The following is a 71,703-nucleotide window of genomic DNA, read 5'->3' as shown; positions in this document are numbered from 1 at the left end:
TTATCTGTTAAATATTTCTCAACTCCAGATTTCAGTGGTGTTTTCAAATCTTCTCCATCTGTAAAGGTTAGTAATGGTAGCTCATCAAAATTTTCTTCACTGTCTTCCTCTTCTTCCTTCCCAACTACATAATACTCCATATCCAAGTCCTCATCGAAATCATCTTCTAATGAAGTAACAAGTCTGGTTGTCTCATCATCAGATACAATTGCATCTGCAGTTGAGCCAAGTTTGGTTTTCAAGTCCAGAGTCATTTCTTTTTTCAAAAACTTATAAGCGTCAATCTTCTCCTGTTCATTTGAGACTTGAGAACTATTGCTGGTTTTGTTGTTTTCACTTTCCGGCACTTTCAGTTTATCTTTCAGCATTTCTTCAAAAGGCTTGAATGAAGATTGCTCTCCGTGAGGGTGATCTGTTTGACTGTCTTCGTGGGGGTGGTTCTTCTGAACCTCGTGTCTTTTTTTGAGTTCCTTAGTGTTTTCTGAGAGTACACTTTCCCTTTCTTCTGATTTGGGTTCTACTGGATCAGATTCAGGGTCCCTTTCCTCAGATACTTCAGGAGGTGTTTCCACATGCAGAGAAGTTTTTTCTATAGCTTCTTCAGAATCTCCAGTTGCAGAGTTGTACAATTTCAAAAATCCTAAAAGTTCTTCTACATTATAATTATCAAAATCATCTCTTCCACCATCAAAACAAACAAAATCTGTCTCCTGTAAGGGAAAGAAAAAATTAGTGTGTCACTAGCCATGTGTCACAAGAGCAAACGCTTACCCATGCTAATTGCAGAGATAACCTCAAATGCATGTTTGGCTCCAGAGGGGCTTTCGCGCCAACCTTGGGCAACAATTGTTCTTGGGTAGTCGGGAGATAGGAAGCTGGACCCCACTTTTCCCTGGCTTCCTGTGTCCCTGAGGAAGGGCTCCTACCTGAGTAATGTTCCTGGCCTCCCTTCATTCTCTCTTCCCCAGGGTGGAATGATTCATGTGGCTGGTGAGTCTGTCCTGCATGATCTGTTTTCTGTTTGGGGCCAGCTAGAGGAAACACACATCGTCTTTCCTCCATGCTGTCAGTTTTCCATGGACAACCCAGAGGAGAAGCCCCCATTACCTAGCTCTGCCTGTAGCTGGGTTAGTCTGTCTTATTCTAGACTGCAGTGTTCGAAAGCCCATTATTTATGCATACTTGAACCATGTTTGCCAAAAATCTTTATCAATAAATAATGGTGACATTTTGGTCTCCATCTACCTGACTCCTGGATCTCTAAATGGTTCTGAGCACAAGTGGGGATGAGTGGGGTGTCACTGGTAGGGTCCCCCAACTTCCAGCATCTATGCCTGATGTTCTGGAAATTCACTACATAATAATTTGGGAGAACCTAGAAGACCATCCAGCTTCTCTGTCTGCCTGCCCTCGGCTGTACTTCTCTGCTTACCCAGCTAGAAACAGACAGAATGATCCTACTGTTAGGCTCTAAATCTACCCAGATTTGGGGCTCATGTTTTCCTTGGATTGGCAAAGATAAATCAGCTTAACAAGTATCTTATTGAAATACAGGTGCATGGGGAGTAAACCTTTAAAGGAACAAAGAATGGTGTCAAGGGAACTCACTACTTAATTATTGCAAGTGTAACTTGAAAACAAGATTAAGTAAGGGATATACTCTACTCTACCTCAGGGTTCTGGGTGTCATTCAGATCTGCTTTCAGGACTGTCTGTAAATCTATGTTTTCCCTTTCTTCTATTAAAAACCAAATTGACATAAAAGGGGCCATAAACAGAAGGAAAAGTTTAAAAACCAGCAAAGATCATGTTCTTCTCCTGACTAAACTTTCACATTACTCCAGGGAGACCTGACCAGTGTAGTAGGCATGAATGATTGCCTCTTTTCATCACATGCATTTCTAGGCCATTTTCTAATATTGAGGGAAGCATGCAATGGTGATGCAATGAGAGGGCAGAATCCCAAACAAGTGAGGTCCCTGTGACTAATGAACTGCTGCTGTCTCACTCTTGTATCCCGGAAGTCCCTTCAGGAGGAGTGAGGCCAACCAGGCAATAGGGCTAATTGTGTGGCCCTCGGGATGATCAAGAGATGTTAAGAATAGCAATGGCTCTAAGACTTCATCCATTCTACCAGTCTCACCTAAGAATTGCCCTGGACCAGCAGCTAGTGTGCTCTGCAGCAGCTCCAAAGAGCTGCTCAATGATTTCTGAATGAAGGTGGGCATCATTATAAACTTTAAAGCGCCACAAAACAATCAGCTGAACAAGGATCCCAGAACACAAAACCTTTGTCTTCACAAAGTTACTTAGTCAGTGCACCCCAGATAGTGCTTTAGAGCATTTGCAGTCGGTACCTTGTAGATTTGTGACAGGATTTTATCTGACACTCTTACATTCCCTTTTCCAAATCTATAATATAACTTTAATCCCTTAAATCACTAAATAGTCAATAATAAGAAAACCTGTGTAAATTTGCATTTCTGGTCTAGTACATAATTTAGGGTTTGATCAATTTAACTTGATTGCTATATACTTAAACTGTCTAATAGCTAGTCATTAAGTAGTTTCAAATCGAGACACCTCCTTTTGCTTGTAAAAAGAATTATTTACCTCTTAAATTTAAAAACTAAATGCAAGGATATGAATTCTTAATTTTTTTCTCATATAAACAGCAAAGAAAAACCCTGTACAAGAGTACACAGCCTTGTATAAGAAGATCTGATTACATGTATAACTATGAGATTATGACATAGTCTCCTGTAAATTCTCTTCAAACTTTTCTTTTTGCTATTTTAAACGTTCCTGATACTAAATTAAAATCTGATACACAAATGTTAACTTTTTTTTTTTTTTTTTACCAAAACACGTTAAAAAATACATCAGGTCCTCGAATAACGTCTCATTCAATGTCATTTTCTTATAACACTGATGAGCTGTCATAGAGACTTAACTCTTGCTTGTATCAATTAACCTATGCTAAAACTGGCTTCATCATATGTCATTTCACTTAAAGTCAAAGAACCTATCGACGACATTGAGGGCTCACTGTAGTCAATAGTGATGCTGAATTTATAAGTCAATTATAACAACCAAAAAACATCCACAACTTACATCTGTTGGAATTTGTAGTAGCTCTTCTTTAATATATTCATGGACTACCTCGATTAAATCCTTTGGAAAATATCCAAAAATACGCCCAACCTGTACAAAAGAAGGGGCAAAAGAAACAAATATCAATCAAAATTTTGTACAGGAAATATAAATGAGAGAAAATACACAGATAGACAGGTAGATATAACCACAAGAGATACAGTCAGTATGATAATTAGAGTTATTATTCCAATAAAAATTAAGTATATGATATTATAAAGCCAACTTTTCTAAAACCACTGAAGTTTTCTTTCAACGTTCAGTTTAATTCTAAAAGCAGGGCACATAAAGTTAGATTTTTGAAGTAGAAGCATAGAAGATTGTTGTATATTATAGGATTAAAACTATGCAAATCAAAGCTGGTTAGAAACACAATTCTAATGTTAGCAAAAGTTTACCTAAACATTTCACAGCATTGCTCATAAACCAGTACTTATAAGTCTTTCTTAAACCAATAAACACCAGCCATTAAAATTAATAGGTGAAAAATACAGAATTTCTGAAATGTATGACCAACACAACAAAAGGCAAATATTTATTGACATTATGGGCTATATCAGCGTTTTCAAAAACTAGACGTTCAAGTATTTGGGGAGAAAATAAAAGTCATACTAATCTACATATCAAGCTTTAGTTTTATGCAGAGTAAACCTCTGTAGAATATTATCCCATTTATCTACAGCACTAATAGCCAAGGTATATTAAATGTGTCCTCTTGAGATACATACACTGTCTTTTACTAGCTACAGTCTGAAAGAGAGCAGATCTCTTCCCAATCATTAAAGAAGGAGACGGATATGCAGATCAACTGCACAAAAAAGAAAAAAGGCTATCTTATCACTAACTCCTAAAATATCCTCATTATGAGTGCTCTTGTTATATCTGGCAACTACCTAAAAGCCAGTCTTAGTGGTAGAATACTGCCTTGGAGATTAGATAAGACAGGGCCAATTTAAAACTGCCACATTGGCAGTTAAAGTCTGAAACTTGAAGAAACCGAAAAAGACTGCAGGATGAAAACTAAGAACTAGAAACAAGAATGATTTTGAAGGTTAAGGAGAGAGAATTTTTTATTTCCTAAAATATAAGGTTCATGAAATGAGAGGGGAGACTGAGGGAAAATATGCTTTTTCCCTTCTCAGAAAACTTTATTAAGAGAGACTCTGGAAAGGGGAAAGAAATCAGAGATCTGCAGAGAAAGGAAATATATTTATCTTGGTGTAATCTTTGTCAATTGAGACCACAGGTCATAAAACTCCGGATTTTTACACTGGGTGGTGTCTCATTTCTTATGATCTGACAAAAAACAATGTTGCAGAATCATGGGCCTTCATGACTGGAAGTGATCTTTATATCTAATTTTGCTTCCACACATCATTCCTGCCAGGGAACTGCTGATTTGATTTGAAGGGAAAAAAAAGTAGAATATTGTTTCAAGACAACAAATTCTGCACAAGCTATTTACTATCAGGACACATATAATTAAGTGTCACGGCCCTGAAAGGAAATATTCAAAAGGAAGGTGGGTTACACATGGGCCCTTCCAGTAACAGGACTTTTAACTTTACAGGAGCTACGTCACTATACACACTAACTGCAATACAGAGCAGTAAAAAAAAAATTCCACACAAGCAGTGCAAACACAGTGCCACCTAAATGATTATCACACAGCAGAGATCCTTCTGGCTGGGCAGAGCCTCCCAAAGAAGGCAGGATGAGAGCTGGGCCTCAGCATGGCAGGCTTTCCAGAGGTGAATACAGTTGTGAATAAAAGTGTGGAGATAGAAAAATGCAAGTCAAGTTCACTTATTCAAATGCTCAAACTTAACCACTAGATGAAAAAGAGGCAGCTAGAAACATGGGGAAAATTCTCCAAATGTAAAGATTAAGAAATCTCATGTGGTAGACTTGAAAGAAACAGAATAGATTCTTTGTATAGAGGGATTCAGCTGGGATTCTGCCTAAATACAAGGATTGTATCTGACCAGTTGGCCTTTTGAGATTTCTCCCTAGGAATCTGGACCGCCAACATAATGAGTCTATTTTTTCCTTATGGTGGTTTCTCAAGTCTTATTTTCTATTGTTTGTTTGGTGTTTTATTGAGAGTGAAAGTTTTCACAGTAGGGACTGTATATTTCTCTAAATTTGGACAATCCTAAGGACATCAAGGACTCTTACTACTTTAGATAAACAAACAGTCCACACATCACACTTTTTAAAAAGGAAAGGACAGTATCTCATAAGCCTCTCAATCAGGTCACGCCTAGTGAATCTTCTCATTCAAAACATCAAAGCATGATGGATTAATTGATTTCCATGTCTCATCTCAGGGCACCCGTAGAACTGGGTGCAGTAGAGCTGCTGGGGAAACTGCTAGCAGCAAATATCTAAAAAGCAGGAAAAAGATTACCTAGAAGTTGCAAACAAAACAAACAAGAAAGTGCAGAGTGAAAATGACATTTTGCTTTTTTAACAGACTAAGAATGGCACACGATTATGTAACTGTTCCCAAAGCTGCCAGTTTTTCACAAATATTAATAACTTAGAAAAAAAGAAACGCACACAAAATCAGCTTTAATCGTGAATGCCCAAAACACTATCTTGCACATCATTTATAGAAGTAAGCCTAATGCTCATAAATCCCTCCTTTTTGAAGCAATGGAGTTAAGAATTTCCAGGGTGCACCATTTTAACCTTTCCTACATCTGGTACATCCATGGCTGACCAGGTCTAGAACTTGAAGCAGTTCAGTTCTGTTTAAGAAACCTCTGCGGAGCCCCTACTCTGTGCCAAGCCTGACGCCTGCTGGGGACCCAAATCTTTTTCACACTCTAGCACAGAGGATAGGGTAACACCATCAAAGACCCAGCAAAACAGTTATTTAAATCTACAGTGCTAAACAAGCCAGTAAGGAGTCAAAAAGGAAAGTATGTCAAATTTTTACTTACACTTCCAGCCCAAAGTTCAGGCGATCTCCCTGCCAGTGTGTAGTAGACGTAGACATGGTCACCTTTTTTAAAATTCACAAAACGACAGTCTGGGCCTGTAAAATCTTCTAAAGCTTCACCCCGGTACATTAACACTGTATATAAAGAGAGGAAAAAAATGACCGGATGTCAGGATTCAACTTTCACAGTCCATATTGATTTATCAGGAAATGTAAGAACCCACTGTAAACAATTCACTTTCTCCAGTACTCTCCGGAACCAGTCGCTTTCAATTCACATGCTCAAAGCATCTAACATCTTTAGAGCTTTATTGTTATAAATCATGACACCCCCTGCAAGTAGACGGGGATGAGGGAAACTTTTGCTGGCTTTCTCTATGCATAATGAAACAAAAAACAATGTGTCCACCACAACACTTGGCTGGTCTCAAGTGAAACTCTCGATCCCTCTCTCACCTTTTAGTCCACGATCGTTGCTGTTTCATAATCAGAAAAAAAGCTTTATTTTGCAATCGGGTAAATTCAAGTACAGATACTGACTAGCTTAAGCATGACCACATGTAGAGGTAATAGGAAACTGGGGAGAGCACCTAGGAACCCCCAAGGGGTCAATTAACTTGAACTAACCCCTAAAAGGCACTATCTTTAAGTGGCTCTAACTGCTACCACGTAACCATAAACACTGTCAGTGTCATCTGCGGCCAAATTGTTCTGTCCTTACAACATCTGAATAAATTAACAGGAAAAGGTGTCACATCCTATTATGGATCCAATCACATTACAAGGTAGTATTTTCTGAAAGTATATAATGTTGACTGTACCCAACATTAAGAAGTTTTCAAAACAAAGTTGAAACATTCTTATTTACTTATTTCTATAAACAAACTCAAAAGTGGACATCATCACATGTGGCAGGGACAAGCCAAACTGTGAGACTTGTTCAGTAGTTACCTTCAGTCCTAAAATGTAGGACTGATAGAACTAGAAACTGGTATTTTTCTTTTTGTTGGCCAGATACTGTTTCTGGTGTAAGATGAAATGGACAATAAATGCAATTAAATAGCAGAGAAAAAGAAGGATGAAATGGAAATAACATTTTTTCTAAAAGCCAATTAGCAATAAATACATTAAAACATATCTTTAAATACATATTTGAGGGACAAACAGCTTTGAAGGAGGTTTGGATTTTGAAGCTAAAATCTGGTTATTTTAATACATGTCAGCATCCTAATTCAGAGGTAATTGGATAAGAGGCCAGGTTGAAGGTGATGGACAGTATAAGATTGGAGACTCTATCAGAACTGGAGACAGAAATGTTTCTCTTGGTCCCCGTTAGAAGAGATCATTGAGGATTCATAGTAATAAATGAGATGACAACATAATGCATACTGGTGAACAGCTGTCTGAAAAGCACACGCCACACAACACAGATCCGGACCCTGCTCCAGCTGCTGCCTGCTATATTTTGTTACATCTGCCTGGACACATGCCATTTCTCAAGTTCTGTGACAACCAAGGGCCTTTCCAACACCATGTTTCTGTACTGAGGAAGCATCATGGATGTGATCTCCAGGCACCTGGTTTGGAGAAACTCAGCACAGTGCTTGAAAGCAAAGAATAACAAGCATTTTGCCAGAGCCAATCCTGTTTGCTAACAACCTGAGTTTGCTGTGGGGGGTAGTAACCAAAGGAAGCAATCATGGAAGTTGTTCTGCTTTTGTCGCGTTTATTTACATCCACCCTAGGGGTTACCTCCAGGAATGGCTCAACACAGATCAAAGATTGCCTCCTTTCTTTTCTTTAATGGTGTGGCAGTGATACAAATTCTTCAAATTATGTAATTTGTTTTGGAATAACAGCAACTTGAACATAAATGGCTAAACTATAGGCTTATGGCCTTTTCAGAATGAATATTTTTCAGAATGTATCAATTACAATTTATGAACAACCGATTCCAGAGCGGTCATCAGTAAGTTACAAGGTTGTGTGAGACCAGTCGGGAGGCTGTTAAGAATGATCCTCGTTCGGCAGACCCCTAGGAAGAGATTCCAACAACACAAGTGACCAAAGCTAAAGCTGGTTGGGTTTATAAAATCCTTGTAGTACTTATTATTGTTTCTTTAATAATCCTCTTCATCTGAGTCTGAGACCTCAGCTCTCCACACCCTCCCACCCCCAATCCAAGATGGGAACAATTCCGCTTCCTGCGCAAGAAAGAGGCGGCTGATGGTCCCAGGTGGCCGATTCATATCCTCAGCCTCTTTCCAGAACGAAAGATTCTTGGCCTTGCTGTTTGTTGCCCGCCCTAGCTGGCTGCTCCTAAGGACTTCTAAGCACAGAAATGACAGGATTGAGGCAGAGCCGGGGCGGAGACATGGGAATACTCTGCTTGCCTGGACTCCGCGCTCCTCCCAAACCTAAACTCCCATATATGTGTCTGAGCCCCAAATCCGAGTGAAGCAGAAGGGCGAAGGGGCAGCGCCAGGGCGCCCTGCCCGAGCCCCACCATCAATCAACCTGCCGCAGAGAATCCACCCACCGAGCCCTGAGCGCATCTGTCCCCGGGCTGCACCCACCGAGGTCGCCGCGGCGGGGACAGGAACGCGCTCGGAGGCAGCGTGGGGAGCAGGACGCGCGGCGCTCACCCCTTGTCCGCTACGCGCCGGGCGGGCGGGTGGAGCGGACGCGGGGACCTGCCCGAAACGGGGGGCCACCTCCAACACCCAACCCCCGCCCCCGGTCAGCAATGAAAAACTAAAACGCCGGCAACAAGTGGGAGGTGCAGCCCCCGCGGCCAGGCCAGGGGCGCCCGCAGAGCCGCGGGGCACAAAGGCGGGGAGCCGGGGACCCCCCCAGCCCGGCCTGCAAGCCCCCGGTCGGCGTGCGAGCTGCCGAGCTCCCGCCCCGCGCCGCCGGCGCCGCGGCCCCTCCCGACTCACTGCTGCATTCGCTGTCGGCGCAGAGTTTGTAGTCCGAGAAGCGCCGCTTCGTGTCCGGCCCCGGCTGGCCCGGCACCCGCCAGGGGGCCCCGAGCAGCAGCAGCCAGAGGAGCAGCCCCGGCGCCGCAGCCATGTTGTGGCCACCTCGCGGAGCCGGTGACGCGGAGCGGGAGGCCCGGGCGGGCGCCGGCGGGCGGTGCCGGGGGCGGAGCGCGGGTGGGAAGCGCGGCGCCGAGGGGCGGCGCCCGGGCCGCCTGGAGCCGTTCCCGGCCGACACGTCAGCGCGGGCGCGGGGCGGGACGGGGGCTCCCGGAGGGCCGCGGCCGCGCTGCCCCCGAGGCCGCCTCCGCTGCTCGCTGCCTTGGCAACCGGGACTCTCTCTCCTCCCTCGCCCAATCGCCGGCCTGGGCGCCTGTCCCTTCGCGGGCGACCCTCCGCGCCATTCCAGTCCTCGCTCACCCCCCTCTGCGACCGTGGGTCCCCTAACCTCGCTGCGTGTCACCAACAGGTCCTTCTGGCACCTCGCAGATTCTCATTTCTGGTTTGTCCCAAACCAGCCCGCTTCACCCCCAAGCCCACTCTCGGTTGGGTACTTCCTTTTCTGGACGATCAAATCCCACCCACGGTTTGCCACTAATGTTAGTCCCGGTTCAAGGCTCCTTCTCCTCCCGACCCCCGGGGGTTCTTGGAGCCCCATCCCATCGTCCCCTTTAATTAGGAAGGGGGAGTGTGATGAGTGGTGCGTTGGTGATGAAAATTACAGCCGGCGGCCGGCTGCGTCACTTTTGGAGCCCTGGGGGATGGAGGTGGGCAATAGGTCCCTGTGCTGAGATCTTGAGGTTCTTGGGTCTTTATCCATAAGGGAAGAAGTAATTTAATTCAACACAAATGTGTTGAGCTTCCATTTTATGCTACCATTTCATGTCATGTCAGACGTTGGACAAGTACTAGGGTGGTGTGCGGAAATACGTAGGTCAAAGACAAGATAACTGGCCCTTGTCTAAGGAAGCCCACAATTTAGTGGAAACCAACTAGCATAAGAACGACTAATGAATAAATGTCAGAGGAGGAGAAAGCTAATTAATGGCAGCTAACATTTACGGAGTGCTTTCTTTAGGATGAGGTGTTGTTCTAAGGTCTTTATGTGTATCAATTTATTTAATCTTCACAATAGTAGATCCATTACTACCTATCTTCATTTTTGAGATGAGTAAATTGAGGCATTCACACTCTAAGATTCAAACCAGGTAATATGCTCCTTTTTAATCATAACTTTATAATGCTTCCATCGAGCTGCATTGCAATTTCTGTTCTTTCTGTCTGACTAGAAGAAGCAAAATCTTGTTTAAATTACAATATGACAGAATTATCTATATATGCCAAAAATAAATAAATAAATAAATAAAGCCACAGGTCAGCCCAGGGAGGACTGGCGGCAATATTCTGACTCTGTTTGGAGCACTTTGCATTTGTCTGTGACCAGAGGCTCCTCACTGCAGTCCCTGCTAAGGTTATTCATCCACCTGGAACACCAGTCAAACCCATCAGTTGGCTTCCCAAACTAACTGGATTCTTAGAAAGCAAGAGGAAAGAATGTGGCCCATCCATGCAATCCATAATGCTGAATAAAGGAAAAGATGGGATGTTTCCAGAGGTATTCACAGTCATCTACAGGGGCTGTGAGATGTTCCCGTTGGTCCAGTGTAGTTCCCATGCTGTTTGGAGAGAATGTACAATGGAAAAGGTCACCGAGCATCCAAGTAGTAGTGCCCTCCAGAGATTTTCATTTCTTTTCTGCTATGTGTTTGTTTGCTTTAGATTCTTAGGCGTGCCAAACAGGCACCTCTAACTTATTATGTTAAAAACCAAACTCTTTATTTTGTCTCTCAAATCCTGATCCTTTTATCTTCCCCGTCTCAATAATGACACTTTAGTTCCTATTTTCCGGGTGCTCAAGTCAAAAACTTACAAACCATTCTTGACATCTCTTTCTCTTATACCCTATGTCCAATCTACCAGACAATCCTGTGCATTCTTTATTTTAATAGCTTTATTGGGGTATAATTGATATACAATAAACTGTACACATTTAAAGTGTACAGTCTGGTAAGTTTTGACATATGTATACCTGTGAGACCATCACCACAATCAAGATAATTATATCATCACCCCTAAGAGTCCTCATGCTCCTTTGTAATCCCTCCCTTCCCTCTCCTGCCTGTCTGCAAACAATCTTCTGTTGCTATAGATTGATTTGTAATTTCTAGAATTTGATATAAATGGAATCATACAGTATGTGTTATCTTTTTTTTGTCAGACTTCTTTCACTCAGCATAAGCTGAGTGACACATCCAGAATCTGAGCACTTCTCACCATCTCCGATGCTAACACTGCAGGCCAAGGCGCTATCATCTCTCGCCCGAAAGATTGCAATAGCTTTCTCACTGTTCTCCCTGCTTCTGCTTTTACCTCCCTAAAGTCTGTTGTCTCAATAGCAGCCAGCATGGTCATTTCATGACATAAATGTGGTCATGTTCAGAACCTCTGCTCCTCTGCTGAAAACCTTCCTGTGACTTCTCACCTCCAAGCAAAATGCAATGAATGACTTTATTGTGGACTGCACTGTCTTACTTGATCTGACTTGGCATCTTTTTTACTTCCATTTCCTAACACTCTCCCCTTGTACAATTAGTTCCATTCAAACTCATCAAACCCATTCCTGTGTTCAAGCATTGCACTTGGAATTTTCTCTCAACCTGGAACCGTTCCCCCAAATAGTTCACCTGGCTAACTAGTGCCCTCACTTCATCAAAGGTCTGTGACAACACCTTATCTTATTAGAGAGGCCTTCCCTGGTCATTTGCACGAGGTAGAGCTCTGTCCGTGATTATCTAGCCCATCATCCTGCTTTGCTTTTCTTTAGAGCCTTTACCACCTGTCTTACATTTGTTTATCTCTTTGTCCCCCTACCCCAAATAGTACAAGCTCCATGGGACCAAGGAATTTGTTTTGTCCAATGCTATAAATATGTGCCTAGGAAAATGTCGGGAATGTATGAGGTACTCAAGTAATGATGCATGATTTTTCATCCATCACAGTTGGATGAAACTGTGATTCCTCACATATTATAAATATGGTACACTATTACTGTACACAGAACCTTTATATATAAGCAGTATCAAGAGGGAATATGCTATGAGAGCAAGTCGTTTTCTGTCTTCCCCTCAGCAGCATCCTCAACACCAGGAACAGAACCTGGAATATATTTTGTTGATTGAAGGCATATTTGTTATGGAGGGAGTGAATGAAATTGCACTGTACTTTTTCCTATATACTACCGGAATATTAAAACAAATAATGATAATTTTAATGTTACTTATTTCTATTTAGAGTAGAAATAATGACAATTCATTGGTGGAAAAGCAAAATTCCAAAATGACTGATCAAATCAATATTACGTTACTAATATTTACTTTGACTAATATTCAGAGATGCTTGTATATAAAGAACGAGAGTTGGTAGATTTCCAGAGTTTTGGTTTATCTGTATTCTTTTAAATCATTATTATCGCCTTAAAGAGATATTAACAAGTTTGATGGATAATCAAAAGAATTTCTCAGTTTCTCACAATGAGAGTGGTGGTGGTAATTCTTCCGGCCAGTGTGTATATGTGTATATTATATATATATAATCCCAAGTATATTGTTTGTTAACACCTCAAATGGAATTTTCACTGGGCAAATGTTGAGTAAGAGTTAAAAAAATAAATTCGTAGTTTGTGGGGGGAAGGGATCAAAATATCAAAATATAAGATAAAGAGAGTTCCTGATCATGAATAATTTGTGGTTGGATTGAAAAGGACAAGACAACTACATCTGAAACAAATAAAAGACAGCATAATAACATATCTCATTGTAAACTTCCCATGATGGCTGCCAGGGACATTTAGACTCTTAACAATGAAGTTACCAGGAAGAATGCAGTCTATCACCAATGATAAAACCACTTCAAGTCCAGAGAATGGTGTAAAACATTTACTGAAGACTGTGGCTTCCATCCAAGATGTAGTAATAGGGATCACATTTACCTTCCCCTCCTCATTTTAAATATCTAAAACAAAACAAAACACAAAAACATAGACAAAATATATGAATCAATTATTTTCAGACATTGGACAACAAGCAGTATGGGATAATAATCCCTCTGATAAGTGGAACAAATAAGGTGAGTGCTATGACTGCCTCAGCTTACTCCCTGGATAAAGTATCCAGGCCACAACCAGAGAAAGGAAGCTCAAACAAGTGATCTTGAGTTGAAGAGACAGATTTGTAAGTTTGGAGAGATCAAAGCAACTGGGATTTGTAAGGAACGGTACAGGGGAGAAGAAAGCTGCTTGGAAAAGAGAGAACTTCACAGACAAAGAGCTCTAGAGACTTGCAGAAGATTTATCTCAACCTTAAACCACTGGGGAGGACAGGGAAAATAATTGTTAGAGTACAGAATAGTTTATGCTCCCATCAGCCAGATTGGAAAACCTGTAGTAAACAGAGCATCAGGTAGAGTGCTCAGTAAAGGGGAAAATATCAGCCTAAGATTGAAAACTACTCTATCAAAACTTAAAAACAAGTCTTGAAAAGATCAAAATGTTTCCAAATAAATTAACTGCATTCCAGAACAAAGCTTAAGAATATTTAAAAGAATACAAACATCCAGCACCCAACAAGGTAAATTTACAATGTCTGGAGTCCAATAAACAATTATGAGGCATGCAAAGAAGCAGGAAAATACAACCCACAACAAAAAGAAAAATCAATCAATAGAAAATTTCATAAATGACACAGATAATAGAATTATTGTAGAAGGACATTAACAAAATTATATTCCATATATTAAAGATGCTATAGGAAAGCATAAGTATGTAAAGGAGAAACGTTCAGGATATAAAAATGATCCAGTTCAAACTTAGGTGAAGAAAACAATGGCTGAGATGAAAAATATACTAGATGGGATTAATAACAGATTAGACATTTCAAAAGAAAATATTAGTGAACTTGAAGACATAGCAATATAAATTCTCCAAAATGAAACACAGAGAGAAAAGAGACCAAAAGAAATTGAATAGAGTATCAGTGTGCGCAACTTCAACTAGTCCAACATATGTGTGACTGGGGTTCCTGAAGGAGGTAGGAGACAGAAAATATATTTGAAGAAACAATGAATTAAAGCACTCCAAATTTGATGAAAACTCACAGATCCATGAATCCCAAGAAACCCCAAGCACAAGAAACATGAAGAAAACACCAGTGCACATCAAATTGCCTAAAACCATTGGTGATGAAAAAAATGTGAAAGTCATCTAGAGAAAACAGACACTCTGTGTACAGGGGAGGGAAGATAAATGACAGGAGACTTCTTGTTGGAAAAATGGAAGCCAGAAGACAGTTGATCAACACATTTAAAGTGTTGAAAGAAAAAAAATATGACACTCTGGAGTTGTATACCAAGTGAAAATATTTTTCAAAGATGAGGTGAAGTCTTTTTAACACATGGTGGTGGGACAACTGGATATCCACATGCAAAAAGGGAAAAATTGAACACTAACTTACATCACATACAAAAGTCAACTCAAAATGGTTTATAGACCTAAATGTAAGAGCTAAAACTATAAAAAAAAATATTAGAAAAAAACAGAAATCTTGGAGTAGGCAATGATTTTTCTTAGATATGACACTAAAAGCACAAGCAACCAAAGAAAAAACAGATAAATTGTACTTTATGAAATTTAAAACTTAGGTGCTTCAAAGGACATCATCAAAAAAGTGAAAAGATAACCACATAGAAGAGAGGAAAATATTTGCCATTTATATATCTGATAAGAGTTTTGCATCTAGAATATGTAAAGAAATCTTAAAATTCACTAATAAAAAGGCAAATAACCCAAAGAGTTATAAACCAGGTAAATCCTAGTAAGGGTCTTAGTTAAACATAAAAACACTATAATTGGTTACAATATAGTGAGTCAGAAAAACAACACTCAGTCTTTTACTCTGTCAGGTGAACCTGCACAGTACATTTCCTTCTGGGCATCTGAAGATCTTCCTTTCTTTTCTCTCCAGATTTCTGGCTTTTGGGTCCAGTGTCACCCTTTGAGGCGGTGTCTAGGAGATGGGTCCACTTTTTAAACCTATGTCAAAGGAGACACAATCTTGGCTCCGCCCTTGAGGGTGGATCCTCATTATATTCTTCGAGTGGAAACTCCTAAAAGATAAACAAATCTCTCTTGTTAATACCAGTCATCTCTCTTAGTAAGCATGGGGTGGGTGGGAGGGGGAAAAGACCTCTGTCACACAGTAAGTGCTAACGTGTTTTGGTGCAAAGTCGAAGCACTAAAGAATTAAAAGGAGGAAAGTAAATGATGGTGGTGGGATTTGAGTTAGGTCTTGGTGAGTAGGTAGGATTTTGATTCTAAAAAGAAAGAAAAGGGCAAGTGAAGAAAGCAACATAAGACAAAAGAGAGCAGAAAGTAATTTTTAAAGGGTAGTAAGGACACCTAATCTTACTAGAGTGAAATGATCACAATAAAGAGTAGTGGGAGATAAATTTCGATGGCTAGGGCAGGTCAGAGTATGATAGCTCTTGAAAATCAAGCACAAGAATTAAGACTTAGTATAGCGAAAACCAGAAAGCTACCAGACTTTTAAGTAAAAGGATCGGATAACTAAAGTGGACTTTAAGCAAGTATCCTGTTCTGAAAGCCAAGGAGAGTGGAGTTTGGTGTTGAGTATGGCCAGTAGGGTTAAATCCTCCCCCACAATTAAAAAGACATGTCAAAGTCATGTCAAAGGGTATATTCTACTGCGAGTGAGTCACATACCAGGCAAGGTCTTCTATCAGCATGTACTATTTGTCTAGTCTTGGCAAATATTATCCCAATTTCTATTGCACAAAGAAACTCAAACATCTGAAATTGCCTCTAATATATAAGCTTGTATATAAGTTCCTGTTTCCGGTTCTGCCTAATTTACCTTGGCACTATTTTCACAGAAGTCAAATATTTGGTGCTTTGAAACAAAAGCAGAACAAATTCCAGGGTGGGGCCTGCACAACTCAATTTCCAGTGTAGACTGTTTGGCTTCATCCATTACAGTTTTCAGACATGAATGACTTCCTTACAGGACAACAATGGAAGCAGGGAATGTAGTCAAAAGTATTAAAATAAGTATCAGCAGTCTAATTGTGTGACCCTAAGCAAGTCATCAATTTTTCTTAGTCTTAGATTCCTTATCTTTAAAATTGGGGCTAATGTTAACACTTCATAGTGTTTAAGAAACAAATGAAATCATATATTAAAGATTGTCCATTTACGTTTAAATAATTAAACAGCAACATATCTGGCTGTTAGCCAGCAGTGATGGTCGATGGTGCAACAAGAGTCTCAGCAAATCACTGACTTTGTGACAAAGGAGATATTTTTAGATAGCACCTACCCTGGAAACTTCCCTTCTTACTAAAAGTCAGCCTGGCAGGCAATATCCTCCCAAGCTGTGCTTGACAGGTCAAAAGCGCTCCCTGGAGGAGACAGTAAGAAGTGAGAGGTAAAAAATAACACGTAGGTTCTTGAGGATAACATACAATCACAGCCAACCTGTTAACAGATCACACATGGAGTTTTACAAAGCAAGCCTCCTGAATCTTCAGCATTTTAATTCATACATTCAGTGTAAAATTAGGAACAGAAACATAAATACCATTATGAAGACTGCTCAAACGTGGATACCAAGCAATTGCATCCAGAAAGAGTAAGATTCCCTGAAAGTATGGGAACTTCCATTCCTATTTTAATCTACATGGGATATGAAATGAGAGGGAATATATAAGAGGACGAATGAATGAAATCAAACTGGACTGTTTAATAGAAGATCTGAACATAACCTGATACTGCCCTTTATCTCACTGATTCTCTAGAACAATGATGTCCAACAGCAACATGCCTGTTACAAATGTAATTTAAAATTTCTACAAGTCACATTAGAAAAGTAAAACAAATCAGATGAAATTAATTTTAATAATACACTTTATTTAACCCAATATAGCCAAAACATTACTATTTCAACTTGTAATCAATATAAAATTATCAATGAGACATTTTACATTCTTTATTTTATATGAAATCTTTGAAATCTGGTGTGTATTATAAAACATGCATGTACAGGAATGAGAAGAATTTCTGGATGATATTTTTGAAGATAATATACTAGAAGGAATGAAAACATGGGAAATAGTAAAGCATACATTAATATAAAAAGCAACATGTATTTCCCTACTCTTAATTTCTTTAAAATACATGTGACTCTTTAAAGCAAAAATAATAATGAATGTAAATGTAACATATAAGACAATAAAGCAGAAAGGACTTGGGGATGGTGGCAAATGGAACTATACTGTGGCAAAGTTTCCTTTATCTTTTTAAATTTTTATTTTAATTTTTGTTTTTGCAGGGGTCTTTTACTTTTTTACACTTATGCCATGAATTCATAGGGAATGAGTTCCAGCAGCTCAGGCTCCTTTCCATTGGTTCTCACAAAGTGTGCTTCTCTGGGTGGGGCAGGCTGGCATTTCAGTTGAACTCAGGTACCTTTCTCTTTGATCATTTTCCTTCACCCGTTTCAGGAAGCTATCTTAGAGTGCTTAATATGCTCAATACGAACATTAATTCTCTTTGCAAGAATTTTGCCCTTGACTTGTTTGTTTACAACAATGCCAACCACATGCTGAGTAACATTGTAGACCCTTCCCATTTTGCCATGGTAACATTTGTGGGGCATTCCTTTTTGAACAGTGCCCATTCCCTTGATGTCTAAAATATCAGCTTTCTTGTAGATTCGCATGTATGTGGCCAAAGGAACTACTCCATGTTTTCTAAAAGGCCTAGAGAACATATAGCGGGTGCCTCTCCTCTTTCCCTTTGTATTGGTCATTTTGATGAATTACTGGAAGATGGCGGTCCCGGCCAAAAAGGCTCCTTTATTTTATTTGAAGTAGCACAATTTTAACTTTAAGTAGGCTGATAATTTAAGAATGCATATCATAATTCCTAGAAACACTGCTGAACAACCAATGCAAAAAGATATAGCTAAAAGCCAACATAAGGATTAAAATGGAATACTAAAACATTTGATTACCCCAAAAATGGCAGAAGTGAAGGACAGAGGAACACAAAATTAATGGAACAAATTAGAAAGTATCAAAATTATAGGCTTAAATTCAACAATATCAATCATTACAATTAACAAAAATGGATAAAAAACATCAATTAAAAGGTAGAACTTGTCAGATTGGCTGAAAAAATACAAAGAGCCAATTAATTATAATTAATTATTGTCTACAAGGAAAGCACATTAAATAAAAACAGAGATAGGTTGAAAGTAAAAAGATGGAAAAAGATATACCATGCTAACTTAGAAAGCTGTAGTGACTATATTTAATATCAGATGAGTTTCACTTCAAGATGAGGAGTATTATCAGAGACAGAAGGATACACAGAATGTTTACGTGCTCAGTAAGAAAGCTTCAAAATATGTGAAGGAAAAGCTGACAAAACTAAAGGAAGAAAGAGACAAATCCACAAACATAATTTGCAATTTTAACTCCCTTATCTCAGTAATTAATAGTAGTACAATATGAAAAATCAGTAATGATACAGAAGATATGAACAAAACCATGAACCACTTTAACCTCATTGACTTTAATAGAACACAATGCTCAGCACCCACAGAACACACATTCTTTTGTAGTACCCATGGAACACTTACCAAAATAGACCATATTTTGGGCAGTAAGTCTAAAAATGTTTTAAAATATTGACATTTCACACAGTGTATTTTCTGATCAGAGCATAAATAAACTGGTAATCACTAATAAGGCTGATGAAGAAAAAAGATCGAAGATGCAAATTACCAATATCATGTTTTAGTTATCTATTGCTGTGTAACAAACTCCAAAATTTGTGGCTTAAAACAGCAACCATTTTATTGCTCACAATTTCGTGAGTCAGGAGGTTGTATAGGGGTCAGTGAGAATAGCTTACCTCTCTCCATGTGTTATCAGCTGGACATAACACTCATGCAGTTGTATTCAACAAGTGACTGATTTGGGCTGCCAGGTCTGAGGTCTTCCTTATATGTATGGAATTAAGATGCTGACTGTTGGCTCCATGTGATGTTTCATCCTCTAGGGACCCTGTTTTCATGTGGCCTCCCTCTGCAGTAGGATAGCCTGGACTTCTTTACATAGCGGCTCAAGGCACCACCATATGGGCAAAAATATGCAAGTGAGCTTTTGAGGACATAGTTTTTTTCTCAAGTTAGCCTGGAATAAGATCCTAGTCCATGTATTTTGGGAGTTTTTAGTTGGATAATATTTTTCTCTGTGTTATTATATGAACTGTTTTTGTTTGTATGGTTTCATTTTTTGCCACATTCCTTTTTTAATCTTGTGCATATTTTTAGCTGTGATATAATATAAACTATTTATGATGTCTTCCCAATTGTTTGGTTGTCTGCAGTTTGCGCTCTACTAGATTGCAAGGAATTAATAAAGCATTCATGGGAATGATTGAAATTCATGGAAACAATATTCTCTAAATAAGTTTGCGGCTTTTAAGTTTCTTGCCCCTTACAGCAAGGGAAGAAACGTAGCCAGACCAAATCTCTAAACTGGAAGCTTACAGCTACTTTATTTTGTTTGTGTGCCTTCCTGGACGACATCATCATTTAGGTCAGTCTTACCAGTGGAGTGAGATAGAGCACAGGCTTGAGTGAGGTCAAGGACTTATGACACAGAAGGAATTTTTCTTGCAAGCTCATAATTACTGCAGTGTTTATGAGCACAACATAGAATCAAGTATTTGTAGCATTTTAAGGAATTCCTGTACAAACTCTTACTAGACACTTCGGTCAACTATACAATACTCTTTGATTCTGCTCAAATGGTTTACTCTCAGCGTAGGGAAAACTCAAAGATTCCTGTGGGAATGCCATTAGTTGTACCCTCTTAGTTATGAACAAAAGTCTTGTAATGACTTCAAAGCTGGCTCACTTTAACTTTCGCTCTTTAGTCCTAGTTCTGTTCTGATGCTATGAGAAAAGTCTGACCCTTCTTATACAGATAGACTTTCAAACATTGTCTTTTTTATTTCTTTTAGACCTTCCAGATTTTGGAGATAGTGTTCCCATGGCTCTCTGCTTTTCCAGATTCATCTTCTCTAGAACTCAACTCTCCCTCATTTCACATTGAGCCATTTTTCTTTCGACCCCTATTTCGTTAAAAGTTTGTCAAGGTTCCTCATGAAAAGTCTGCAGAACCACCCCCGCTGAGAGCCAAAATGATATTCTTGCCCAAATTTTGTGGAGGTAGTCAAGAGCCACCTCAATTCAAAACTAAAATTTTAGGAAAAGAGAAAAAAGATTTCAAGGAAGTAATTCAAAGGCTACGCCGGTTTATTTTGTCAGGCCTCAGGCCACACCTCTCAGACTCATGAGCAAGCAAAAACCTAAAGTGTATCGTACAGTTTGGTAAAGTGACACATTCTGATTTTCTGACTGTTCACCTCATCCAGCTGCACTCTCTTCGCTTCAATTTACACTTGCAATTAAAGTCTCCCATTTTCCCGACTGGGACAGACTAAAATGTAAATCTGGACCTAACGCAAGGGAAGGATGGCAGTCCGCTGCCACTTCCGGGTCATTTCCGGGGTCAAGCTGCGGACCGCCAGGGCTCGGTCGCCCTGGGAGGCGTTAGGGGCGGGACGGCGTCTGCGCGTCGCCTGAGCGACCGAGCCGGAGTGTGCGCATGCTCACACGGAGCAGTCTCTAACTCGGCTTCCGCTGTCTTTGCTCACGTGGTTCCGGGGGGCGGGTGCGGCTGGGTTTGGTGGGAGAGAAGAGCGCGGCTTGAGGCAGGTAGGTGCCGGTGGTTGTCGTTGGTCAGTCACTGCCGACATTCAAGTGCAAGCCGAAGGGCGGTGCTAGGATTCGCCCATGTTCTCTTTCCGGTAGTTCCTCCTGTCGCTCTGGGACCGCAGGTTCCGAGAGGGAGGCAAAAGGATGGAGAAGCTTCGGTTACCGTGGCAACTGCGCGAGCGCGACGTCGTCTTTGAGAAGTTGGGCAGGGAGAGCTGCTTCTGGAAGGACGCCTTAAAATACATGTGCGTCAGATTAAGTTCATGTGTTATTTAAAACCCATGCTCCTGACCATGGAGTCTGATTTTAAAAGATTCCCTCTGGCTGGGATGTGGAGTAACACGATTGAAGGCAGGGTCACTGGTTGGCAAGCTGCTCCAGTAATGTAGGCACAGTGTGAAGGTGTCCGAAATCCGGGGGGTGGTGCAGGGTGGCGGAGAAGAGGGAAGCCGGGGGGGGGGGTACTCGCAGGTCCTGCAGCGGGACCTCGTCCTCTGGGGATGCGGAGAGGGGGGGAGCAGGCCCTGAGCGCTCACTGCAAACTCCGCAGGGAAGGCGGCTGCCTCTCTCCGCGCGACGCGCGCCGTCCCTTCTGCTCTCCGACGCCCTCCTCCGCCCCAAACGCTGCTCCTGCGAAGCAGTTTGACGTTCTAGGTCATCGAATATTGTCCTCCCCTTTCTTATGACCGCGGGGCCAGGTTACATTACTTCACCGAGCGCTCGGTTCTTTCAACATGAAAATGGAAGAAAATATGCCAGGATGTCTGTAAGGATTGAATTACAGGATGTATATGCCCAGTATATAGAAAGGGCCCCAAAAATGTTAACTACTTCTACTACTACTATTATTATTGTATTGTTTTGTTATTATGCGTTATTTGTTGTTTCTTCCTCTAGACTTGATTAAGGGGCAGTATCTTTGTATTTTCTTGAAACTTAGTAGTAGTTGTCTTTTTTCCCCAATGGATCATTAATTTCGGCTGTTGCTGACATAATTAAACTATTTCTTTAAAGGAACGACCAGGTACAATTAATTTTGCTAATCAGATAATATCTATCAGATAAAAAGAAGGCTGGTTTTCTGTAAAACTCTGTGAATTAAGATGTACAGAAAATAACTGATATTCTATTTGGAATAGGTATGAGTGATTTCAGCGAAGAATTGCTAAGGCCCATGATGGGGGATGTCCTGGGGGAAACCGGTGTGCTCTCTGGTACAGGAATGTGTTTTCCTTGGCTCCAAAAGCATATACAAAGTGTGGGTAAGTAACATAATATACAACCATTTACCTTCAATGCAAGAAGGTAAGATTCAATATGGATACAAAAAGAATAACCAAGCTGGTTCTATTTTCAAGATAGGAATATTTGAGGGTTTTTTACACTGCAACGAAAAAGAAATCATTAAAAAAAAATAGGTTCTTTTTTCTTTTAGAATTCTTTTCCTTTGACTTAATAACTGATAGCCTGTATTATGGTAGATACACATTTTACCCCCGGCGACACTTACTGAGCACTTACTGTCTCCCTGGCAGTAGCTAGATATTGGGGTTACATAGATGAAGAAGATACTATTTCTGCTATTGAGGTGTACCTACCTCGGAGGTATTTTCAAGATGTTTCTGTTGAATTGCTTGAAATAATTCCTAATAGAATCGACGTACACTAGGTTTTGAAAAAAGAATATTTCCTCCATTTTCATCTAATGTAAATATAAGCAAGTTTTTCTATGGGATAAATTCCCTATAAGAATATATGAAAGAAGCTGTTATCCGTATATTGGCATATGGAAGGTGAAGTTTGGGGAATGGATTTAGACCAGCACTCTTCTTACTGCTCTCCAACTCGGCTTTCTTAGCCTTGCCTTCTTTGCCCCTGACTGAGATTCCTTGGCTCCTAGAATTTAGCTCCTATATCTTTATCTTTCAATCTAAATCTCATCTCATGTAATTATCTCAGCAAATGACTCCTCAGTAAATCTATATGCTTGGCATTTTAAAGGTGAGGAAACTGGATCTCAAAGCATGTAAACGCTTAAGTGCTGGTCTCGGGAGTCAAAGCGAGGTCTATCTGATCTCAAAACCTATACTTTCAATGACTGAAATATATAAGCAAAAGTTAAAATAAGATATATAAAGTGCCTAGCATAGATCTTCATGCATAGTGTGTGTTGGAAAAATAATAGTTTCTTTCTTCTCATGTTATTTTTGCTGCTTAATGCACGTGGCTTAGACTAGGTTGGATGCTACTTCAGCGGTTGTCGCACTTCACCTCTTGTAGGGGCCTGGTAATCTAAAGTTCCTGCCAGTTAAGGCATATCTGCACTTGTTTCTGTCACCAGTGTTCTATAGAGAGCTTGAGCCAGTCCTCAAGCAAATAGGTTTAAGACCAGAATTTACAAGCTTAGAAATGTTTCATATGTAATGGAGAGCCTGTTAAACCCAAATACTTTTATCTGCAATGAGAAAACGGTTTCAACTAATCTAGACATTGTAGTGACAATTAACCATAATAAGAAAATGAAATTGCCTAACAGTTCCTTATTTTTTATTCTGATGTCTTTTGGCATCCTGAAGAGTGTGCTTCTGGAATAAAAACTTTGAAGGCAGGGGCCAATCTGGAATAAAACTGTATGTTGAGTACCTAAAAAATAGTGCTTGGCACATAGTAGTGCCCCAAAAATACTTGTTGACAGACTGACAAGGTTCCAGATTCTTTCAAGGGCATTAGAAGTTTGGATGATGGAACTGGTTCTTCATTGTATCTCTTTCCATGTCAAATTTATTTTCCTTGACAATTATTCAAGTTTGTCAGCAACAAATAAGATTATCTTTTGCTCACAAAAGAATGACATGAGGTATTCCTGAGGTATGTAGGCTAAGTTGAAAGACAGGAGAGGACGTTGCCAAGGATTTCCAGTCTGAGCTGTGAACACTTGAGGGGTAGAAGGGAGCTTGGCCTGAGATCAGTCCTCCTGGTAACTAAATCAGGTTTCAGGGAAGAGACGTTTTGTCAGTTTCTCACATTAGCTGCTCGGTGTTGCTGCAGCTCTGGGGCAGCTTGTGTGTAGCTGTTAAATGCAGCTTCAAATTCAGAGAGCAGGGTAGGGCAGAGTATTCTGCATTTCTTGTAAGCTCCCCAGTGATACGAACGCTACTGGCTCCCACTGAGTAGGACTGGGCCACACTGAGAAGCCAGCACCATCCCCTGGTGATTTGTACAGACATTTAAAAATTTGAGAAGCGCAAGTCTAGAAAGTTGTCTTCAAACTTGTTTGTTTACATATCATCTACATTTTTTTTTGAAAAATTATGTACTGCCCTGCACAGTTTTAAGATGCCATCTAAAAATGGTATCATAAGTTTAATAGCATATTTTGGCATTTTAGCAATTTTCAATATACTCGTATGTTGGCATTTAAATGAAATTATTATATTACTTTTAAAAATATATGAACACACAATGCAATTTATAGATGATATGTTATGGAAATGTACACTTGAAACCTATATAATTTTACTAACTAATGTCACCCCAATAAATTTAGTAAATAAATAAAAACCTTAAGAAATATATCTCATGGAATCTAAATTGAAATAGCATAGGAATGTGATCCCTTTCTTCATCCATTTAAAACAATTTATGAAAAGGTTTCTAATAGATAGAAATGTTATTTTGTTCCTTTTCCTTTTATGTTTTTATCCTTGCACTAAAAGTAGTATCTATATTTATTTTTTTGTAAGGTTTTAAGTATTAACATTTCTTCTGGATTGAGACATAATTAATAATTGACAGCTGATCAGAAAAACCATAAATAGTAAAAGTTTAAAAAATTTTAAGTATTAAAAGTAAATTTTTATTGCTTTTCTATTTCAATAAAATAGATATGGTTATCACTTTTTTCCAATTCAGATATCTGTGGATGAATATTATATATTTCTAAAATGAGAAAAGGTTTAGCTTCACTTCTATTATATTTTGTTTTTAGTTAATGTAAATTCTGAGAAACCTTAGTCACATAAGTAAGTAGATGGCAGTGAGTGGAGTTTAATTATAGCAATGGATTAGGTCTTTGAACGCCTGAATTATTTATGAAAACATTACTTTGTGATCTGTTATAAAGAATTATTAGGTCCTTCTATAATTTTGATAAGCAAAGACTTGGAAACCACTTGACTTGGAAATGGATGTTAGCTGTTCACAACATTCACACCTATACTTTCCCTTTCCGAGATAATGTATGTTGATTATAATAACAAAGACTTGACTATAGGCAGTTCTCTTGGAGATTAATTTTAGGAAAGAGTACGTGAGGAAGTTGAAGTTCTGAAAGCTGATTGCTATAAAACTATCTTTGCCTGGTACCTCTCAGTCTCTGTGTCCTCCCAGCAGAAAGGATACCTGAGCTGTATGGAAGACTGCTGGCATGTGGGGGTTCTGTAGTGGTGTGGAAAGGGAAGAGGAGGTGACAACATGCAACCCTATAACGGGGTTGTAACTAAGTCCAAATATTCTTCACATGAGGGTTGTCAGTACTCTAGAGATATAAATGCGAATGGCTACAACTGTAGTAATCTCATTTGCATTTAATATAATTGAGTTACTAGGAACTCAGTCCTTAAAAAATAAAAGCCCACCTCTAGTTTTCCGAACACTAGTAAGTAATAAAGACCACGCTTACCTAGGATGACCCTATTTTTACCCATTCTGAATACTTGCGACTGTGCTTTGCAGCCCTCTTGGAGAGAGTCTACCCAGATTGTTCAGAGCAAGGATGAAAGGATGATTGAATCAGATCTGAAGTATCCGGGGCTCTGGGAAGCCCAAGAACATCAAATTAGATATCTCCACATTAGACTTTTTTTTCATGTGCTAAAACTAAAATAGTGTGAAAGAGTTGGTTTCAAGTGAAGCTAGCTTTGATATTGGGGAACGGCTGGGTTAAGTAATACCTACTATTTTACTTGCAATTATATTAAATGCAAATGAGATTACTACAGTTGCTAAAACTTCCTGTTATCAGAAGTAAGTTTTTTGAACTGTTGAATTGGGGTCACTGTGGGTAAAGACTCTTCTCTTTAATCTTTATAGTGACTGGAGGGAAAAAGGAGAAGGATTTTGCTCAGACAACCAGTGCTTGTTTGAGTTTCATCCAAGAAGCTCTGCTGAAGCACCAATGGCAGCAAGCTGCAGAATACATGCACAGTTATTTTCAGATTTTGGAAGACTCGGATAGCTACAAAAGGCAGGCTGCGCCTGAGGTGAGTCACATGGGAGTCTGCGGGAAGAGGTTTCCCATGTCTGGGAGCTTCAGCCTCTTGCACTGCTCCTAGAATAGCTTTTGCAGGATCTCAAATTGATTTTACTAAAAGCTACCGAAAGTAGTTTTGGATGGAGAGTTTGTATTGGGACCTTTTTGCACACTTCTCTTTACTTAGGATTTTAAAAGAGACTAAAAGTAGTTTGAACTCTGAGTTCTCAGATTCCCTAATATTCATTCATTCATTCCAATAATTCTTCCTTCTTTCCCTGTGCCATAATTTTACCCTCTCTATAGGATGTTTCTGATCATCATACAAACATGTTATTTCTTCCATCTTATAATCATCTTTTGACCCCCTCTCCCTCCAGTGGGAAAATGTGCCCCATTTTTCCACTCTCCGTTTTAGTAAAACTCCTAGAAAGAGTGTATATACCTGTTCTCTCCAAACCCTCTCCAGGTAGGCACCCCCAACCACCAGCATCACCATTTCTACCAAATTGCTTTGTCAAGGTCAACAGTGAGCTCCACAATGCTAAACCCAGCGGCCAGTTCTCAGCGCTCATCTACTTTGATCTGTCAGCAGTATTAACATACTCGTAGTAGATCCTTCCTTTCTGTATGACACACTATTCGTCTGCTTCCAGGACACTGCTCTCTCTCTGTTTTCTCTCCTGCCTCACTGGCCTTTCCTTTTGTCTCCTTTTTGACTGCCCCTCTTCTCCGTGGCCTCTGGACTTGGGAGTGCCCCAGAACTTAATCCCGAGTCCTTTTCTCTGTTTGAACTCACTCATGATGATCTCCTTCAGTCTCATAACCTTGAATTTAGTCTGGATGCTGGCAGTTCCCAGTTGTGTATCTGTGGCCCTGATATCTGTCTTCAAGTCCAGATTGTACCACGTCACCACTTGGTCCAGATTGTACCACTTAACTAATGCTCGTGTCATTCTATCAGATCTAAAATGGGTCTTCTGATCTTCATCAATCCTAATTTTCTTTATCTCAGATGATAGTTATTTTTGAATCTCATTGCTAGGGCCAAACTCTGGAGTGATCTTGCTTTCATACCCCATATCCAAACCATAAGAAAGGTCCTGTTGGCTCTACTTTCAAAATATACCTGCATTCTGAATACTTCTCACCACCTCCATTGCTGCACCTTGATCCAAGCCACTATCGTCTCACGTAGATGACTGTTTGCTCTCCTCCATCCCCTAGTCTGTTTTCAACATAGCAACCAGAGCGAACCTTTTTTTTTTTAATTTAAAAAGAATAGTTTTATTGAGATATAATTAACGCACTATACAGTTCACCCATTTATATTGTGCAATTCACTATTTTTTCATATTTTCGCAGAGATGTGCAACCATTACCACAATCTAAATTTAGAATATTTTTTGTCCCCCCCGCAAAGAAACCCGGTACCCACTTGCAGTCGCTTCCTGTTCCTGTTTTCATCCCCCAGCCCCTGGCAACCACTAATATTGCACTTTTATCCTGGACATTTCGTATAAGTGGAATTGTATAATACATGGTCTTTGTGAATGATTTCTTTCACTGAACATAATGTTTTCAAAGTTTACCCATGTTGTAGCACGTGTTTAGTACTTCAGTCCTTTATATTGTAAAGTAATATTCCATTGCGTGGACATACCACATTTTATATATCCATTCATCAGCGGTTAGACATTAGGGTTATTTGCGCTTTTTGGTTACTGTGAATAATGCTGCTATGAAAATGCATGTACAAGTTTTCGTAGAGATGTTTGTTGTAATGTCTCTTGGGTGTATACCTAGGAGTGGACTCGCTGGGTCATATGGTAACGGTTTAACCTCTGGAGGACCTCCGCTAGACTGTTTACAAAGTGGTTACCCCATTTTACATTCCACCAGCAGTATATGAGGGTTCCGATTTCTCTACAGCCTCGCCAGCAGTTGTTATTGTCTGTCTTTTTAATTATCACTGTCCTCATGGTTGTTAAGTGGTATCTCGTTGTGATTTTGATTTGCTCCAAGATTTGTGACCTATGACGAATGATACAGCATGATCCTTTGCGGACTTAAGGCTCATCGTGTCACTTCCCTGCTGAAAACCTGTAATGGATTCTTCCCATTTCACTGAGAGTAAAAGCCAGTACTGCTGTTAGCTTACAAGTTCTACATGATCTGCTCACTCCCCTCCACCCTCTGCCCTCATCCCCTGTACTCTCCCACTTGTTTTTCTTCTCTAACCTCACTGCCCGCTTGCTTTCAGTTGAACAGGCTGGATATACTTCAGTCTGATTGCTTTTGCCTTAGTTATTTCCTTTATTTGGAAACGTCTTTAGGTATCACTATGGCAACCCTCCTTCATGTCACATTTTCAACAAGGCCTCCCATGACTATTGAAAGTTGGAACTGCCCACCAACCCCGTCTACTCTCCATCTGTCACTCCTGATCCCCTTATCCCGTTCCATTCTTTCCCCATAATACTTGTCAATTTAATTACAATGTTTTTGGTCATTGTTTGTCTCTCTGCCATAGAAGGTAAATTCCACGAGTGCCTGCATATACTGTTAAATTTGTTCAGTGAGAGACAGCTTATCCGCAAATGACAGCACATGAATATCTCAAATAGCTTTTACTAATACAGTACCCACTGCATCAGTTAGGTATCTCAGAGAGTCAAGAAAAACCTGAAAGAAAAAAATTTAACTGTTGAGTGAAAATTTAATTTATGGACTACTGAAGTTTTATACATCTTTAAAACACTGGACACATTACAGGCTCTTTTTGTCCAAAATTTGTTTTGTAAATGAAGGTATTGGATCAGTGGTTTCCAGACACTTGTTTGACTCTATTTGAATTACCTATGGCTTTTGTTGAAAATATAGATTCTTGTACTGCACCCCAGTCCTACTGAATCAGAATCTGAATTCCTAGAATATTTGTTTTTAATGGGTATCCCAGGTAATTATATACAACTAGGTTTTAAGAACATCTGTGATAGATAATTTCCAAGTTTTCTTTAAGCTCCAAAATACCAAAAGCTCACAGTTTGGTATTCTATACATGAAATCTTGATGTCCCTGATTTGGGAAGGTATTATGATTATACCAAACAACTAATACATATGTTCAGAGAAAGAATTGATTTAAAATCCACTTCAATTTACTTTAAGGTCAATATTATTAAAGTGCTTTAAATTGGGGTAAGAGAAATAGAGATTCACTCCATGAAAAAAGAAGAGCTCCCACTTCTGTCACCAAAGTTTTGGTGCTCTGGGGAAAAATATACTTTATTAAAATTTATCCATAGCTGATGACAGTTCTTAAATTGGAGTTCTAATGTAGATTGCATATAGTCCATAGTTGTAGAACATGATGAGCTCTCAGGAAGCATCTAGTCATTTTGTAGATAATAAAGACCAGGAGCAGTGAAGACGCCAATATTGATAGAACCCAAGTTTTCTGATTTTAATAACCTTCCTCCTATACTAATTAAAAATTGTTATCTTCAATATGTATCCTAACTGCCCACCTCTTTAGACTACTAACTTAAAAATAACACCGTTGTAGTTATCTAGTATTTTAATTTAATTGATGGAAAAATTTTATCATGTCAGATGATAGTTTCATTGGGTGAAGTGCAGTAAAATGTGGACAGTTGTGATATCTAGGAAAATAACTTATAGGTTGCTTTTTAAATGTTGTAATCAGAAAAAAATAGCTTTGTTAGGCAGACATTGGTTAAGGCAAGGTTTTTACATTTTCATTAGTAATTTCTGTTTTGACAGATTATTTGGAAGCTTGGAAGTGAAATTCTCTATTATCATCCCAAAAGCACCGTGGAGACTTTCAATACCTTTGCTGACAGGATGAAAAATATTGGTGTCATGAATTATTTAAAGGTGAGAATTTAGGCTTTGTGAGTTTACATTTGTGGTGTTAATTTTTTTTTTTTTTAAGGAGGGCGCAGCTCACAGTGGCCCATGTGGGGATCCAACCGGCAACCTTGGTGTTATTAGCACCACGCTTTAACCAACTGAGCTAACCAGCCACCTCCGTGGTGTTCATTTTTTAAAAATTGCTTGTGTCGATGATAGGGAAGATAGTCATGTAAAAGGCATAGACAAGGATAAGACACCTGGATAAATAAGAGAAGCTGAAAGAAAGCAGTGTGGTGTGAACCATTTACTTCTCTGTTTACTATTGCCCATTTGTTCTCATAATGAAAATACCTTCTCTGTATAACTCTCACTTCTAAAACCAGTCCTTCAGAGATAGCAGTTGTGCTGTATTATGATGATGGGCCAAATTCTAATACCTTTGCTTAAGTCATTTGAGCTCTCTAGGAATTGGTACTTTTGGAAAAGGATAGAGCTAAACATATAGGAATTTGAACACGTAAAAATGTTCCCCCCCCAGCTTTTGTTGAGCTATAATTGACATGTAACATTGTGTAAGTTTAATGTGTAAAATGTGATGATTTGATACACGTACCCATTGTGAAATATTTATCACAATAAGATGACTTAACACATCCTTCACTCACAGAATCACCATTTTATTGTTGTTATGGAGAGAGCATTACAGCTGTATCCCCATAGCAACTTTCAAGTATGTAATCCAGTATTATTAACCATAGTTGCCATACTGTACATTAGGTCCCTGGAACTTACTCATTTTATAACTGAAAATTTGTACCCTTTGACTAACATCTCCCCATTTCCTCCATCCTCTGCTCTTGGCAACCACCATTCTATGCTGTTTTTGTAGCTTCTCAGTAGCATCTGCGCCAGGACGCTCTGTCTTCAAAGCCCCTGTTCTTTTCACTAGGTCACACTGTCTTCTGATTGTAAGCTTATAAACTATTGCTCTCATTTACATAGTGTTGTTTCATGTATCTTTCCTCTTTGCTAGATTGAAATTTTGGAAAACAGGGACAATGTTATGACATCGTTTGTGTGCTGCCGAGGTCTTAGCCCAGCCCAGCACATATCGTACATTTACTGAGCTTTCTGACTAATGGTTGTCTAATGACCTGTGTCTCAGTGGGCATTGTCTTATTGTTGCAGATCTCCTTACAACATGCATTATACCTTCTGCATCATGGAATGCTTGATGACGCCAACAGAAACCTCAGCCAGGCAGAGACATGGAGATACGGTGAAAAATCATCTTCCCAGGAAGTATTAATCAACTTAATTCAGGCCTATAAAGGGCTTTTGCAATATTATACTTGGTCTAAAAAGAAGATGGAATTGTCTCAGCTTGGTGAGTGAATATGAGTGAACTTTTTCTTATGGTGAGAAGACTGAATCAGAGGGCGAGAAGGGATCTCAAAGAGTGATCTCATCCGCCTGCTTCCCAGCCTGGCTTTATCCAGACAGTATATATCTACTGATGCAAAATTCTTCATCATCCTTTGTAATATTTCTGATATATCAAAGCACTTTTCAGACATAAATGAGATGATTCATAAAGCTTGTGACCATTTTAGAGTCATTGCTTTGTTAAAATCTGATCTCCAAGAAAAGTTACAGTTTTCTTCAGACATTATTCCATGTAATAAATGCTTCTTTATGGCGTGTTTACAGTGGAGTTTAATTTGTTTTATAATGCTTTCTCAGAATAATATGTTTAAAGAATAGGGCAAGATAAGGCTGTTTTTCCCCTTTATACAAAGGTCATAACAGACAATATTCTTGATTTACTGAGCATACCAAAAGTTGACTGCGGGTCCTTCCTTCTCAAACTGAGTTACCTTTCTCTTACGTTCAGTGGTGATGGCATCCTCTCCTAGCCCCATACACGTGTTCTTTAGAGCTGTGGATTCTCTGCATTTTCTTTCTCTTACATAGTTTTTCTCCGGAGCTTCTCTGGGATTAACCGCTTTCTTTTTGTTTTCTCATCTTCTACCCAAGTCTCGGTCCTGGTATTTACCAAGTCACACGTGACAAGCAGTGTTTCCTTATTATGCTTACGCCATAGGTAGTATTTCCTTGGTCTCTGGGCATGAGGGTTCACTGATCTCAAAATTCCCTTCCCTCTTCCTGTCTTTGATCTCTCCCAAGACATTTTCGAAATGCTGTCTTCATCATGACAATCTTGTAAGGTCTTTGTACATTCTCCTCATTTAGAATGCCCTCTGCCCTTCAAGACTCATTAGACTCCTCGTTCTTGTATCTTAAACCTGATGGATCAGCTATATGTTCAGCCTGTATCATTTGGCCCTTCATCTCTTGCTTTTGAAATGTTCTGAGTTTTCTCATGTGTATTTTATGTTGTATCACTTTGTCTAGACCAGTCAGTCTTTTGAGGTTACACATCTGTCCTCTGTTTCTTTTGTTAACTTTACCATAACGCCTGCTGCAATACTTCTTTTAAAAAGACTTGCTGATAGTAATTGATTCGGTAAGTCTTAAAGTTAATATGTACTTTTCTTCTTACACGTACGTGGTTAGGTAGAACTCAAGCAAATATTTGATGATGAAAGCAGTTGGAAACTGGCATTTATACCATCACTCCCATAGCTGACCTTCATTCTGTGCAACAAGAGATGAAGATGGGATAATACGTGGAGCTCTTTAGATGATTTTCAACCTCAAATGTCTATTTCATGAGAAAAACAGTTAGGGCTAGTTCTATATAACCAAACTTATAAGGTGTAACATAACGTATGCTTATGAAAGTTATGGAGTTGGCTTAGAAATTTCCTTCGATGCTGTGGCCTGTCCTGGGTTCGATGTACTTGATCACAGGGAACCCCCTTCCATAGCAAGTTCACACCCAACTTATATTTTCTAAGGGATCTGCCTTTTTTCCTTAAAGTTTTTTTCTGTATCATTTCTATATCATTTCTTATCTGTACCTCATTTCCAAGTACATATTGATATTTATTCAATTGATCCACTGGGAGCTCTTTTTTCCGGGGAGCTGCTTTTTTGGTCAAAAGGTATCATTGGTACCAAAAAGTATTTTGTTCTTTAATTAACTGTTGCTTTAGAAAGACTGAGTAACTTTCTTCTTAAACCTTTGAAATTGTGAAATGGAACATATAGGAAGTCCTCATTTGACATCATTGATAGGTTCTGTGACTTTAAGTGAAGCAGCGTACCATGAAACCAGTTTTACTCAAGGCTCATTGACATAAACAAGAGTTAAGTTCCTATGGCTTGTCATCATCTTTATACCAAAAGGATGTTGACTGAAACAACGTTTTTGAGGACATGGTGTATATAGGAAAAGTATGAAAAAATTGTGTGATAGAATGAGTGATTATAAAACACACATCCATGTGACTGTCACCCAGGTTAAAGCACAAAGCAGAGCTGTCACCTGAAAAGTCCCCCATGTGCCTTCCTGGTCATACTTCCTCCCATTCTGTCTCAAGAAAACCACTGTCCTGACTTGAACGTAGTCACTCATTTGCTTTTTAAAGTACTTTCACCACTCGAGTATGCGTGTATGAACACTGTAATTGAGTTTTGCCTATATCAGAATGCTCTATTTGGATTCATACTGTCTACATTATTTTGGGACTTGCGTATTTTATTTAACATTAGTTTTAATGTGCTCCATATAGTTGAGTCAGCTGTAGTTATGTTCATTTTTATTCCTATAGTTTTTATTCCTTCTACATATTGATGGCCATTCAGGTTATTAATAGTTCTTGGCTATTATAAATAATGCTTCTTTGATATTATTGGGCATGTATACTGGTACACATAAGTATGTATTTCTAGGAGTAGAATTGTTGTCTTAGAGTGTGTGCATTTTCAGCTTTAGTGTATATAATAGGCTGAACTCTTTCCAAAGCGGTTTTCAATATATTACTAGTAATCTGATTAAGGTTTTCTTTTGTCTGTATTCTCCTTAATGTTTGTTACTGTCAGATTTTTTTCCTATTACCTAGTTTGTTGGGTATAGTGATCTCTGATGTTTCTCTTCAAAAGGCAGCTTTATTGAGAATTGAGATATGATTCTCAATGTGATTCATGTACTTAAAACGCACAATTCAGTGCTTTGTAGTACATTCCCTGAGAGTTGTGTATCCCTTACCATAGTCAAGGTTAGAACATTTTTGTCATCCCAAAGAGAAACCCTGTACTCATTAGCAGTTACTCTCAATTCCCTCCAGTTAACTTCACTTGATAAATCAGGCTTTTCCAAGTCCTTCTTGTAATGATGTGAGATGATACAATGTCTGCAGGATGAGATGAAGTGAGGTGAGTGGTGTATACATTGTGACATAGTGTTAGGCTACCGTTGACCTGATGATACTTCTAAAGGAGAATCATTTGCTTTGGGTGATCCTGGATCAATGTCAGTGATCGGACGTCAGGAGCAGGCGATGTTGATGGTTGGGAATCCTCAATAATTGAAAGTTTTTTTGCTACTCAGAACAGCATGCAATTTAAAACTTATGAATGTTTATGTCTGGAATTTTCCATTTAGTATTTTCTGACTGTGGGTAACAGAAACAGTGGAAAATGAAACCACAGGTAAGGGGGAACTACTGTAGTAACTTTTGAAGTCATAGAGTGGATCTGCCAAATTTGTTCCCGGTCATGGTGTACGAGTATAACCCTTTTTACATGTTGCTAGATTCACTTTGCTAGTATTTTGTTGAGGAGTTTTGCATCTATATTCATAAGAAATATCATCCGTAATTTTCTTGTGTTTGTCTGATTTTGGTATAAGATTAATATTGGCCTCATAGAATGCATTTGGGAAATGTTCCCTCTGTTCTTTTTGTGGGGACAGATTTTATAAGAATTAGTATTGTTCTTTAAATGTTCATTAGAATTCACCAGTAAAGCCATTAGGATCTAAACTTTTCTTGTGGGTATCACTGATTACTAATTCAGTCGAAGTCTTCAACACTGAGTGACTTTCGGAAATCATTTGTCTTGGGCAGATGAGGATGATTATGCTTACAACACAGCATCCCAGAATATGCTCAACCACAGCTGGAAGACGTCTATAAACCTTTGTGCATTGATTCAAATTCCTGGAGTTTGGGACCCTTTTGTGAAGAGTTATGTAGATGTAAGTAGACTTTTCATACAATGTTACTAGTTTCATTTTGTTACTAGCCTAATTTTTATTGATCAAAAGGAAACTAATGTTAAAAAGTTGGTAAAAAGAAAAAAGAATATGATGCCTCTCTTTTTTGGTCTGACTAATTTTTGTTTATTTGATTAGTATACTGTAAATGTTACTTTGTGTTTATTTTCACCACTGGATAACATGGCATGAACAAATATTTATAAAATAAGTAGTGATACAGTTGTAAATGTCAATTCTATATTATTCTTATTGAGCTTAAAAGAAAAGCAGAAAAATCTTTTATGATTTGATGGGATGTAGAAGGGAAAGGGGCAAAAATTCGAAATTAGGTCACAATATATGGGATGAAGAATAATGGCTTTTAGGAAATTCACAAAGACGTCCTGTTGTGTCAGAGTCCTTGGAAAGAACAGAGGGCTCTGGACTGGGTACTAGAAATATATTGTCAAAATTGGTTTTGAGCACTTCATGAGTGCTAAAGTGATACTTGTGTTGTCAGACGATAATCTCTGAAGCCATATGCCTGTGAACCTGGAAATTCCTGTGTCAGGACGGGAGTGAATGAAAGGAATTATAATTCCCACGCGCTCCCTTTGTGGCTAACGTTACGTGCGGCACTGAGTTTAGTCGCATCGTATGGTCTTTTAGTCACTAGTGTGTTCTACTTTGAGCACTTTATTTCTTATAGGAACAGTTCTTATGGTGAAGTTGTGGTGTTTTTCAGTAATAAAATATAATCAGAAAAAAATGGGAAACCACATAGGCCTTTGCTGTAAGTGACCTTCTGTGTTTCATATTTGTAACATACGCTGTAGAAGCAAAAACTGGCATCACTATTGTTCCCTTATACAGTAAACACTATTTTTCAGTTTTATAATTTTATCGTACCATCAATAAAATTAAGTTGCTATTTTACAAAATTTAGCTATTTTAGAAAATTTAGCTAAGGTATTGTGACTTATTTTGTATAGATGCTGGAATTCTATGGGGATCGAGATGGAGCCCGAGAGGTACTCACCAATTATGCCTATGACGAAAAGTTCCCATCAAATCCGAATGCACATATTTACTTATACAACTTTTTAAAGAGAGAGAAGGCACCACAAGAGAAACTGATAAGTGTCCTTAAGGTACATAATTTTGATTTCGGTGTTTGGACAGGGTCGGCGATCTGCGCCAAAACATTCTTAGGTTATTGTTTTCTAACTTTCATATTATAGCACCCACAGAAAATTGTGATGTCTGTATGGTATACTGAGGTAAACAGAGGAGGCTGCAGGCTCCAGACAGTTCCCCCCACTATCAACCCTCCCACCCTCCCACCCACGTGAGAGTAAGGGGAGAGGATCAGTATTTCAGAAAGCCTTTGTCACTCTGGTTGGAAAGTACTGCATTGCTATTTTTTTTAAAAAAACTCCTTATTGACATTTTATTTACACACAACAAAACACTTATTTTAAGTGTACACTTAGATGCATTTTAACAAATATGGGTATCCGTGTAACCACCATGATAATCAAGATATCGAACATTTCCATCATCTTAGAAAGTCCATCATTTCCTTTTACAACCTGGCAATCACTGATTGGCTTTCTGTCACTATAGATTAATTTTATCTCTTCTAGAATTTCATATAAATGAAATCTTATAGTGTATACTCTTTTTTTGCCTGAAGTTTCTTGCTCAGCATAATGTTTTTGAGATTCCTCCATTTTATTGTCTCAGTAATTTTTTCCTCGTTACTGCTGAGTAGTATCCATTTTTATACATTCACTTCTTTTGGGTTATTTTGGGTTATTTTTACTTTGTGGCAATTATGAATGCTGCTATGACTATTCATGTACAAGTCTTTGTGGGCACACGTGTTTCATTGTTCCTGGATAGCTACCTAAGAGTGAAATTGCTGGAAAGCATATGGTTAACTTAAGAATCTGCCCCCTTGTTTCCTGAAGTAACTGTACATTCCCACTGTCAATGTGTGAAAGTTCACTTTCTCCACGTCTTCAACACTTAGTATTGTCAGTCTTCTGCATTATAGCCGTTCTGTTGTGTGGTGGTGTCTCATTGTGGTTTTAGTTTGCACTTCTCTCATGACATGCAGCGTCCTTTAACATGCCTATTGGATAGTCCTGGGTCTTCTTTTGTAAAGTGTCTGTTCAAATATTTTGTCTGGTGTTGAGACGGTTATTTGATTTGAAAGGTCATTTGTCAGGTATGTATATTGTGACTATTTTCTCCCAATCTATGGCTTGTCTTTTTGTTTTCTTTACAATATCTTTTAGAGAGTAGAAATTTCTCATTCTGATGAAGTACAATTTATGCATTTTTCTTTTATAGTTAATACTTTTTGTCTAAGAAATATTTGCCTACCCCAAGATAATGAAGATTCTCTTCTATGTTTGTCTCTAGAAATGTTATAATTTTATGTTTACGTCTATGATAGATTTTCAGCTAATTTTTTTGTGTATTGAGAGGTAAGGGTTGGGTTCATTTTTTTCCAGTATGATTGTTCCAGCACCATTTATTGAAAAGACTATTCTTTCCCCATTGAGTTACATTGGTAACTTTGTGAAAATCAATGTACCACATATATAGACTCTATTGTGTTCTCGTGATACCAACACCATATATGATTACTGTAGCTTCATAACAAGTGTTGGAATCATGTCATGAGAGAATACAAATCTTTCTTTTTCAGAGTTGTTTTTAGCTTCTCTAGGTCCTTTGACTTTCCATGTACATTTTAAAATCAGCTTGTCTGTTGCTTCAAAAAAATCTCGCTGGGAATTTGAATCTGTAGGTCAATTTTGAGAGAATTGACATCTTAACAATATTGAGATTTTCCAGTCTTTAGACATGGAATATCTTTCCATTCTTTTAAGGTCTTTTATTTCTCTCTGAAATGTTTTATAATTTTTAGTGTAAATGTTTTGTTAAATTCATCCCTAAGTGTTTCCTGTTTAGGATTGTTATTGTGGTAAAATATACATAATGTAAAATTTATCATTTTGACCATTACCATTTTAACCATTTTTAAGTGCACACTTTAGTGACATTAAATACATGTTGTACAACTATCACCATTATCCATTTCAAGAACTTTTTCGTGTCCCAAACAGAAATTCTATGTCCATTGAACAATAACTTACGCTACCACCTCTATTCTCCTTCCTATCTCTATGAACTTGTGTATTCTAGGAACCTCATCTTGGTGAGTTCATATTTGTTCTTTTATGTCTGGCTCATTTCATTTAGCATAATGTCTAAGATTCATCTGTGTTATAGCATGTATCAGAATTTCCTTCCTTTTTAAACCTGAATAATATTCCATTGTATACATGGGCCACATTTCGTTTATTCATTCATCTGTTGATGCGCATTTGGGTTGTTTTTAAATTTTTGACTATTGTGTATAGTGCTTCTGTGAACACTGGTGTACAAGTATGTGTTTGAGTCCCTGCTTTTAATTCCTTTAGGGATATACTTAGTGGAATTGCTGGGTCATGTGGTAACTCTTTGTTTAACCTTCTGGCGAACCTTCAAGCTGTTTTCCACAGCAGCTGGACTATGTTACGTTCCCACCAGCAATGCATGAAGGTTTAAATTTCTCCGCATCCTCACCAGCGCTTACTTTCTTTTTTTAAAAAAAATTTGATAATAGTTATTTTGCAGGGTGTGAAGTGGTATCTCACTGTGATTTTGATTTGCTTTTCCTAGTGGCTAGTGATGTTGAGCATCTTTTCATGGGCTTATTGGCTATCTTCTTTGGAGAAATGTCTGTTCAAGTCCCATGCCTTTTTTGGAATTAGGTAGTTTGTCTTTTTGTTGTTGAATTGTAGGAGTTTTAAAATATATTTTGTGGTTGGTTTTTATTTATTTTTACTTTTTTATTTTTAAAGTACAGTTGACATTCAATATGTGGTTGGTTTTTAATCATGATATTTTAGAGGAGAGAGAAAAAGAAAGGTCCTTTTCAACCTAAATAAATGAGAAAAATCCTTATCAATCTTTTTAAAAGGCTGGTTAGCTCTAAACTATACTTACGTGTTTATCAAATTGACATTTTCAAACTTTAAGATGTGGAAGTACAGAAGTTTTCAACAGGCTTTGTTTTACTACATAATACTTTTAAAGTTGCTATTTTAATTTTATTGTCCAAGATTTTCTTTTACCCATTGTACAAGAAAATATTAAGGATAGTCAACAAAAGCAAGATGGTGACTTCATTCAGGTTGTCAGTCACAAATGGTGTTTTTGAAAAGATTTAAAAAAATGTAACAGGAAATAACTATGCTGAACACTTATTTATATTCAAGACAAGATGGATTTGGAGAGATTCTGTTTTTCTTTTTTGAAAATTGCAATGTTTGAAAGTAAGAACTCAAGAGATGAATTTAATATCTGATTGAACGTAGCAGAAGAGATGATTCATGAACTGTATAGAAAATAATCAGGCTAAAGCACAGAAAGCAATAAGGGTAAAAAATGCAGAAAAGAGTGTACAGAGGACTTGGTGAAAAGGTCTGACATAACTGGAGTCACGGAGAGGAGAGAGAATAGGGCAAAAGCAAACAATCAAATAAACAAACAAAACCAGTATTTGAAGAGCTAATGGCTAAGAATTTTCTAAAACTGAGAAAAGATTTCTAGAGTTCTGATAATGTTCTGTTTTTTGATCTGGGTGCTGATTACATGAGTGTGTATAACCTTGTAAATACACTCATAATTTGTATACGTTCTATTACATATGTTATATTTCAATAAAAAGTTTTTTAAAAACTCTGAATTGAGCGATACACAGAATTCCATATATCATAAAACAATATGATTTCAGAAGAACCAAATTTTAATAATACTCTGTGATATTGGTATATTGATCTTGATTGATCTCCTTTTTAAAAGCTATTAAGAAAAATGAACAAAATTTTCTTTTAGTTTTATAGGAAATTATTTCAGTGTAAAGTCAAAGAACTTCAGCAAGCAGACAGAATGAATTCATATTTTTATGAATTCATTTTTAATATTAAATGTGTTGAGAAGAGAAATACATTTTTACTTTAAAGCCTATTTTTTGCATATTTATGGAATAGACCTTCCTATTCATAAACAGAAAAACTTTCAATTTTTCCTTATTATGTAAAATGGTTGTAAAAATATTTACTTGAATATTCTTGCTGTACTATGTCCCTGAACATAATCTTCCAAAATAGCCCTCTTTGCCTTTTTGGGTTTTTTGTTTTATGTAGCTATTCTGTGACCTTTGGTGATCAATAAATATTAAATATCTTTCCTGTATGATACTTATTCTTTTTCCCTTTATTTTCTTTCTCAGTCTTGGCTTCTGAAAAGAAATTAAATTTTTAAGTATGGTAAAAAGAGTATAAAAAATTTATTAAGGAGAAAACAAAAAGTTTTCATCTATTTCTCCCACTGCTCTATCTTATTATTATCAGGAATTTTTTGTTTTTTTTAAATAGCTTTACACAAGACACCTTTCTCTACCCAAATTAAAACTGGGTAAAAGCAAAATATCTTTTAAATCCTTGATTCATTTACTGAGGGTGTATTTAACAGTAAGAACTTTATTTGAAAGTCAACTAAAATTTGAGAAGTGCCTTTTGAATGTATAAAAATGATAGTTATTCTTTCTTCCAGATTTTGTATCAGATTGTACCATCTCATAAACTGATGTTAGAATTCCATAGGCTACTGAGAAAATCAGGTAAGCCATGTTTGTTTTCTATCTCTGCAGACGAACTGTAGATAGGGGTCAGCAAACTGAGACCTCCGGGCCTAATCCACCACTCGCCTCTTTTCATGAGTCAAGTTCTGCTGGAGCACAACCACGTGCATTCACTTACATATTATCTATGGCTGCTTTTGCATGACAGCCGTAGAGCTGCACAGTTGTGATGGACACCACGTGTCTCACAAAGCTTAAATATTTACTGTCTGGCCCTCTACAGAAAACATTTCCTGACTGCTGCTATAGAACGTTAGGCAATAGTCAGCAAAAGAGAAATGGCTTTAATTTATATAATTCACCTCGTTTAAATCCCCACCACATCTCAGCTCAATACAGAAAACCTATCTTCATAGGAAGCAATCAGCTCAAGTCCACCAGGTGCTGGGACTACCTGGTGCCTCTCCTAATAGAAGAGAACATATAAAATGCCCAAATAGGGCATATACTTTAAATAATGTCCTCAGCTGTATACAGTTGACTCTTGAACAACATGTGTTTGAACTGCATGGGTCCACTTATATGTGGGTTTTTCTTCAATAAATACTGTAAAGGTATTTTCCTTACGGTTTTCTTAATAAAACTCTTTTTTCTAGCTTCCTGTATTATGGGAATACATACATGTAACAGACAAAATAGGTTTAAGTTATCAGTAAGGTCAACAGTAGGCCAATGGTACTAACGTATCTGGGGAGTCAAAAGTTCTATGTGGATTTTACTGCACAGGCAGGAAGCAGCCGATGCCCTTAACCCCCAGGTTGTTCAAGGGTCAGCTGTACAGCCCATGTCGAGATCAGACTGACCAACCTGATGTGATTAGCAGGGACTAAATGATGGAAACTTTCAGATTCGTCGTAGGAATGCATGAGCCCAGTGAATTATTTTAAATTGTTAACTGAACTTGAAGGCTTACAATTCAGTAATATTTTGTCGACTGAATATATTGTTTTAGCCTTGTACCCTTCAATACCTTAAGTAAACGCTAATTGTTGTGACCATTGCAGAAAAAGAAGAGCACCATAAATTGGGGTTGGAGGTATTATTTGGAGTCTTAGATTTTGCTGGATGCACTAAAAATATAACTGCTTGGAAATATTTGGCAAACTATCTCAGGCAGACCTTTATGGGGTAAGTGAACATAAAATATTTATTACTGGATCAGCATAAATAATATTCCCCAATAATTTAGCTGATTTCTGTCAATTTTTAAATAAAGTTCTTTGCTTATGTTTTTGGATTTCTTTTATTGGGTCTTCTGCTGTTTTCTTCTGAGTACATCAGAAACAAGGAAATACAAAGTCACAAGCATAACATACAAAAATTCTATGAAGATTTTTTTATGCGGGCAAAATAAGTATTGTATCACAAAATAAATACCACTACACTGTTAGGGAATATGTGTATTTTCGAATTGGAAATAAGGACTAGAAGGGCTCGCTCCCACTCTTTGCTAGACTGTTGTAAAGCTCCTTGTGGTTTGGGCGTCATCAACCTCTAAGATCACATGCGAAGCTGCTTTCCTCCCAGCTGTTTTCAATAATTTTCGGTGGGGTTTTAGGGCTTCACAAGATCATCATAAGTTATTCACTCAACAAATACTTATTAAGTCCATTGTAAGCTGGGTATCTAAAAGGATCATAATATCAGTGCCACATTTTTAGGCAAAGAAAAGGAGTAGCCCTTGTCATTTTTACTTTGTGTCTGAGAAGGCGGCATATTCCACAATTAAGTTTCATTTATTTATTGTATCTATTTTAGTTGGTGAGGAAGTTCATTATCAGTGGGAACCTGTTTCAGGCTCAGATCTGACTTGACTGTAGAGATAGAATAGTGCTGATGGTAAAACGTTGTTGGTGTGACATGCTAATGTGTAAACCACTTTGCAAATCTAAAGCGCTATAGAACCCTCTACTAACCAAAAGGTTCTTGAAGGCAGAGAAATGTACTATTTGTTTTTTGAACCTCTAGAAGTTCTGCCACACAGTGCAAATAAGTCCTAAATAATGTTTGCTCAATTAAATTATTGATGAACACTTAATGTGGTCAGACCTGTGTGCTCACGCATTTTTATAATAATGGCATCGTAATTTGGATAGTAATTCTTTGTAGCGTATTATTTAAAGTAACATTTTAAAGTAACTGTTAAGTAATAATAAAAATAGCTAACATTTATGAAACATTTACTGTGTACCAGATAGCATGCCCAGAGCTTTGTATGAGAGACCACTATACTGCTGGGCCACTTTAGCCCTCATCACCACGCTGTGAGAGGGTACCATTTACATCCTTAAGGAGATTGAGCCTCAAAGACGTTAAGCAACTTGCCCAGGAGCTGAGATTTGAATCCAGGATTTTGACTTCAGAGTCTGTACTGTTAACCAGTGTACTATACTGAACTGGCTGTTTTGTTAAATGGAAAATAGGATGCAGAGATCAACGAGAACTAAAACATGGGCTTTTGTGCACGTGCTCTAAAATCTACCGTGGCCGTACTCAGAAGTTAGTTGAAAGCATCTCTGTTGCCATCTTTCCACAGACTCTAAAGTTCGGATTCTGACAGTGTAGATCTGTGTCCATCACTGACCTTCTCTTTTGACATTTTTCTTTTCCAGGAATCATATTGCCTGGGTTCAAGAAGAATGGAACTCCAGGAAAAACTGGTGGCCAAGCTTTCACTTCAGCTACTTTTGGGCAAAAAGTGATTGGAAGGAAGATAAAGCTTTGGCTTGTGAGAAAGCCTTGGTAGCTGGAATATTGTTAGGAAAAGGTACATGTTTTTGTTTTCTTTTTATCTAGACGTCCTTTTAGACAATTTTGAAATTATAAAGTATGACCATTCATTCATCTGACAGTTTAACTAATGCTGCACCTAGGGACGTCAGATGCTAGAGAAATAACTGTCAGGTAGAATAACTTGAATGGAAAAATGAATCCTTGGTCGGGGCCAGGTGACCTGCTTGTAAGGAAGCTCCATGGAGTAGAAATTGTGATTTTATGTTGTTGATTGCGATTGGTTTTGATGCTCTAAACTTGAATATCTTTAGGGGCCATTAAGATGTAAGACACGGACTGTTTTCATAACAAATGACCATTTGGTCATGCTGTGGAGAAAGTTTATTGAGATTGTCTACTTTATTAGAACTAGAGAAATAGTCTTTATTGACCTCAGTGTTTTCTAATAGCTTTATATTATATTACCTGTTCCTGTAAGGATGAAACATTTTCTCCCCTTCAGAAAAAGTATACCTGCTATTAATTCAATGTAAAATTTCTCTCACAAGAATGGGAAATCAGTCTCTTCTTTGTGGAGTATTTTGGCTGTTAAAACTCTCCCCTGCCCTGTACCACTGAGCTATGCACAGGTAGCCTGTTCTGAAATGAGCCTGCTGCAGAGTGTGTTCAGAGATGAAGGACTGGAACCTCAGTGACCATGAGAAAGCAGTTCATTGCTAGAGTTTAAAGTATCCTAAAGAGATTCTTCAGGCCAGTTTTAGATGAGGTTTATGTCTGACTTTGCAATTAGTATTCTCAGTGAATGTTTCAGATGGTTATTAAGATTACTGTTAATAAAATGCTAGTTTTGTAGGAGGAAAGAGATTAATAAATATGGAAGTGATTTAAAATTTTCTCTCTAATGCACTGATGACAAGGGACAGAAATGGGCTTTGGACTGTGATTCTGCACTTCTTTATGAGTATAGAGGTATCTAGTTCTGATATCTAAAGGTATCTGTGTTTGAGCAGAGTCCAAAGACCTGGGTTAATTTTCCAGTTCTGTCACAGAACTTTCCTTGTCACTTTGATAAAGCAGTTAACCTCTGGGAGCCTCCTCTGTGCAGTGGGCGTGTGACACCTGTCCACGTTTGCTTACAGGATTGTCGTAAGCATCCAGTGAACATCCCATCAAAGTGCTTCATAAATTCTAAAGTATTCCGTGAATGGCAGGCACAGTTATGCCTGCAAATGGGCACACCTCTTCTCTCAGGGGGTTCGTGTGGGGTTGTGTCAGTCTGTTCAGGTGTTGAGCTAGGTTTTGTTCTTGCTCTGGTTACCCTAATTACATCATAGCATTCAAATTCTGGTCGTGGTCTGCCTCTGCTTCGCGCTTAGAGTGGAGTATGGTGGCTGCCCTTCTTCCACGCTCTGCTAAGGAGAGTCTGGCCCATTTCTCATTGGAGAGGCCTTTCCCCCTTGCAATTCAGGCTACTTGGTTGCCCTGGGACGTCAGCGCTGGTGGGAGCTTGTAGTTTATTTGGCCTTTTCTCTATGTTAGAGTGGGAGCAAAATTCTTTCTAGCTTTCTACGTTCTACACAGAAGCAGTAAATCTGTACAAAAAATCTTTGTTTCTGCTAAAGTGGTAGATGTGTTTAGAGACACAAATTATATTAACACCACAGTTACCACTGCTTCCCAGCTAATAACATATTAACAATTCTGGCATAGTATTTTCAAGGATTAAAAAATAGTATAGGTACAGTACATATCCTCACAACTTCCCAGAGAAGATGGTTATACATGCTGAGACTATAATGAAATTATTTTCATATGTGATTTATGGTCTCATTCATTTATCAGATATAAAAAATAATCTCTTATAATATCCAGTTTATATTTTTCTTACAGAAATTTAAACCATATCTCTGAAATATTTAACAAGGGATCCTCTTAGCTTTGTAAGACTATGAAAAGCAGGTAGAATTTTTTTTAAATTAAATTTATTGGGTGTAACATTGGTTAATAACATTACATAAGTTTTAGGTGTACAATTCTGTAATACATCATCTGTATATTGCATTGTGTGTTCACCAACCAAAGTCTAGTCTCTTTCCGTCACCGTATATTTGACTCCCTTTACCTTCTTCACCCCCCCTTCCTCTCTGGTAACCACCATACTGTTGTTTGTGTCTGTGAGTTTATTTGTTAGTTTGTTGCTTCCTATTTTATATCCCACATATGAGTGAAATCATGGTTCTTGTCCTTTTCCATCTGACTTATTTCATGTAGCATGATACTCTCAAGATCCTTTCATGTTGTCATAAATGGCAATATTTCATCATTTTTTATGGCTGAGTAGTATACCACTGTATATATATGTACCATATCTTCTTTATCCAATCATTCATTGAAGGACACTTAGGTTATTTCCATGTCTTGGCCAATAATGAATAATGCTGCAATGAACATAGGGGTACATATATCTTCATGAATAAGTGTTTTCAAATTTTTCAGGTAGATACCCAGAAGAGGGTCATACCGTAGCTCTATTCTTAATTTTCTGAGGAACCTCCATACTGTTTTCCAGAGAGGCTGCACCAGTTTACATTTTCAGCAGCAGTGCACGAGGGTTCCCTTTTCTCCACATCCTCTTCAACACTTGTTATTTCTCGTCTTATTGATAGTAGCCATTCTAACACATGTGAAGTGGTATCTCTTTGTGGTTTTGATTTGCATTTCCCTAATAGCTAGTGAGATTGAGCATCTTTTCGTATATCTGTCGGCCATCTCTATGTCTTCTTGGGAAAAGTGTCTCTTCAGGTTCTCTAAAGACTCCACCAAAGACTATTAGAAACAATAAACAAAGTTGCAGTATATAAAATCAATGTACAAAAATCATTGCGTTGTTCTTATTTACTAACAATGAAATATCAGAAAAAGAAATGAAGAAAACAATCCCATTTGCAATTGCAATAAAAAGGATAAAATACCTAAGAATAAACTTAAGGGAAGTGAAGGACCTGTACACTGAAAAATAATAAGATGTCGTTGAAACAAATTGAACAAGACACAAAGAAATGGAAAGATATGCCACATTCATGGATTGGAAGAAATAACATAGTTAAAATGACCATAATACCTAGCAATCTAGAGATTTAATGCAATCCCCATCAAAGTCCCAGTGGCATTTTTCAAAGAAATAGCATTTTTCAAAGAAATGGCATTTTTCAAAGAAATCCTCCAATTTGTATGGAACCACAAAAGACCCTGATAGCTAAAGTACTCATGAGAAAAAAGAACAAAGCTGAGGTATCATATTCCCTGACTTCAATCATACTACAAAGCTACAATAATCAAAACAGTATGGGATTGGCAGAAAAATAGAGGCACAGACCAATGAACAGAATTGAGAGCCCAGAAATAAACCCACACATATATGGGCAACTAATTTTTGACAAAGGACCCTACAATGTAAAACGTACAGTGGAGTAGGGAAAGCCTCTTCAATAAATGGTATTGGGAGAATTGGAAAGCCATGTGGAAAAGAATGAAACTATACTGCTATAGTTTAAATATAGTTTAAATATATCAAACACAAAAATTAACTCAAAATGGATTAAGGACTTGAATATAAGACCTGAAACAATAGAATACTTAGAAGAAAACATAGGCAGTAAACTTATAGATCTTCTCAGAGGCGTTTTTATGACCTTGACCTCAAAGGCAAGGGAAGTAAAGGCAAAAATAAATGAATGGGACCACATCAAACCAAAAAGCTTTTGCACAGCAGAAGAAACAATCAACAAAACAAAAAGGCAGCCAACTAAATGGGAGAAGATATTTGCAAACGGTACCTCCAATAAGAGACTGATACCTAAAATGCATAAAGAACTCATACAACTCAACAACAAAAACAAACAGTCCAATTAAAAAATGGGCAGGGGACCTGAACAGAGTTTCTAATGCATCTTTGGCAGAGCCACATGACCGCCAGCCGTTTGCCCAATGGCTAGAATGGCTAGATAATTCCTGGTCTCTCCTAACCTGATTTTTTAATTCTAATCCTTTACATCAGGGTTTTCTACGAAGAGTTTCCTTGTTATAGATGCCTCTTTGACTGCTGTTAAAGCTAATATTGAGAGGAAAGCTTGTTTTTGGAGAAGGCTCATTTAATATATGAATGTGTATAATATGCATTAACCAGGCTTTGGGAGGCAGGGTAGAAAACAAGCTAAAGTATATGCTTTAATGACAATGGATGAGAGACATCTTGGTATGTAGGAAGCAATACATCTCATTGACGATGACTCTGAAAATGAGCTTAGGACATACTGGTGTAGATGATACAAATCAGCCTGTTTCCATAATCAGTAGTATGCCAGAAATGAAGCAAAATTTTAAAGATGTAGAAATACATTTGAAGAATTTGATAAGCATTAAAACTTTTTATTTTGCTTTTTTTTTTTTAGGTTATAGATATTTTCGGTATATTTCAAAACAAGACCATCAAGTCTTAAGGAAGAAAATTAAGCGGATGAAGAAATTAGTGAAAAAATGCAGCATTGTAAATCCAGGACTCTGATATTAAATGTTAGTTATTTCAGATTAATAGCTACAGTGTAGCAGGTCAATAGATAGTTATTGAGTGTATTTATTTATTTGGTGTTTCAAGAAGATAGTTTTACATGGCTACAAAAAAGTTTATTTTTATATTTTATTATCAGTTATAGCTAGAGAAGCAGTCTCATTGCCTTTGCTCTTTGTAAATAAATAATTTTCCTTTTTGTACTGTAAAATATTCTTAAGGAATAACCGTCAAGAAAATACAGAAGGTGCCAAAAAAATGTATACACATTTTAAGAAAGGTAAAAAACTGCATTAAAATTGTAATACCCAATATATACCAATAACCAAGGATGAATACAAGTCATGTGTGTGCATTTTTTTGGCACCCTTTGTATAGTTGTTTAATCAGGGAATATAGCTCTTACAGCAGTTACTGCTGTTTGCAGATAATTTGCCTCTGACTATTGTGTAATAAACTATGACTGTGGTACTGTTAAATGAATTTATATTCTTCTTTTAGATCTAAGTGATTCATATTATATTGACAGCCATGAAGAGTATATTGGTGATGAGTTCTGTTGAGGAGGTTTGGAAACCGAGAAGGATTTAGAAGAGGACTCCTCCTTTTTCTCTTTTGGTGTTAAGATAGTTTGGGGATGAATGAGCTTCTAATATTGAGGTACCTTTGACTTGAGGGGACTAATTGGGTCATCGAGGGTAAAGGGCACTTTTCAGCTGGCACTGGCCTACCTTCAAAGGGCTCTGTGTGTATTTGTTTGCCTGGCACATGCTTTAGAAGTCCTGTGTCCTCTTTGTTCTCTTGGAAACTGGATGCAGCAGTAATCAGCTGGACAGTGGCGGAGACTCTGCCAGTGAAATCCTGTCCCAGGATCACACGCTAAGCCCGATGGGAAAGCTTGGCTCAGAATCCAAGGACAACTTTCCTGGAATATGACCTGAGCTTATAACATGTTGTGAAAACTGGTAAAGTGTTTCTGCACACCTCTCTTGGCTCTTACACATTTACTCTTCAAGTAGCTAGTATTTGAGTTCCATGAAAGCACACTACCTGCAGAGCAAGTCCAGTATTTAGGTGGCAAACCACACATTTTCCCTATTGGCTTGTATGCCCACTAATTTTAAACTGCCTGCAAGAAAATTGGGGGACATACTGTCCTTCGTCACTAGTTTAATTCAATATTTTATACTTAGTAAGAAATGGCTATCAACAAATCAGTACCCAACACTATAATATCCAAAGGAAACAAGCAGATGCCCCACAGACAAAATAAACCTAGCGAAAGCTCCACGTGAATAGGGCCAGCCTGACTGCCAGTGGTGACGTTTGGTAGGAGTTTGTAAGATCAACACTGGGGAAGGAAAGACCCCGATGCTGTGGCCCGAATCTCACAGTGCAGGCCGAGGTCATCAGGGCACCTGCGCCCTGCAGTCAGAAGAAACAGAGTCTGAATTGTCATGATCTCTAGCAGAACGAAGGTGAGAAGAAAGAGACATGAGTACATACGGTTCTTGGTTTCCACACAAAGCTTAGTTTTCTACAACTTTGATGTCAAATGTTCATATCTAATTGTGCAATAAGAGCAGGGTGAATCAACAACTGAATTTTTTTTTTCAGTTCCACCAAAGTTAAAGCCAGTTTCATGAATAATAATGGTGAACACTTGACAAGCACTTTGGGCTTTACATTTTGTCATATCATCACCATAGCTCTATGAACGGTCCCTGTCTTACCAAGAAAGGAAGTCAGGTCCTGAAAGATTGACTTACTTGCTCAAGGTCACAGCTGGTAGGTATTGGCACCAGGACCCTAACCCCATCATGTGGGTCCAAAGGTCTCACTCTGTTTGTACTGTCTGTACTGCCCGCCCACTTTAGTCAGTGTTTGTAACACGCAGGGCACTGAGCTGGATAGCAGCCCTTCATTTTTTAATTTTTTCCCCATGTTTTCTAAAATTTATTTTTCATTTATAGTTGACATGCAACATTACGTTAGTTTGAGGTGTGCAACATAGTGATTAGACGTTTATATGCCTTACAAAGTGATTATCCCGATAAGTTTAGTATCCTCTGACACTATGCATGGTTATTGCATATTATTGACTATATTCCCTATGCTGTACTTCGCAGTGCTGTGACTGTTTTGTAACTGCTGACTTGTACTTCTTAATCCCTTCCCTGTTTTCACCCCTCCAACCCCCTCCCATCTGGCAACCATTAATTTTTTCTCTGTATCTGTAACTTTCTGTTTTGTTCGTTTATTTTGTTTTTTAGATTCCACATATAAATGAAATCATATGGTATTTGTCTTTCTCTGTCTGACTTATTTCACTGAGCATAATCCCCTCTAGGTTGTCCATTCGTCTACTGATGGACAGTTAGGTTGCGTCCGTACCTTAGCTATTGTAAATAATGCTGCAGTGAACATAGGGCTGCACATAATCTTCTCGAATTAGCGTTTCGAATTTCTTCAGATAAGTACCCAGAATTGGAATTGCTGGGTCATATGGTAGTTTTATTTGTAATTTTTCCACAGTGGCTGAACCAATTTATAATCCAACTAACTGTACACATGGTTTCCCTTTCTCCACCTCCTCGCCAATACTTGTGTGTTGATTTATTGTTGCGAGCCATTCTGACAGATGTGAGGTTACCTCATTGTGGTTTTAATTTACGTTTCCTTGATGATTAGTGATGTTGAGCTTTTTACATATCTATTGACCATCTGTATATCCTCTTTGGAGAAATATCTGTTTAGGTCCTCTGCCCATTTTTTAATCTGATTTTTTTTTTTGATGTTAAGCTGTTTGCGTTCCTTATATATTTTGGATATTAACCACTTATCGGATATATCATTGGTGAATATCTTCTCCCATTCAATGGGTTTTATTTTCTTTTTTGTTGATGGTTTCCTTCACTGTGCAAAAGCTTTTTACTTTGATATTGTCTCATTTGTTTGTTTTTTCTTTTGATTCCCTTGCTTGAAGAGCTATATCAAAAAATATTGATGAGAGAGATGTCAAAGAGTTTACTGCCTCTGTTTTCTTCTAGAAGTTTTATGGTTTCAGGTCTAACTTTTAAGACTTTAATCTATTTTGAGTTCATTTTTGGATGTGCTGTAAGAGAGTGGTTTAGTTTCATGTTTTGCACGTATCTTTCCAGTTTTCCCAGCACCATTTATTGAAGAGACTGTCTTTACCCCAATGTATAGTTTTGTCTCTTTTGTCATAAATTGACCATATAGGCCTAGATTTATTCCTGAGTTCTCGGTTCTGTTCCATTGATCTATGTTTGTCTATTTTTATGCCAATACCATGCTGTTTTGATTACTATAGTCTTGTAGTATGTGGTTTGATTATCAGGTAGCATGATACCTTCAACTTTGTTCTTCTTTTTCAAGATTGCTTTGAATAATTGGGGTGTTTTGTGGTTCCATATAAATTTTTTTAGGGTTATTTGTTTTACTTCTCTGAAAAATGCCATTGGTATTTTGATAGGGATTGTACTGAATCTGTAGATTGCTTTGAGTAGTATGGACATTTTAATGATGTTAATCCTTCCTATGCAAAACATGGTATATGCGGCCATTGATGTATGTCTGCTTCAGTTTCTTTCTTCGGTGTCTTATAGTTTTCTGAGTACAGGTGTTTTACCTTATTGGTTAAATTTATTCCTAGGTATTTTAATCTTTTTGATACAATTATAAATGGGTTTGTTTTTTTAATTTCTCTTCCCGATAGTTTGTTATCGGTGTATAAAAATGCAACTAATTTCTGTATATTAATTTTGTGTTCTACTACTTTACTGAATTTACTTATTAGTTCTAATAGGTTTTTTTCTAATGTAATTTTTACGGTTCTCTATACACAGTATCATGTTATGTGCAAATAATGACAGGTTTACTTTTCCCTTTCCAATTTAGATGCCTTTCCCCCTTTTTCTTGTATGATTGCTGTGGCTAGGACTGGGTAGCAGCTCTTTAAAAAATGAAAAGAACTGTATAATATACTAGTATACATCCATTTACATAAAATGTCCAGAACAGGCAAATATGTAGAGACAGTGAAAGTACATTAGTGGTTGCCTAGGAATGGGGGATGGAAGGTGAGATGGGTGTGATAAAGAGTACAGGGTTTCTCTTGGGGTGATAAAAATGCCCCCAAATTGAGTATGGGGATGGTTGCACAACTCTGGATATGCAACTAAAAATCATTGAATTGTAAACTTTGAATGAATTATATTTATGTGAATTGTATCTCAATGAAAAAAGAAAAAGCAAGCTCCATGGAGTCAGAAAGGCCTGGATTCAACAAAGCACCTCACCTACCTGAGCCTCGGCCTCATTCTATAAAATGAGCTGGTCTGAGAAAGGCAGATAGGAAGTGTTTCGCCTGAGTCCTCGTGTGTAGTTTTCTCATTAATGTTAACATTTATTATAATGAACAAAATCTAAAACCAAAAAAAAAAAAAAAAGAAGAAGAAGAAAAGGTGGGGAGGGAGTAACTAAAAGAAAAAGTGAAGACAAAAACCAGACTGTTCTTTAATGAAGGGGTAAGTGGCCTTTTGGATCCAGTCATTTATCCATGTTTACAGCACAAGGACTTTTTCTGCTGGATTGAATTAGAATATTTATATTTTAAATATTTCAAAAGGAAATAAGCAGACACTTCATGGGTGTGGTCTACAAATCCTATGACCATCTGAATAAGTAAATTAAAAAAAATTAATCTATTTGAGTGTTCCTCCCTCCATCCAAGATTCATGCTCCCAAGAGAAAACATCAGCCGCCACATTAAGAGTCTACTCTTATCTGATGCTACAAAGAACCTTCTCTAAGTTGTCTTCATAGATATGGATGTAGCCTTTCAAACTCAGGGAACAGAGGCAGGTTGTGAGTTTGTTTCTGTCCCATCAGCCCCACCATGATACACTGCCAGTTGCTTATTTACCATTCCCATCATGCCTGTAACAAGATTTCACGGATAATCTTATCAAAATGTGCTCTTCAGTTGGCTGGCTGCATCTGACACAGATTTTTCTAAATGAAGAACAAGTTAAAGTGATGACGGTACTTTCTTTTTTTTCTTTGCTACATTATGATGGAATGAAAAATATCTGGGCCGTAATTCAGAACACCTAAATTTTATTGCCATCTTTTTCGTTCACCTCAAGCATGACCGTAAGTATTTCATGGAACCTTTCTGAGACTTACTTTGCTTGTCTGTACGTTGGTAACATAGTATCTGCCCTGCTCACCTGTACAAATGAAAAGAGTTATTAACACTTGCCCTAATCTCAAACATGCCTGTTCATTTTCAGACTGTGAGAAAAGGCAGATAACCTAGAAGGCAGGTAAACTGTGAGAGAAATCGGTAAACTATATGAGAAACTACTGAGCTAGAACATTTCTTTTCATCTTTTGTCTATTCTCTTCCATGACCTGATTCTAGGATAAACACCAGATTCTTAACCTCTTAGCATCTTCTTTAAAAGGCACTTGCCATGCGAAACTGTGTGTGTGTGTGTGTGTGTGTGTGTGTGTAACTGGTATTGTTTGAATTGTGTGCCCCCAAAAGATATATTGGAGTCCTAACCCCCTAGGAATGTGACCTTATTTGGAGAGGGTCTTTATAGACGTTAAAATGAAGTCGTCAGGTTGGGCCCTAATCCAATATGGTTGATGTTTTTATAAAAAGCAACAATTTACACACAGACATGCACACAGGGAGAACACAAGTGAGCACAAAGTCAGAAATTGGGCTCTACAGGCCAAGGAATGCAGAATATTGTTGCCAGAAAACCCTGAAAAGCTAGGGGAGAGGCCTAGGGGAGAGAACAGATTATCCCTCATGGCCCTCAGAAGAAACCAACCCTGCCAACCCTTGTTCTCAGACTCTGGCCTCCAGAACTGTGAGTCAATACATTTCTGTTGCTTAAGCTGCCCGGTTTGTGGTTCTTTGTTATGGCAGCCCTAGTAAACAAATACAGTAGTTTTTTTTTAAAAAAATATGTCATGTTGCTTCAAAAGTGGGAGATAAAGTGATTTCAGATACTCAGTCTGGCCTCAGCTGGTAGTTCCAGACTAAGCTCACCCATCACTTAGTTAAAACTTGTTTTCTGTTCTTTCCCACTTTGTACCTTATCTAAATATCCTGTTCAATCTTCATTAAGATTTTCTTAGTCCCCACCAACCTGATGTCATCTCTCTCTCCTTAGAATCCCTAATGACAGCTTGCTCCTTATTGTCATCTTACTATAATCTGACTTGTATTATTTGGACACTTACTTTAACCTTTCTTCTCAGAGCATGAACTCATTGAAAAAGTTTATTTTATGTATGTTTTCTGTTGCACATTCCTCTTGTAACAATACTTTGCACATGATAATATATACCTACTGACTGGACACCAAGATATCTGTTGTAAAATGAATTATTGCATAAGTATTATGCAATCCCATGTATTATGTCATTATAACTAAAATATTAGGCAGTCCCATCTGAAATCTTACATATGTTAATAATCAGAAATTCATGCTGTCACTATGTCTGAGGGGACCTGCTGGCTGTTCTTTCCCTGCTCATTTTGTAATCACTCTTTGCCCCAAACAGTAAGATCTGATTTGAACTTACATGTTCTGGGTAGGTAAAAAGACTTATGTTTTATTATGACCAAGCTTTTTCTTTGTTTCATGCTATAATTCTATGAACAGACTCACTCAGAATTATTTTCCAAAAAGAAGGTATTTCTTTTGGACTCAATATTTTGCTTGGCAAAAGCAAAACTGAGCCATGAATGTCAATAAAGGATCGAAAAGTACTCTTCAGATCCTATACGAGAGGAGAGAATGCCCCCATTCTTACGGGTGGACATTCGCCGCCCATTTCTGAGAAAGCCATGGTGTGTGAATTCACTGGCTGACATTGGTCCAAGTGTTTCTCCTCCCGCCAAGGCTTCCAGAGCAATGACATTATCTGACCTTTGGGCAAACCACCATGGAAACAGCACAGTCACCAATGAATCATGGATGTTATGTTTTAAAAAGCAACATTCAACGAGGAAGGATACTGAACAGTTCCAAGAGGAAAGCAGAGCTGTGTTGGTGATCATTCTAACTGATCCCTCCTCCTGACTTTTAGTTATAAAAATTGTATTTTGGGCTTTCACAATCCAGAACATTGTGAACATAGGTGTGGCTAGAGGGAGTCTCCCTGTACCCTCTGGATGACATCCTGACATTGGGCTGTTAGTGATGGTGAACGGGAGAGCCGGGTGGGGACCCCTTGAAAGCCCATGTTGACCTAGAAGAATCTTTGATTTCTTCTGCATTTCAAAAGGGCAGCTTTTGCCAGTAAGGAAATCTCAGGGTGGAGTGGAACCCTGAACAGTGAGCTCAGGTACCGCATGTCCCCAGTGGGCCTCGGCCCCTGTTCATGCCTCTGGCTTTGGGGCTGTGTGAACTTAGACTCCATGTTTGTGATCTACTTGTTCAAGGAATATTTATCAAAGGCCCATTATTTGCAAGGGACACATATAAAGCAAAACACATTCTTATACTAACTAATGTGAAACATGTGCTAAGTGAGGATGAGTGCCCCTAAAGCAGGTATTGATTTGGCAAAAACGCAGGACCCAGAGTTATGCTTCCTGATGAAACTGTGCCCAGAGTCCTTGCTCACTGCTTGTTTGCACCAGGCTACACTTTCTCCTTTTTCTTCACTGTCTTCTCTTGATTCATGAGACGTCCTGTCTTCCTACCACGTGAATACACAGCTTTCCAGGTCCCAGGAACCAAACAGCTCCCCCTGTCTTCCCGATGCACACTCAAGTTCCCCTCCTATTAAACACCCCAGGGGCACTTGAGTCTTGGCTTCTCCTGGCTGATGTCTGGACCACGTAATGTGTTCTCATGCGAGATGAGACTCTGAGCTGCTCAGCTTGAGGAGAAACTAAACAAATTGTGCATTTCCTGGTCTCCTCCCCGCTTCCCCCTTGCAGGACTTCTTGGCAGTTTTCCTGCATCACAGCGTCTATGCCACTGTCCACGTTGCCACTTTATGCTGAGCAGACGTGCACCCCAGTAAGTGGCCAGCTTCATGTGTAGGAGATTGGAGGGGACAGGGACACCTCTCACTGCTTTCACAAGAGACATTTAGCCACCCAGCCCACAGAAGGGACATGGCCCAGAAACCACCTTAGTGAACTTGGTTGGGGCAGGGTGGGGGTGGAAGAAGGAAGGAAGAAAAGCCCTGGGGGGGGCAGGTGGGGGGAGGCGGGAACTAGGCAGAGCAGGGAAGTCAACCTGAGCAAACACAGCAGGAGTGTTCCCAAGGCCAAAATGCTGAGAAAATCCACTGGTAGGGGGGATGTGACTTGGCGGGTCCCCTGGCTCCGCACCTCTTCTGGCATCTTCTGCCTCTGCCTCACATTCTGGTTGGACCAGGTGGGCTTGCTGCAGGGACACCCCCAGTGCCTAGATTATGGGCCCCCCTTCCGGCCCCTCTTCCACCTCGAGTTTTGCTCTGACTACGAGTCCTTCGGCTGCTGTGACCATAGCCAGGACCTCCGCATCGCGGCTCGGTATTGGGACATCATGGACTACTTTGATCTGAAGGGCCACGAGCTGTGTGGTGGTTACATTAAAGACATCCTTTGCCAGGTAGGCCTGCGTGTAACCCGTAACCCTGCGGGAAATGGGGGCGCTGGCTTAGAAACCCCGCAGCTCTGGGTGCCGGGCCAGTGGCCTGGCTCCTGGGGGAGGGCTCTTTGGGCACCCAGCCTGGAAACTCACCTGCCGACTGCGTCACCTTAGAGCTTTGGGCTCTGGACAGGTACATGGAGGCAAGATGTGCTGAGTTTGGTTTCCACTGGTTTCCCAAAGCCCTCTCTCTGGGGCTCTGCTGGTCCTGGTGCTTTCTCAGGCCCCAGGGGACAGCTGGGGGTCCTTCCCGATGCTCTCAAAGCAGCTGTTGTCGGGGAACTCCCCGCAGAGCTCCAAGAGCTGGGCACAGCTCACACCTGTGGTGTTTGTGGGTATATGGAGGGAGCGGAGGCACCTGCTGGGGTCCAGTCCTCACCTGGGTCGTGTGTGCCAGGGGGTCCTGGTGTGATGACGGTGGTGACGGGCTGGGGGAGCTGTCCCCAGCATTCCAGAGCTGGACTGGGAGAGCTTCAGGCAGCTGAGTGGCAGTGACTCACAGGTTCTGTTTCTCCTGGCTCTCCGGCGGCCAAAACCCACATGCCTGGCAGGCATCACCCATGCTGGGTACAGGCTGCACAGACTGGGGATGAGACACAGGAAATCCAGGCAGGAAGACCTTTGATCTGAGACACAAGTGGTCACCCGTACTCCCCATGCAGGGAACACAGCAGAGTGTAGCCCAGAGGCCAGTACTTGGGTGGCATCGCCCCTGGCTTTGCGCACCTTGGACACCACCCCTCTGCTGGTTCCTGGAGAACTAACTCAGGGATCACCATGTGGGCAAACACGGCGCTCTTAGAAGCAACAGTGAGCCTGTCAGTTTCTGAGATGTCCCTTGGTAGAAACGTCTCCCCCTCCCTCTCTCGTCCCTGACCCTTTCCTATTGGGTGAGGTATCAGAAAACCAAAATCAGCAGCTCTCCTGTTTTAGGGATTTGAAGAATCAGAATAACCTACACGTGTCTATTAAAATTCACAAGGCCTTCCCTCTTTCTTGCCCCACACAGCAAAGACTCTGCAGGCAGCTGTTATGACCCCTGTTTTACTGATGAGGAATTTGGAATTTAAAGGACCTGTCTGAGGTCACACAGTGTGGGGCATGAATCTAAGGCTCAGACTCCAAGTCCTGTGCCCTCTGATCACACCACGCCAGGGGAGAGAACAACAGCACCGGCCCACTCGCTCACTGGTCTTCTGCCCCGGGGCTAGTGGAAGCTCCGTCACAACAGAGCCTTTGTGCCCCTCTCTGCACACACACACGCGCACACACGTGCTCGCACACATGCATGCACACATGCACACACGCACACGCACACACACACTCACGCACCACACAGAGGACAGTGCCTGGTGCACAGCGGACTCTTCCTGGGCCTTAGCTTTCTCAGACAGAGAAATGACAGTAACTGAGCCAATGGAGTAGAAGCGACCGCGCAGAACCTAAATTCCTGCATGGGAGTGTGCCGTGTCCGCAGCTGCATTTCCACAGCCCCGCTCACCCTGTTCACTAGCCTCTCATCCTGAGTTTGTCTCCCCTTTCTTGTCTTCCCACTCCCCGTGAGAGGACAGTCAGTGAGATGAGACTCAGAGCCACTCAGTTTGCTTCTTGTCGGCAAACTTGAATTGAAACAGACAGTCCAGGGAGAGACGCTGTGACTCCCTGGGCTCTTCCTTCCCCTCTTCCCATAACCCAGGGCCTGCTCTGTTCTCAGGGCTGAAATAAGAGAGAAAGGAAAACTCAACTACATCTGAGAAGTGGTGCTGGTCCCTTTGTTCATTGATGAGACAGCAGACAGTGTCACGCCGGCTGGCTGGCAGGCTGGGAGGGATATCAGTAATGGGGTGGGGTTGGCGGGGGTCTGGGCCAGTGGATTCCACGCTGCTCACTGGCCCCAAACTGCACCCTTTAAATTGGTCTTGTTTGCTTTCCTCATCTCAATTGCTTCTGTCTTCCATCACTGTTGGGTGTTGGTTGTCTACCCACAATGTTCTGTTTTCCTCCTAAAAAATACCTACAGTTTTGGGAGATCTGAGTAGCAGATGCTTCTTTGGGCACACGTCCTTGTGTGTTTATGTGAAGAGAAGTCGTGTGGCCCTGTAGCCATAATTCAAATTTGTGGAGCTCCCAGCATAGCACGTTGTATACATTAAACACCTAAATATTTTTAATAAATAAGTGATGAAATTACTAGATGCCTAATCTCTGGTAGCGATACATTGCATGTCCATTTTCATGATTTGATTTTTAAATTGTAAAATATTTCAAACCTTTGGAAAAGCACAGAAAATGAAATAATTCACATTATGTAATCCAACGTTCGGATTTAATCAATGTGACACTTTTGCCACATTGCTTCAGATTTGTATAAAGAAGTCAAATCTTACAGATACAGCATTTATGGTAAAGAGAAAGATGAAGAAATTTGGTATTATCTCTTTAAAAAAAAATTCGTCACTTAAAGATACTTTGTGTCCAGCACCAAGTTCAATGATAGAGCTGTATAGTGAATATGTGAGATTACCCCCCTACCGCCGCCTACTTTCTGCCTTCCAACGAGGATTAACTTGGAAGAACATTTGGGTTCCAGAGAAGAGCTTTACGAGTATTGGTCATAGAAACTCCACAATCCCGATTCTTTCTGAGATCCCTTTTTCTTCTGCTTGCTCAGAAATTGGGACCAGCTCTACTGTGGCCAGAGTGACTGGGGATTGAGCGTCCTTTTCTTTTCTAGGAGTGCTCACCCTATGCAGCCCACCTCTACGATGCTGAGAACCCTCAGACACCCCTCCGGAACCTTCCTGGCCTCTGCTCGGACTACTGTTCCGCATTCCACTCTAATTGCCACTCTGCCATCTCCCTGCTGACCAGTGACCGTCGCCTCCAGGAGACCCATGGAAAAGATGGCACTCACTTCTGCCAGCTCCTCAACCTTCCTGACAAGGACTACTGCTTCCCTAACGTCCTGAAGAATGGCCATCTCAACCGCAACCTCGGTCTGGTGGCCGAGGATCCCCAGGGCTGTCTGCAGCTCTGCCTGACCGAGGTGGCCAATGGGTTGAGGAACCCCGTGTCCATGGCCCATGCCGGGGACGGCACCCATCGCTTCTTCGTGGCCGAGCAGGTGGGGGTGGTGTGGGTCTATCTGCCTGATGGCAGTCGCCTTGAACAACCCTTCCTGGACCTCACGAACACCGTGTTGACCACTCCATGGATTGGGGATGAGAGAGGCTTCTTGGGACTGGCTTTTCACCCCAAATTCCGCCGCAACCGCAAGTTCTATATTTATTATTCATGCCTGGGCAAGAAGAAGATAGAAAAGATTCGGGTTTGTGAGATGAAGGTTTCTCAGGCTGATCCCAACAAAGCGGACCCCAAGTCGGCGAGGTGAGACATACCCATGAGAACCTGTGTACCGTGCTCCAGAATAATGTGACCGGTCCTCTGAGACTATACAGGGAAACTTCCTGGTTTTAGAGCCGCTCGCTTATCATGTTGACAAGGAGTCATTGTTGCTTCATGAGGACAGCCCAAGCCAGGCTCTTGAGTCTGTGGTCTTCAGGGGGTATAGCCATCACCTTACAGTTACCTAGTTAGAGCTATGCTCGCTTGTCTTTATAGAAGGTAAGCAGAGGCCAGTGGCCATAATGGTTTGAGACACGATTATAGATAACATCAATATATATAATAGCAGCCTCTGATTGTTGTGTGGCCATTAGATCCCAGGCCCTTTATCTGGAACGTGGGAATTCTCATCCCCACAGGAAGCCTGTGGCATAAGACCATAGAGCTACGGATGTGTGATCAGACGAAGAACTCATTCTAACCTACTTCAAGTTCACGCTGTCTCCATGCTACCTTTCTGTGCTTTTCCTCCTTCTCCTTTCTGCCTTGTCTCTCTTTTTCCATATAGTCCTGTTAGGGGAATGAAAAGAGCATCAAGAACTGATAGACTGACCCCTCGTAGGTTGCTCAAGGGAAGGGATTAGGAGTTCTTGTAGCCCAGAGAGTATGGCCAAGCCCCAGAAAAGGATGACTGTATCCCTGGCTGAGTCTCCAGCCCATGAAGTCATGATATGAAAGAAAAACAATCCATGAAGGAGTCGTACTAGGAAAACAAGGGATGTGTCAGAGCCTCAAAGCTACCTGTTTCGTGATCCTTGGAAATTCTGGAGCAGGTCTTGGCTGGTTTGGACCAGTCATTTCTGAGTACCTCAAGAGGATACAGACGAGCTTCTATAACAGCCTAATGAATAGTTTCTTTTTTCCTTCCAGGGTCATCTTGGAGATAGAAGAACCAGCTTCAAACCATAATGGTGGACAACTCCTGTTTGGCCTGGATGGCTATCTGTACATATTCACTGGGGATGGAGGACAGGCTGGGGATCCCTTCGGCCAATTTGGAAACGCTCAGAACAAGTAAGCTGGGTGGAGGCCAGGCCCCATCCTCTGAGGGTGAGCCCCTGGTGCAATGTTTTTACTGAGATGGAATCTCTAGAAGGTCAAACCCAAATCGCTCACTGCTAGCCCCCTCTGTTGAGGCAAGTGAGAGAACCTTTGGTTTTCTGCCCTATATGTTTCAGACACTATATTTTGGTAATTAATATTCTGGATGGCGATGTAATTTTCAGAGCGCTATGTAAACATGAATTCAGAGTGTTTAATGTATGTTATCAGGACGTTGTTTACCACACCAAGACCTGACGATCCAATTTAATTCAACGCTACAATATTATTGAGTTCTGTGTTCCAGGCACTGTGCTAGGCCCTAGAGACACGTGGCAGGTTAGTTAGTAAGAGCTAACGTATATTGGGTAAGTTCTGTGTGTCAGGTGCTGTTTCACTGTCTTACATGTATTTGAGAATGTAATTCTAACAACCAACAAGGGTGAGAATCTTTATCTGTTTTAATGGATGTATCCCCAGCACTTAGAATATTGCCTGGCACAAGGAAGTCACTCCATAAATACTTACGGAATGAATGAATCTTATGAAGTGTAGGTAGTATGACAATCATTTTACAGACAAGAAGATAGAGGCAGAGAGGATTAAGTAGTTTGTCCAAGATCGCACAGCAAGTAAGAGGCAGAACCAGAATTAAACCTCAGACAACCTGGCATGAAAGTCTAATGAGGCAGTGCTACCTAGATAAAGGTCACGTGTTCCTTCTGCCCTTTGGACCCAGCAAGCACTTGGGTCCCGTATCCCTAGTTATAAAACTATTATGGTTGATAATGGTAAAGAGGCGTTTGTCCAGTGCCTGCTGTGTGTCAGGAATTACCTTCCATGCTGTAACACAATAACGCATTTAACCCTTACATTACAGCTAAACTGCAAGATACCGTGTTCCCTCCAAAATAAGACCTAACCGGAAAACAAGCCCTAGCATGATTTTTCAGGATGACATCCCCTGAACATAAGCTCCAATGCATCTTTTGGAGCAAAAATTAGTATAAGACCCACTCTTATTTTCGGGGAAACGTGGTAGTGTTACTGGCCCCTGCTTTACAAATGAGGAAACTGAGGCCCAGAGACCACAGTTATTTGCAGAGCCTCTGAAAGCCTTTGTTCTTTCTACTGACCACATTGCTCTATGAGGAAGAATAGAACCAGCTCCTTTTAAAAGTATGAGACCAAATGTGAGAGAAACCATCTCATTGTGTAAAAAAAAAAAAATTAAAAAAAAAATTGCTCAGGGTCTCACAGGACTACCTCAAACTTTTTCCTAGTGGTTCTCCTTGAGCCAAAACTCAGGAAGTCTTACATCGTGTGTGTGTGTGTGTGTGTGTGTGTGTGTGTGTGTGTGTGTGTGTTATCATGTCTCCATGTGATTCCTGGCAGTTGCTAGGCATCAACTATTAGCAGGCCTCCCAGCAATCTCTTCTGGGCCTGTGCCATTTGATTTGATTTCATTTTATTTCATTTATTTTACTTTTTAATTTTATTTTATTTTTATTTTGAATGCATAACGGGAGACCTACCTTTTAAAAAGTTTAAATATATAACACAATATTGTTAATTGTAGGGACAGTATGTTACAGCAGACTTCTAGAACCTGCTCATCTTGCACACACATGGCCACCAGGTATATGAGAAAAATGCTCAGCATCACTAATCATCAGGGAAATGCAAATCAAACCCACAAGGAGATATCACCTCACACTTGTGAGGATGGCTATTATTAAAAAATAAAAAAGACAAGAAGTGTTGGCAAGATGTAGAGACATTTGAACCTTTGTGCTCTGTGGGTAGGAATGCAAAATCGTACAGCTGCTATGGAAAACAGTATGGAGACTTCTCAGAAAATTAAAAACAGACCTAGCATCTGATCCAGAAAGTCCCCTTCTGGGTGTCCACTATGTTCCTGCTTCTTGGCCACCTTTCTTCCAGAAGTTCCCTGCTGGGAAAAGTGTTGAGGATCGACGTGAACGGGGCAGGCTCAGACGGCAGGCGGTACCGAGTCCCTCCGGACAATCCATTTGTGTCTGAGCCGGGGGCCCACCCCGCCGTCTATGCCTATGGAATCAGAAACATATGGCGCTGTGCCGTGGACCGAGGGGACCCCATCACGCACCAGGGACGAGGCCGGATTTTCTGTGGGGATGTGGGACAGAACAGATTTGAAGAAGTGGACATCATTGTGAAAGGTGGGAACTACGGCTGGAGGGCCAAGGAAGGGTTCGCGTGTTACGACAGAAAACTTTGTCACAATGCCTCTTTGGGTAAGTCAGAAGCTCTCTGGGGGATTTCTTGAAATGAAGTGGAAGCGGGGGATTAAAACTGAATGTGGCTTTGTTGGTGTCCTGTGGATAGTACTTCTCACGTGGTCCTCTAGCCACTAACCTGAGAAACGCCTGCGCAGTGCCTGTTAACCTAATCAGTTTGAATCTTGCGTGGACAGGGTCCTGGGAGTGACCTGGGAGTCTGCATTTCAAATAAGTTATCCACGCAGTTTTTAGGCATACTGTTTTGTGAACCACTGGCAGAGGAAAATTGGTGGCTGTATGTTTCCATTTATTTCCCAATTGTGATAGCCCAGTGAAATGATATTCCTTATGTAGCCAGGTAGTAGTACCCTCCCGAAGCATCAACAATCCAGGTGTGGTTTAGGTATATTTTGTCACCATGCCTTCCTTAGTCTGTCCTCTAAGTTACAAAGAAGTCTTACAGATCCTCATGATATTTTCCAAATCCTTAAGCCTGAGTGTCTGCCATGAGTATCTGCCTGAGTATCTAGAGGAAAAATGTAGGTGTGTGGATTTCCAGGTCACTCCCTCACCTGCAGGGGAATGTTCGTCTTCCTTTCTGCTTGCAGAGGCCAGTCAAATGGGAAGCTCGCAAATATTATGGCTGGTCTGTTGAGAAAAATGAACGTGATTGTCTCGGTTGCCTGTCCTACCGAAGGAAAAGAATGAAGTGTTCTCAACTCAGGCAACGACATGAAGAAGCCCCCTGCTTCCTCCTTGAAGCTCCCAATTGTTAGCTATGACTCTCACTCTCTTTGTTCCTGGACAGATGACATTCTGCCAATCTATGCTTATGGCCGTGAATTGGGGAAGTCAGTCACCGGAGGGTATGTCTACCGTGGCTGCGAGTCTCCAAATCTTAATGGCCTCTACATCTTTGGGGACTTCATGAGTGGGTAAGGGAGGATTGATGTCCCCTCTCTCTTTTTATTTTCACATTTTTATGAATAAGAAAGCTAGATGGACTCCCATCACTGTCTTTTTAACTCCAGGGGTATGCGAGGCTCTGCCTAGGTTTTCCTTCCTGTGTTGGAAGCTCTTTCAGCAAGCTGGGGCAATTGTTCGTTTCCCATCTCTTAGGGAACACAGACCTTCTCTGTCTGATATCCAGTGCCTTTTAAACTATTGTCGTTCTATTTTGTCTAGGTTTTTGACTGTTTGGGAGTGTAAATCGGGTCCTTGGTAGCCCATCTTAGTTAGAAAGGATGTTAATATTTTCATGCTGCAATTCTTGGTTACAGAGATGGGGTAGAGTTAGTAATAGGTCAGTTCTTTTATCACTTGTTAGAGTTCTCGGATTTAATTGTTCTTTATGTGTTTTACCATAATTATTACCTCTCACTCCACCCCCACATATATCACTTGGTTAATATGCAGTGATTCTGAATTGAAGAATATGCATTAGAATCACCTGGGGTTTGGCATCTCTGTTTTCATACAGCTTTTCAGGTGACACCCCTAATTTACCCAACTTCCTTTCTCTTTCCTTCTAAAAACCCATTTTTAGTTCAGATAGATGAACAAGGATATGAAGCATCAATTCCCTACTATATAGAAATAATAATAATAATAATAGTAATAATAATAATGGCTACTGTTTTTTGAGCCTTTACTATATTCCAAGCACATTGGTAAGATATTTATGTGTATTATCTTATTTACCTTCACAAGTCTCGCCTATGAGATAAATTCTATGACCATTTGACATTGTACAGATGAGGAAACTAAGGCTTAGAGATATTGAGCAACTAGCAAAAGATCACACACCTAATAAAAATTAGGTTAGTCTTTTGTAGTGGTGCAACCCTTACAGGGCACTAAACTCCTTTTATAACAAAATGAACTTCCCCATCTAGGTCAGTGGGTGACTGTGTATCTCAGAAGCAGTGTTTGGATTCATGGGAAGAGCTAATTATTGGTCACACATGGGGGACCCCATCTTAGTACTCAAAGAGTCCCTGATTTTAGGAGGAAAAATGTACTGCAGGGTGGAAATATGGATCCCTAAAAATATAAGGTTTTATTTTTCATCTAGTCGACTTATGGCTTTGCAGGAAGATAGAAAAACCAAGAAATGGAAGAAACAGGATATTTGCCTGGGCAACCCTGCGTCCTGTGCCTTCCCAGGGCTGATCAGCACCTACAGCAAGTTTATCATCTCCTTCGCTGAAGATGAAGCAGGTACCAAATGTACAGGGTTATCTCATTTCTGCGTTCTGGAACTTAGATAATCCCAGGCATTGTGGACAGAATGTTTATTATTATTACTATTGTTATTAAGTGGCAATGGCCACTTCTATTTTCACTATCATTTGGTCACCTTTTGTAATGTGCTGGATACTGTTCTAAGCACGTTACTTTTGTTGTCTTGTGCCCCTGATGTCATTATTATGCTCATTTCACTCAGGAGGAAACAAATTGACTGTGTCAATCTGCCCTTTCTTGGTTGAGCTCTATATTCAATGTGTGGGCCAAATCAAGGTCTACCTATTGGTCTTTTCAATCCCGTGACTACGAAGGAGGTGTATGTGCTCCCTTCTTCCTGCTTGATTCCAGTTTGCAATCATAGGAACATAGATGGGGCCAATAGTGGGGCAGACCAAATGGACCAGAGGTGTTTGTCCTGTTGGTGTTGCCTGGGAGATTATATATATATAAATATAAATATAATCCCATATAAATATATAATCCCATATAAATATATGGGAGAGAGAGATAATCAGTAGAGACAGGCTCAGCTCTAATAAATTTCCCCAAATTTTGTAACCAGAAAATGGGTTCTTTAATTTCAGCTTTACACAATTTCTGTTTTTGAAAGAAAATATTTTATTTGGCTCTGGATCTAGCCATTCTTGGAGGCAAGGAAGAGAATAAAATGATCACTTAGGGTCCCTTCCAGACCTAGGATTCTCTGTAAGTGTAAATCAGAGCCTTGAAGATTTCCTGAGTATTTGGTTGCTTTCCACTCTGAGCCATGGAGTGGCTGTACAGGACCTTTACTTGAATAGAACCTAAGGAAATCCAGTCCGCTTCTGGACCCTTTTCTCTCACTTAGCTTATGAATAGACAGTTTGAAATGAACGCTTTAGAGGAGCAGAGGATATGGAAAAATTCAAGCCTTCTTAGTGGAGAAAAGTCCTCGTGGGTTCCAAATTGGAAGTCCAAACATATGAAAAAGGAGAGAAACCACAGGCCAGCAGGGTGATGTTCAGTGGAAAATGGATGACGTGTCACAGGCCTGGTGGGGCCTGTCCCCTGCTGGATCCTCCCAGGCAGGAGCCCCTGGAGGCTGGCGACCTCTGGAGGTTGGAGTCCCCAGAGGCTGGCCTACTCCGTGACTCTGGCTGCCGTCTTCTGTGCTTGCTCCTTTACAGGAGGCCCAGAAACCCTGGCTTTGATGGTGTGGTTTGTTGTACCCATAGACTTCTCATAGGACAGAACAGGCAGTGTTTGAATACCAGTCAGGACATCTGGCAGACAACACTAAGTGTCCTTGGCTGCATTGCATGTGGACTTGCCAATGCATTCCTAAGCCAGACTTTGCCCAAGGGCGGCCATAAAGCCAGGATAGCTGTTCCCAAGACAAATTATTTTCTTCCAGAGTTTCTTCCCTTTGCGTTTTTGTGCAGATTGATTCAGATTTCCTGCGTGTGTCATAGTCTTTCCCACTTATAGACATATTTAGGTCTGAGGATTATTTGAGTATTTATTCTCAGTCACCAGTTTCAGATTAGTCATTTTCAGTTGTACCAAGCTTTCTGCCTCCGCTAGTTCAAGGTCTTCTAGCTGACAGCTGGAATAAATAAACGACCTCAGAGTGAGGGGCGGACATGGGGCTGCCTATTACTGGTCCCCAAGGTTTGGATTTCTGAATGTCAGTCACTGAGGAACATTCTCCAGAGGGCTGGTCAAAACAATAATGCTTGCAATAAATTCACATTACGTTCATTTTGTTTTACAGGGCATATTATAGTTTTTTGGGTGTGTGTGTGTGTGTTTCCCTAAAATGTATTTTAAAATGTCAGTTAGCCAATACTGATGAAATTCACTTCTAGCTTTTTTCCCCTTTAAACATACAGTGGGAATTCTATGGCATATGTAGAGCATATAATTTACGTAGACTGTAGTAAAGAATATGCAATAATGCAGGGTTTTCAATTCTCCTTTTAGACTAGAAATTTGTTGCATGGTTTGGAGGGGCCCCTGCATGAGGGCCACCTGTGTACTGGCAGCTACTTGGTGGATACCCCGTTCATCTCATGGTAGAACCATATAACCACCTCCAGTGGTGCCTGGGGTTTCCAATCAGAGGGGACAAACTGGCTCTAAGCAGGTGTGTCCAACGTCCTCAGACCCCCTTCCCAGGGGAAGATGATAAATAGAGCTTGTCAGTACACAAAAAAGACAGTTTCTTAGGCAACTGTTAGCCTGTGGGAGGGGCTCTGCACAGCCCATGCGCTGCTCACTCAGCACGAGAGCACTGTTGGTCACTGTTCGCCACAAATGCAAGGAAGAAGGTTGTTTAAGAACCCGGAGCTCTCTGAAGCTCTAGGCCATTCCAATTTGCGGTTCAGTAGATGTTTCCTTCCATAAAGTTGAGAGAGCGTGTAAAGCACACAAGAAAAAGCGAATGAAATTCAGTGCAGGGGCGCAGACATTGTGCTGGGGTCACAGAGCTGTTTGTCACAGCACCGACCCTTAAGGAGTAAGGACACAGGAAAGGAAAAGTAACTGCCAATTACTGAGCCCTTTCTAATGTAAAACCTAACAATCAGGTGAGGTATTATTATCCCCATTTGAGAAACTAATAAATAACATGAGGGTGACACGTGGGAGGTGGCCCAGAACAACACAGTTGATAACAGGTGTTAGCAGAATTCAGACTCAGGTTGATCTAACTCCGAAGTTGGGCTCATAAACCCCATGCTATGTATACTGTCCCTCACAGGTAACTACAAAACAAGGTGAAATGAGGCAGTGACTCTGAGAATGAATGACACTTTCAGGGGTTCAAACATGAGGAAATAGAAGGTGTCAGGGGCCCCTACTAAAAGAGAGGAAGGAGAGAGTGGGTCGAGGGGATTTCAGTGAGGTGTGGAGAAGACCAAGGGGAGAGGCTGGAGGCGGGCGGGTCACAGGAGCCGAGGAACCAAGGACTGAAGAAGGTGGAAATTGAGGAAAGAGGGAGATGGGGGTAGGGTTTCTAACGGCCTAAAGAAAGGGCAATATCCAGTGACTAGTACGTGGCGCCCACCCTGTAGATTGCCTATTTCAGGTTTCCACAGAGAATCCTCACCAACAGGAAAGAGGTGGGAGGAAATGGAGATTCACTGAGGTGGGGTTTCTGAGAGCAAAGGGATGATACAGGAGAAGCCCGTTTGGTTCCATGAACAGAAACAGAAACATATGTCTGCAGAGCCACATGCTGAGCTCCTCTTTGGGGGCTCGAAGATGGACCTTCTCTCAAGGAGCTCTGGACCAGTGAAGGGCCAGCTGCCCATCACGACTCTGGCGTCCTGCCCTGGGCCGCACTGCTTGTCAGGGCTATAGCCCACGCTGAGGATTTCCTGTGTGCCCAGCTCTGTGTCGTGGTTCATTACTGACGGCCTGTCCTCTTTTCTCAGGGGAGCTCTACTTCCTGGCCACCTCTTACCCAAGTGCCTACGCACCACATGGATCTATTTATAAATTTGTTGACCCATCAAGGTGAGATTTGGTCTCATTCTCTTCTCAGGTGCATTGTTATCAGTTTTTATGTCCATGGTAGGTCATAAAGAGTCCTCACTCCCCAAGAATTACCAGAAATTACCAAGGAAGCAAACCCACGCTCAAGATGGAAAACTGCTTGGCCAAGCAAAGTAGGATGACGTGTCCCTAGGAATTATGGGGTATTTGAGAAATGATCTCTTTATGTTTGGAAATGAGGGGTTTGAGCCTTTCCAGGATGGCTAGGCTACACCCACGGCTCTGGTTTTGTTTTTGTTTTTTAAATATACTTCTGGAAACTTCGGTCTGCGATCACCTGACAATGGGTGTACACCTCTGACCCCCTGAGTATTGCTGCCTTGTCCCCTGGTTTTGGTCGAGGTTCCAAGGTCTTTGGCAAGTATCTTCAGGTGTCAGGTTGCCCAGTGTCCGCCCCTGCCCCTTGCTGGAATTCAGTGGCAGTATTTATTCACATGGTGGACTCTTGTTTCATCTGTGTCTTTGCCCACCTCTCTCAGAGGCTAGCCAGTAGCAATGGGAAGAAACACAGCTTCCCATTGGTGAGGTCGTTGAGTGTGTGGTCCGTCCCTGGGAGTGTGTGGACGCAGTGAATCCATCCTGAGTGTTCTAGGCAGTTCTCTCAGGATTCTTGCCCAAAGCACGGAAGTCTCTCCACGAATCAGCTTGAAGACAGGCCCAAGGGGAAACCTTCCCCATGGGACTTCACCATCACGCAGATCTGGGGTGGTGTTCAGAAGACATTTGGTAAATAGGTCCAACTGTTGGCCGGGGCTCAGGACCTGACCCAGCTCATCTCCATTTGACAGCAGGACGCTCGGAAGTTCCTGGAAGGGGCTCAGGCCACGGCCTGGGGTGCTCTCCTGACAGCAGGAGTGCCGAGAGCAGGATTGCCAAGGGGTGAATTTGCTGCTGGGCTGTTTCTACCCCTGGATGTGCTCCACGCATATCTCTTGTGCTCAAGGGACGGGGCAGACCCAGACTCTTTAAAGTGCTTCAGCGAGTTTCTTGTGTACATCCCTTTGACTTTCCTTTGTCGGTTTTCTGATGTAATTGGAGGATAATTTGCTCCCTCTGTCACAAGAGCAGCCATGAGTGGTCAGTCATGAAGCAACTGGAAAGCCTGTTCCACACTGAACACGTCCTTGCTCATTCACCTTTCTGTCGAGTGGACATTTATTAAGTTATTTCTGTGTCCCGGGCACGTGCTGTGTGCTGTGCACATAGGCTCTCACTCAATGCGGACAGAATCCCAACGAGGCCGGCTGACACCCTGGATCTGCAGATCAGGGAACTGAGCCCAGTGCAGTTAAATCACCCGTCCAGCTAGTGAGAAGGGACGAGGACAGGAAGTCAGCTTTCTTAGTGGATCAGAGTCATTCCTGCCTCGCTTGCCCCCTTCCTTGAATTGTAGCCTCCTTTTTTGCAGCTTCTGTAGCCATAGCTCCAAGTTTGCTCCGTTTACTTAAGCAGCCTGTCCACACAAAATGTGCCCGTCCCAGTCTTCTGAGGAGCAGTTGATTTATTTATGTGATTTTTTTTCCCCTTCCATCTTTTCTTCCTGCCCTTCCTTTAGAGTCTGAGCCTGGAGCCTAAGTTTGAATCTTGGCTCTGCCACCGACGGGCTGTGTGACCTTGCATCTGTTTCTTAACCTTTGTGTGCCTCAGTTTGCCCTCCATAAAATGGGATAATAACAGCACCTACTTTAAGGGTCGTTGTGAAGATTCAGTGAGTGTTACTTATAAAGCATTAGTACAGTGCCTAAGCACCATACAAGTGTTTGTTAAATAAATAACAGGTATTACTTTCTTTTTGCACCTGGGATGGGGTGCTAGCAATAAGAGATGGAGTTGGAGCGAGGCTGAGTAGGTGGCAATGGGGACTTGCTGAAAAGTTCATCTGTGCTCTAAATAGCAGCAGTACTGCAAGTCTCCAAGGTCCCTTTTGTTTTAGAAGATACACACAGGGGACAGCAGTGTACTAGTAGGCAGGGAGGCCGGCATCACCTAAGGAAGGGGCTGTGCCACGAGTTCTTGAAGGGATTTACTTTAAAGGAAATCACCACCACCACCACCACCACCACCACCACCATTTATGGAGTATTTGTTATGTGTTCCAACCTTTTTGTGTTTTTTTTTAAATCTCATTTACAAAAATTTCAAAAAGTGATTTGTCCGTCA

General features: G+C 40.1%; 3 protein-coding genes and 1 pseudogene across 8 annotated transcripts in view; 2 read left to right on the top strand and 2 right to left on the bottom strand.

The window, feature by feature from the left end:
• The window catches only part of MIA3 (MIA SH3 domain ER export factor 3), a 43,016-nt gene extending 33,703 nt beyond the window's left edge, over positions 1–9,313 (bottom strand). The window contains exons 1-4 of one of the 2 annotated variants that reach the window (XM_081039221.1): positions 9,040–9,313; positions 6,102–6,235; positions 3,115–3,204; positions 1–710 (exon numbers count right to left, since the gene is read on the bottom strand). The exon at positions 1–710 is cut by the window's left edge and continues 2,099 nt beyond it. In XM_081039221.1, the coding sequence (XP_080895347.1) occupies positions 1–710; positions 3,115–3,204; positions 6,102–6,235; positions 9,040–9,172 (1,067 nt within the window). In that variant the 5' untranslated portion in view covers positions 9,173–9,313. The remainder of the gene's footprint in view (positions 711–3,114; positions 3,205–6,101; positions 6,236–9,039) is intronic. The other variant, XM_081039220.1, reaches the window with a different exon arrangement.
• An 8,245-nt stretch (positions 9,314–17,558) lies between these two features.
• LOC308493363 (large ribosomal subunit protein eL21-like) lies at positions 17,559–18,017 on the bottom strand (annotated as a pseudogene). Its single transcript has one exon. The product of its transcript is annotated as a large ribosomal subunit protein eL21-like (transcript).
• A 2,831-nt stretch (positions 18,018–20,848) lies between these two features.
• Positions 20,849–50,658, top strand: TAF1A (TATA-box binding protein associated factor, RNA polymerase I subunit A). 4 transcript variants are annotated; one of them, XM_081039010.1, is made up of 13 exons: positions 20,954–20,999; positions 21,096–21,244; positions 22,139–22,261; positions 26,091–26,260; positions 30,036–30,149; positions 31,317–31,515; positions 35,162–35,292; positions 36,285–36,443; positions 40,969–41,035; positions 42,061–42,184; positions 43,669–43,823; positions 48,241–48,361; positions 48,886–50,658. In XM_081039010.1, exons 3-12 carry the CDS (start codon positions 22,141–22,143, stop codon positions 48,351–48,353), a joined length of 1,353 nt encoding a protein of 450 aa, XP_080895136.1. In that variant the 5' UTR covers positions 20,954–20,999; positions 21,096–21,244; positions 22,139–22,140; the 3' UTR covers positions 48,354–48,361; positions 48,886–50,658. The 4 variants fall into 4 exon arrangements, with proteins under 4 accessions (XP_080895133.1, XP_080895135.1, XP_080895134.1 ...); XM_081039009.1 differs by having other exon boundaries at positions 20,941–20,999; positions 48,241–50,658; XM_081039008.1 differs by lacking the exon at positions 21,096–21,244 and having other exon boundaries at positions 20,944–20,999.
• Positions 50,659–56,692: 6,034 nt separating this feature from the next.
• The window catches only part of HHIPL2 (HHIP like 2), a gene marked incomplete at its 5' end in the record, with an annotated part of 16,735 nt that continues 1,724 nt past the window's right edge, over positions 56,693–71,703 (top strand). Inside the window, 7 exons of the mRNA XM_081039006.1 lie at positions 56,693–57,013; positions 59,787–60,439; positions 61,328–61,471; positions 63,443–63,774; positions 64,568–64,694; positions 65,834–65,979; positions 69,423–69,504. Coding sequence (XP_080895132.1) covers positions 56,693–57,013; positions 59,787–60,439; positions 61,328–61,471; positions 63,443–63,774; positions 64,568–64,694; positions 65,834–65,979; positions 69,423–69,504 — 1,805 coding nt within the window. The remainder of the gene's footprint in view (positions 57,014–59,786; positions 60,440–61,327; positions 61,472–63,442; positions 63,775–64,567; positions 64,695–65,833; positions 65,980–69,422; positions 69,505–71,703) is intronic.

The sequence above is a fragment of the Rhinolophus hipposideros genome (assembly GCF_964194185.1).
Source record: "Rhinolophus hipposideros genome assembly, chromosome: 26".
NCBI classification, from domain to species: Eukaryota; Metazoa; Chordata; class Mammalia; order Chiroptera; family Rhinolophidae; genus Rhinolophus; species Rhinolophus hipposideros.
Note: the sequence above shows the minus strand (reverse complement) of the source record. Positions and strands in the feature narration are given on the sequence as shown.

What these genes read in the sequence shown, in the direction of transcription:
- TAF1A (XM_081039007.1), top strand. Translation starts at nt 22,141, where the DNA reads ATGAGTGATTTCAGCGAAGAATTGCTAAGGCCCATGATGGGGGATGTC. An exon ending in AAAGCATATACAAAGTGTGG is followed by an intron (nt 22,262 to 26,090) that starts GTAAGTAACATA and finishes TAATCTTTATAG; the next exon opens with TGACTGGAGGGAAAAAGGAG. An exon ending in GTGTCATGAATTATTTAAAG is followed by an intron (nt 30,150 to 31,316) that starts GTGAGAATTTAG and finishes TTATTGTTGCAG; the next exon opens with ATCTCCTTACAACATGCATT.